Source organism: Nicotiana tabacum, chromosome 1 (genome assembly GCF_000715075.1).
Source record: "Nicotiana tabacum cultivar K326 chromosome 1, ASM71507v2, whole genome shotgun sequence".
Classification (NCBI taxonomy): domain Eukaryota; kingdom Viridiplantae; phylum Streptophyta; class Magnoliopsida; order Solanales; family Solanaceae; genus Nicotiana; species Nicotiana tabacum.
In genome coordinates this window covers 217392953-217452290 of record NC_134080.1, presented here as the reverse complement: position 1 = coordinate 217452290, position 59338 = coordinate 217392953, and the positions used below count along the sequence as shown (strand labels likewise).

The following is a 59338-nucleotide window of genomic DNA, read 5'->3' as shown; positions in this document are numbered from 1 at the left end:
ATTACAATGTGTTCTACAAATGATTAAACCTTCCTTTATATAGTAGGGGAGCCCTAGTCTTGATACAATTCTATAAAAGGCAAAAACTCTAATGTTAATTAATCGGCCTCTCCTTGATACGTGACGAAATTTTCGCCGTGATCTCCAACTAATCGCGGGTATTTCTGTCTTCCGTTATTTGGCTCGACAAAATTCCCCCGATCTTGTTCGGTCCAGAAGTCACGAACTCAACGATTTATCTTCGTGCCTTGGTTCGATATAATTTGTGCTCGAACTTTGACTTGTCGCGTTTCAATCTCGACTGGTCATGCAATAAACGAACCCAGTTTCGGCAGTATACAAAAGGGTTGGCTCGAAGCTTAACTGCTTAATTGTATTTGCACCTCGAACAAAGGAACTCATTATATTCCTTTGGCAAATCATGCAAGAGAGTTTCACTCTAAAATTATCGTTCGTCTTGGTAGGGTACTACTACTGGTTGCCATACTTCATGTGAGAACTATTGGGTAGAATGCTCTGTTAGAGAAACTACAGCGTTGACGCTGGCTAGTGGCTACGACAACAACAACGACCTAATGAAATTTTGCTAGTGGGGTTTGGGGAGGGTAGTGTATATGTGGACCTTACCTTATCCCGAGGGGATAGAGAAGCTGTTTCCAAAAGATTCTCGACTCAAGAAGACAAAAAAAAGGCGAAAAGAGGCAATCTATCAGTACCATCAATAGAAACCATAGAACAAAGAACAACATCACCAGAACCAGAAAATAAGTGAAAAGCAAAACAGTAATCAGTAGATAAAGCACAACACTAAGAGGAACGAAAGAGTAGTGGGAACTCAACATTAACCACTAACCGTCAAAGACCAAGTCCTAACAGACTAGCCTCACTCTGCGGCGCCGTAGAGATATTCCCAACTACCTCCTAACCTACAACCTTAATGCTCGATCTCCACAACTTTCTGTCTAGGGCCATGTCCTCGGTAATCTGAAGCCTCACCATGTTCTGCCTGATCACCTCTCCCCAATACTTCTTAAGCCGCCCAACACTGGCTAGTGGCTACTGCAAGAAAAACAAGAAAAGGCGTATTAACTTGTTATAGAGGAGGTGCGATTTGTTTTCTTTTATTTCATATTTGTTCATTTCTCCCGGTCTAGTCTTACGAGGAGAAAAACAAATGATTCGGTATAAACTTGAAGCTTGTGTCAACACTGCCTAGATTGGCGTATTGGGTATTTACATTAGTGTTTCGATTAATTTATCGAATGTGGCCCATTAAGGAGGAGATATTTTCTCGTTAATAAGATTTTTTTCATTTCTAAAGTTGGAATTTTTCTTATTAAGGGTGAAGAGTTTCTATTTGTTTCACCACAAAACTTTGGTGGTAAATAAAAGATAATTCATAGTGTTATGATTAATACTGTACTTACTACATCAATCACACTTTAGTTTAATCTTGTCTAGCGAGCAAAACAGTAATCTTGTTTAATCATGTAAACCACTCCACTAATTAACAACTGGCATAACTAACCTCCATCTAAACTAACACACTCAAGTGTGTGAAACAAAAAAAAGATATAAATATCCCTAGCTAATCTATGACTAAGATATATAGACAACTGTTGATCATCTCTAACCTCAACACCCCAGATCTCTGAGAGTATCAGCCTCACCACAGTGATCATCTCTAACCTCAACACCCCTCCCCCAAGTTGGAGGGTGGAGATTGAATCCCCAACTTGCCCAAAATGTCACGATGCAAGGGACCCGACAACGATTTAGTAAAGATATCGGCTAATTGCAAACGAGTAGGAACAAAAGAAAGAGAGATGAGCCCAAATTATAACTGCTGCCGGACAAAATGGCAGTCAAGCTCCACATGTTTAGTGCGTTCGTAAAAGACGGGGTTTTTGGCGATGTAAATGGCTGTCTGATTGTCAGAGTGAAGCGGAACATGTAAGGAAGGAGGAATAGACAAATCGGAGAGGAGGCGAACTAGCCAGGTTAATTCAGACACAACACGACGCATATATCTGTACTCTGCCTCGGCGGAGGATAAAGAAATAGAGGGTTGTTTCTTGGATTTCCAAGAAATAGGGAAAGACCCCAAACCGATAAAAAATCCACTGACGGAGTGGCGAGTATCAAGACATGAACCCCAGTTAGAATCGCAGAAAGCAAGAAAGTCAAAAGAAGGAGAGGAAGTCATAAAGAGGCCCAAACCAGGATCTTTGAGAAGATAACGGAGACAATATTTGGCAGCATCCAAGTGAGGGAATCTAGGGTCTTGAATGAACTGAGAAAGATGTTGCACATCCAAAGAAAGGTCCGGATGAGTGTGGATCAAAAAATTGAGTTTGCCAAAAAGACGACGGTAAAAAGAAGGATCAGGGATATGGTCCCCCATCAGCAAACAACTTGCAAGTAGGATCCAAAGGAGAAGAAGCAGGTCACTCAACAAGACAGTCAAATTCGGAGAGCAACTCAAGGGTGAATTTGCGCCGACTGAGAATCAGACCTTGAGGATCCCTAAGGACTTTAATGCCAAGAAAAAAAGATTAGTCACCCAGATCCTTTATTTGAAACTCAGCATGTAAGAACATTTTCAAATCAGGAAACACGTTATTCCATCAAAAAATTCGCATAAGATAATACATGGCTTGATTTGCTGTTTAAGAAGAAAAACAAATGCCGCATAAGTCATAACTAATGTAACATTGGTTGATGGTATTAATAAATACATGCATTTGTAGGGAAAATGAGTAGATAATATTGACTAAGAACAAGAAGAAAAAAAGAACAACTTATCAAAAATACTGTGTCATGGCAAGCCACTGCCTTGAAAGCGATTTCGGCCCGACTGGGTGCAAATTGTTATGACCGATCGCTCCCCAAGGTTCCACAACACCTCCAGACACGTGCACTCGTGGCTGGAAGTTTAGAATTTGCACAAAACAGTTTCCCAAAAAGAAGAGAATATGAAATTTTTTTCTGTAGTTGTTACAGAAATTAAAATATTATAGGAAGAAAGTAATGATTGGCAAGATGAATTCTTGGTTAACAACTGAGTGAATATGATGGCTAATGATCATCTTATTTATATGCAATTAGGGAAGTTGCATGTATGACAAGTGTGGAGAGTCTTTTAACACTTGTCTAAATATATTAGTCCATTTGACAAATGTACCTAGTCTTCCATGCATGAAGACACATGGTAGATTTGCATAGCCACTTGTCAAAGACATTCAACAATTGGCTTTAAGCCTTCATGCAAGAAGCCACTTGGAAATAGATTGAAAAATAAAAAGACCCATGGCTATCGATTGTAAATGGATTTTCAAAAAGAAATTTTTGACTTTGTATTATAAATAATCAATAATCCCCCACTAATGCAAAAACAAAAATAGAACAATTCTGGGCAAAAGAAGGAACATGTACTTAAGGGTCAATATCTTTCGATTTGAATTGACACGTAGTGAAATGAGGCAACAACTAACATCCACAAAGTGAAGTACTCTTGAACTGAATAGACATTAGTGGAGACCCCCACAATACATAATATATCCTTAATTTTATGCAAACTCTGCGATACTAACAAAGTACTTTTATGGTCATGCACATACCTTGGGTCTCATGAGTGCTCTAGAAAGACATCCCAAGTCTTTCATAAAAGGCGACCGCACCTTTACACTCACATATATGATTCCATCAAGTCTATCTACACATATACTACCTTAAGGCTATGGAATGTTAAGAGTAAAATAAGCTCAACCTTATAAAGCACTACCACACACCATAGAGTTAAGAATTGTAGTGCATATTGAAGTCTAATATGGCTTTGTTTGACCACAAATGGGTATCCACCATACTTCTTCAATCCATGGGCTTTAGCCCCATCCCCCTCGACGTTTCAAGGATAACTCTCCTTGCCAAACCCTTGGTTCAAAGATCCGCCAAGTTTCTTTCGGATCTTACATATTCCAAGGAAATAACACCATGTTTCAACAATTATTTTACCGCACCATGTCTAATGCGTATATGTCTTCTTTTTTCATTGTACACACTATTTTTGGCAATTTCAATTGCCGCATGTGAGTCACAATGTAGATAAACAGGTGAAGCTTGTCTTTCCCACAAAGGCATGTCTGCCAATAAGTTTCTCAACCACTCGGCTTCTTGCCCTACCAACTCAAGAGCAATGAATTCAGACTCCATAGTAGATCGTGCAATAGAAGTCTGTTTTGAAGACTTTCATGAAATAGCACCTGAACCCAAAGTAAACACATAGCCACTAGTGGAGCTAACTTCATCATTGTCAGTAACCCAATTTGCATCACAAAATCCTTCTAAAACAACAGGAAATTTATTAAAATGCAAACACCAATCCATAGTACCTCTCAAATACCTTAACAAACGATGAAGAGCATTCCAGTGTTCACTACTAGGGTCGTTAGTATATCTACTCAATCTACTAACAACATAAGTAATATCGGGTTGTGTATAATTCATGAGAAACATCACACTACCGATTATCTTAGGATACTCAGTTTGAGAAATAATAGATTTCTTATTCTTTTTCAAGTGTATGCTAGGATCATAAGGAGTTCTCATAAGTGATACATCAAAACAATTAAACTTTTTCAATATTTCTCAATATAATGAGACTGAGACAATGAAAAACCATTAGAATTTCTTTGATTTTAACCCCTAAAATCACATCTGCTTCTCCAAGATCTTTCATTTCAAATTTAGAAGACAAAAAATTCTTAGTCTCATTAACGACATTCACATTAGGGCCAAAGATTAACATGTCATCCACATACAAATATATAATAACACAATATGATCCTATCATTTTGGAATAAATACAAGTATCAAATGCATTAACAACAAAACCATTACCCACTAATGTGCTGTTAAACTTTTCGTACCATTGCTTAGGTGCCTGCTTTAGACCATATAAAGACTTTCTCAATTTGCATACTTTATTCTCCTATCCTTGGATCACAATCCCTCAAGTTGAGACATATAGATCTCTTCCTTTAAATCACCATTTAGGAAAGCCGTTTTAACATCCATTTGATGTATCACTAAATTATGAATAGCGGCTAAAACAACAAGATTTCTAATAGTCGCTATCTTAGTCACAGGAGAATAAGTGTCAAAGTATCAATGTTTTTCTTTTGGTTAAAACCCCTAATAACAAGTCTAGCTTTATATTTTTCAGTTGTACCATCAGGTCTCAATTTCTTCTTAAATATCCACTTGCTACTTATAGGTTTACAACCTTTAGGCAAATCAGATAAGTCCCAAGTGTGATTAGAAACTATAAAGTCTAATTCACTTTTAATGGCCTCTTTCCAAAAACTAGCATCTATTGACCTCATTGCTTCACTGTATGTCTTAGGGTCTTCTTTTATTAAATATATTGACACTAATTCATCACTCAAAACATCAAGATCAATATTTTCAGTCAAGAAAGTAGTAATAAAGTCAGGACCAAAGCTAGCTTCAATTCTACGTCTCTTACTTCTTCTAAGTTCATTTTCATGCTCATTAGCAGTAACACTAGAAGAAGACACAATATGAGAATTAACAGACATAGATGTAGAAGCATTATTAGGCACAATACTAGGCGCATTATTTTGCAATGGAAAAACATGCTCAAAAAATTCTACATCTCTAGATTCACAAATAGAACTATCATTCAAAGACATAAATCTATATGCAGCGCTGTTTTGAGCATAACCAATGAATATAACATCAAAAGTATTGAGTCCAACAGTTACTTGTTTAAAATCAGGTAGACCAATCTTAGCCAAACACTCCAACACTTTCAGAATTTTCAAGTTAGGGGCAAACCCTTTCCATAACTCATACGGAGTTTTATCTAACTTCTTATGAGGAGCTTTATTAAGAACATAACATGTAGATAAAACAGCTCCCCCCACATATTATCAGATAAACCCGAACTCAAAAGCTTACAATTCATCATTTCTTTAAGGGTTCTATTTTTTTTTCATTCGGCTACACCATTTTGTTGGGAAGTATAGGGAGCACTAACTTCATGTATAATACTATTTTCTCACAAAAGGCTTCTAGAGTATTAATACTATATTCACCACCCCTGTCAGACCTAAGCCTCTTGATTTTTTTGTCTAATTGATTCTCTACATCTGCCTTGTATTTCAAAAACATGCTTTCAACCTCATCTTTTGACTTAAAAAGATATACCTTAGTGTATCTAGAAAAATCATCTATAAAGGTGATGTAGTATTTCTTTCCACCCTTACTAACAATGTTCTTGAAATTTGCTAAGTCTGAATGTGTTAGTTCAAGCAATTCTATTTTTTAGAAGACTTTTTGGTATGTTTTGCTTCTACACAAATATGACACTTAGAAAAATTATCAACATTAACTGCAGGAACTAATTCCATTTTTCTAAGTCTTTTAATAGAAGCAATATTAACATGGTCTAGTCTACCATGCCACAAATCAATAGACTCAGCAATATAAGCAGAATTGAAAGTACTAGCATTATTAGTAATCTCTTGAGCGATGTTCAGCACAAATAACCCCCCACTAAGGTAACCCTTCCCAACAAAGTCTCCCCCACGAGAAATAATAGCTTTATCAGATTCAAAAACAAGTTTAATACCTGCTTTGTTGAGAAGCGCACCAGAAACTAAGTTTCTATGAAGGGAGGGTACATACAGAACATTGTTCAAGGCTAAAGTTTTTTCAGAAGTTAATTTAAGGAGATTTTTTCCTTTACCCATAACTTCAGCTGTAGTGTAGTTACCCATGTAGACACACTCGTCATCGGCAAATTCCTCAAAGTCAAGAAACAGCTCCTTGTTGGCACAAAGGTGCCTTGAAGTGCCTGTGTCCAGTATCCAGTCAGTTTTGTTAGCCACCATGTTCGCCTCAACAACCACAACAGCAATGACATCACCACCCTCAGTAAGGTTAGCTTGGACTGGAGCTTTTCCTCCATTCTTTGAGTTTTGTCCTTGTCTCTGGTTGCACTGAAAAGCCTTGTGACCAATTTTGTCGCAGACATAGCAAGGTCCTTTCGACTTTTGAAAATAACCCTCTAGCTTATTGAAGTAATTTTGCTTCTTCACTTGTCCTTTCTTCTGACATTTCTTCTGTTTTCCTTTAAACTTGTCTTTCACAAAAGTACTAGAAAATTCCACAAAGTTAGCTTTAGAAGAATTGAGAGAGAGAGATTTCATCTTATCTTTAAGCCGTTCAGACACCTCATCTTTGAAACGGTTTGCTCCTCAGTCCTCATGTGACCGATCAATTCTTGAAGAGTTAAGTTTTCTTTTTATGTTTTAGTTGATTCCTGTAATCACTCCAGGTGGAGACTTTTCAAGCAGAACATTAGCCTGAAGAATCTCACACATCTCCATGCCCTCGTTCAAAACATCAGCAGTCAAGTTCTCATACTCGTGAACCTGTTCCATGATTGACTTATCATCAACCATCTGAAACATGACCCACTTTCCAACGACATACTTCTTTTTTCCAGCGTTATCAGCACCATATTTCTTCTCCAAACTGTCCCATATGACTTTAGCAGATCAAAGAGAGGGTTAGTCATATAATTAAACAGATTCCCTCTTACTGTTTTATTATCCTTTTCAAATTTCTTCTTAGTAGCATCAACAACAACAACAATATTAGCAATATTAGAACTATTAGCAACAACATCAGCAGAAGGATCATTAAACAAAACATAATCAACTTCTAATTGTTCAAAGAAATTAAAAGTTTCTGGGACCAACGCCTTATAATTGTTTCCATCTAGAGGCTCAAGCTTTGAGAGATCAGGAAGTGTTTTATTCAAAGTGGTGGCCATTAGTCAACATTATATGTAAAATCACTTTCAAATTGTAGGAAAAAGGAATAGATAATACTGACTAAGAACAAGAAGAAAAGAAGAACAACTTATCAAAAATACTGTATCATGGCAAGCCACTGCTTTGAAAGCGATTTCGGCCCGACTGGATGCATATCGTTAAGATCGGTCGCTCCCCAAGGTTCCACAGCACCTCCAAACACGTGCACTCATGGATAGAAGTTTAGAATTTGCACAAAATAGTTGCCAAGAAGAAGAGAAGATGAAGGTTTTTTCTGTAATTGTTACAGAAATTAAAATGTTGTAGGAAGAAAGTAATGATTAGCAAGATAAATTCTTGGTTAAGAATTGAGTGAATGTGATGGCTAATGATCATCTTATTTATAGGCAATTAGGGAAGTTGCATGTTTGACAAGTGTGGAGAGTCTTTTAACATTTGTCCAAATATATTAGTCCATTTGACAAATGTACCTAGTCTTCCATGCATGAAGACACATGGTAGATTTTGCATAGCCACTTGTCAAAGTCATTCAACACTTGGCTTTAAGGCTTCATGCAAGAAGCCACTTGGAAATAGATTGAAAAATAAAAAGACTAATGGCTATTGGTTGTAAATGGATTTTCAAAAAGAAATTTTTAACTTTGCATTATAAATAATACCAACAGTATTAAGTTATGGAGAATTTTTTTAATACGGAATAGAATGTGAAATAAAAATTATATATTAACAAGTGAGGGGATTAAACTATATAAACAAATGTAATTTGGAAACAATAACCTTTAGAAAAAAAGAAGAAGGGTAAAATACAAAACTGGTTGGTTAGTCAAAATTAAATATATTTTTTAGCAAAAAAGTGTATAGAATATATATTATACGCGTAAAATACTTATATATACGAAAAACATATATTTTGTCGGCTATTAGTTTTGGAAGCGACTAAAAATATAAAGAAGGAGAGAGCCCAACACACTGTGATACAAAATGGACTTCAAATTGTACCCGAGTTCTTATTCAGTAAAAATTGTGTGGGGTAGCCACTTTTTAAAGTGGTATTTACTTTTTATCCAACATTTTTAATGCTTAGCAATAGTAGTCACTAGTCTATTTAAATTAATATGAAAAGACTGTGTTATCCTTTCTTCTATCTCTTTCATGTTAGGGAGAAGAACTGTTTCGGAAGGAAAACTAGTAACCAATAATACAAACTCACATCTTGTCGCACACTCTGCAGTCAGAACACGATGAATCGGATCATAGTGATCACTATCTTAATCCTTTTTTTAATAATACTTCTAAAATTAGTGACCAATAATACTTCTAAGATCACATTCTAAGCCGTGATATCCATTTTTTTAAAAAAGGGACTAAGAATGTGATCTAAGAAGCTGTTATTTTTCTTTTGGTTGGTTAGGTTCTGTAGTCTTTTATTTTTTAGTTATTTCTTTTTGTTATTGCTTTTTGTTGTGTAATTTGACCTTAATCTTATATGTAAATTGCAATTATTTTTTTTTTTTTGTGAAAAGATACAAATAACGTTTGATTTTTTGCTACGTTATGTATCCTGAACTTACAGTTAGAAGTTCAAAAGTTAAGGACATTTGGTCCTGAACTTCGAGTTTCAAGTTCAAAAGTTAAGGACACTTAGTCCTGAACTTAGTGTCACACCTCCTTTTTTACTACACCCCCGATTACGATTTCTTTAAACATAAATCAGAGTATACGTTCGCGTAACTTCGGCTAAACTTTCTTAATAAACAAAGTGTTATTAATTATGTACACGTACGCGTGACATGATTCCTTACATGTAAAAATAAAACAAATATACGAACACGTGATTCGTTTCAAGACAATTCTATAATTATAAATAATTAAGCTAAAAGCTATTATAAAAGCTAAAAATACACGATAAATTATCCCAATCGGTGACTCGGGACACCATAAATTATCCCAACTGGCGACTCTGAATTTAATGTAAGTAATCCCGTTTCGAATGTCGTTTGAATTGTAAAGGGGGCGGACCGGGTTGGGACGGGTCTGAGCTGGTTTTTGGCTGGGTTTGGCTGGGTTTTGGGCTGGACTGGGGTAAAACGACTTGGGCCTGGAATTTTTAATTAAATGTGGCCCCAAATGGATTTCTTATTCTCTTTTATTTAATTCTTTTCCTTTTCTTTTCTTCCTTTTTCTTTCAAAAATTTGGAATCAGAATCCTAATTAAATTATAAAAGACCTAAATTAGCTTAAACACTAAATTAAAAGAAAATCACACAATTTGACCAAAAATACAAAATATGTTATTATTTTTTGAATTTTCATTTTTGTAAAACACCTAATTATTAATTAATTCAAAAAATGTAAAAAATCAAATCTTAAATGCAAATGCTATATTTTTGTATTTTTAATGCATTAATAAAATTAAACATGCACACAAATATATGCAAACAATCAGGAAAATCACACAATAATTCCTAAAATAACACATAATTAAAGACAAGAGCTAATTTTGGGAATTATTTTAGAGTAATTCGTATGAGGCAAAAATCACGTGCTCACACTTAGAATTACAAGTTCAAAAGTTAAGGACACTTGGTCTTGAACTTAGACTAACAAGCTCAAAAGTTAAGGACAATAGGTCCTGAACTTACACTTACAAGCTCAAAAGTTAAGGACAATAAGTCCTGAACTTAGGCTAAGAAGCACAAAAGTTAAGGACAATAGGTCCTTAACTTACAGTTACAAGTTCAAAAGTGGACAATAGGTCCTGAAGTTCTGAACTTAGACTAACAAGCTCAAAAGTTAAGGACAATAGGTCCTGAACTTACAGTTACAAGTTCAAAAGTTGAGGACATGTAGTCCTGAAGTCCTGAAGTTAAGTTAAACATTTAAGGACATGTAGTCCTAAAGTACTGAACTTAGAGTTCCAAGTTCAAAAGTTAAGGACATATAGTTTTGAAGTTCTGAAGTTAAGTTCAAAAATTAAAGACATGAGTAGAAGGGTATTTTTGTCCGGACAGTTAAAATTTATTAAAGCTGTGACTAAAGACTAAAGACATTTTAAGTTTAAACAAGGTGAAATGGCCTCGTGACCACTTAAACTTACTTTCATTTGTAAAGCCGATACACGAACTTACATCGTTCCCTTTTGAATACTCAAACTTACATATTTGGTAAGTAATAAATCTATTTGACCGTTGATCATGCACATGTGGGAGTGATAGAGATGATGTGGACAAAGTGTGTGTAAGTCACGTAAACTAAGCGCGTGACTACGATAATTTTGATTAAAAAAATGTAAAATCAGAAGAAAAAAAATTACAAATGAAAAAGAAAAAAATAAGCCCCCATTTAAAATAAGTAATACCCTTATTCCCCCTGACCCCTTTTTGTTTCTTTTCCCTTTCCCATTGACGTCTGCACCTCCCCCACCTCCCCTTTTCTTTTCTTTCTCCCCCACTCCAATTTTTCCCCGTTTTTTCCCTCTTTTTGTTCCAAAGTCCAGTAATAGTGAAAAACAAAGAAAAATAATAGATTTTGTCAAAAAAATTTGTCAATCCTTTCTTTCACATTAACTCCTCTCCCCTTTTTGTATCGATCTCAAATTGGATGATCGCAAGAGAAAAGAGAAAGACTATCGGAAAATTGACGAATTTTGGTTGAAAAATTCTACTTATGCAATCCGACTTCTTCTCTCTTTCTGATTTCACCATTCGTATCTTTTTTTGACATAGCTTCGCCGGCTCTTTTGTTGCATTGACGGAATTTTAGTAGGTGGCTCATCGACTCTTTGACTTGGGTATGGATTTTGTGAATTTTGTTAGAAGTGACAGATGAAATGAATTTTATGGAAGTTCATGGCTGATTGAGTCAGTCAAGTGATGGCTGTGATTTTTTTCCGATGACAGTGCTAAAATGTGTAGAAGAAATAGTAAAAGAAGTAAAATAAGAAGAGAAATTTTAATAAATTAGCTTTAAAAGGGACCCACAGATGACACATGTAAAATAATAAATGGTCTTAATATTTGACGTGTTCTTCTTTCAGACAATTGAATTACACGCGAGTTTATTTATACTCAATTGATTGAGTTGAGGTATTAAAATAGAAAAATTCAAAGTTTAAATATCAGCTTTAAAATCTCGTACAAGTTTAAGTGGTCATAAAGCCATTTAGCCTTTAAATAGTGACTTAAAAGTAAATAGACGGGATATATCACTAACGGTGCAATTCCCTTTTATTCATTATTTTGGCCCCCCAATTTCTGTTTCATCCACGTCCATCGAACCGTCGGACGATCGTCTCGAGAATTTCTTTTTTCTCTTTCTCCGGCGACCGCCGGCAATCCCATTCTCAGGTAGGTTCCCTCTCCTCTCTCTCTCTCCTACATCCGATTTCCCATTGTTCTTCCTACAAAACCCTAATCCAATTGTTAATCACGTTTAACGTGTGGAATACGGACTGTAATTCGGTCACAGTACTTTGCCTTCATCGTAAATAGGTTGAAATCTAATTTTTAGTCTTCGTTGTAAGTTTGACAAGTTAATTTGCTCAATTTGGTTGAATTCAATTTCTAATCATTCAAAATTCAATCATGTGAAGTCAACTGATCTGAAACACCGCCTTATATCCAAATCAGTGTAACCTAACCGTGTAATGTCGAGTTTTTCTGGTCTATTTTAAGGAATATATACGCTGACAGTGTAAGTGGAACTTAACATGTCATATCATGTTACATAGTACCATTTATTATTGGTTGCTAATCATTGATTATTAAGAGTTTTAAGTTAAATGCTCTGACAGTGTAATGATTTTTTTCTACACTATGTGTGTATTTTTCACCTATTGTGTAAGATTGCTTCCATTTTCCGAAGGTTACCAATTAATGTTTGTATAGAGAATTACCTGCTGTTGCCTTTTAACTGTCCTGATGGTGTAAATATTTTTTTTATACCGTCAGTGCATAGAACTTATAATTAAACGGAGTTACTTACAATTAACTTTTAAGTGGCCTGACAGTGTAAAAATTCTTTACACTGTGTGCATAAAACTTAAACTCAGTGGAGGACATGTTTTTTCTCGTAGCTCACTTATCATGCCTTGTGTATTGCATTATCAGACAGGATACTGCGCTAAGTATTGAAAAATGGAGGACATGTTGGTAGCGATTCTGTCGATGCTTCTGATTTTAGCATTAGTTCCACTTTATCTGTGGAGGCGCCACCAAAATTATGAGTCTTCCCGAGAACATGAAGATGAAGCTCAGGTTGACTTGCTTTTCCATTTGGTTGATAGTTTCTTGCTGCTTGTCTTCTATTACACACTCTGGGATTTAAGAAGATTATACTTGTACGTTCTCTGGCACAAAGCAATGGGGAAAGGGGATTGATTCTTTGACCTTCCTAGCTAAAGAGTGATCTGCAGGTGGGTATGACACTGTCGTCGGGGTTTGAGAAGATTATGAACTGATGTTAGGATTAAAATTTTGGTATAAGCAGATAATCAATTGTCCTTGTCCCATTTCATATAAAAGTATTTGACTGGATATGAGTTTAAGATGTTAATCTGAATATATTAATGACAGCAGGAGAAAATATTAGATTAATGGTTATAAGTTAGTTTGATAAAGAAAATATCACATCATGTTTGAAATTTGAACAGTTTTTGATTGTTGAAAGTGTGAAAGTCGTAAAGAGATGGAATTATGTCGAACATCTTGGGATGTCCTGAAATGAGGAAATAGTGTCACATAAATCGGGACGGAACGGAGGGACTAATAGACATTTAGATGTCAGCATAATACATTCATTAAGGCGACACTACAGGAGGAACTTGTAAAAGGTGCCTCAGTGTTGTTCAAGCATCACTGAATTTGGAGAAATAAGAAATTAACACATGTTGTAAATTTAGCAAGAACTGAAATTATTACTGGTTAAATATCAGGTTGAGCAGAGGGAAGCTGTAATAAGAGCCACTGGTACGCGTCGAATGCGTCGAAGACCAGCTTCTTCAGCTGCTAGCACATCTTCGGCTGCAGCCACTACAGATGGTATTCTACTAGATCTCTTGCTTTATTGGAACTATTTGATTAATTTTCTTCTGGTATGTCTATTTATATATTTTTTCCATATCTGTTTAGCTTGTTTATGCTGTTAAAATCTAAGGATAAAGTATCACTTTTTCTATGTGATGTTTTTCTAGTAATTATCATGCTCATCTTGGTTTCAACTTTCGAGTTGAAGGGTAAAAAGAAATAGGCCACTGTTTCTTACCTTTGAGCCCCTTTTTCAAAGTAGAATATGCAAGACAAGACTACAGTAGAAGTTTCTTCCAATCATTAAACTTGAGCCTAAATAGATATGGCTTATTGGATTGGCTTTAAGTTTGTTGCTTTATCTTCATCTTAATTGTGGCAACTTCCTATGTAAAGTTATTGAATCTAACGAGAAGTAAAGGGTTACCATTCGTGGACAAGGACATGAGTAATGTTACTTTTCTTTGTCACAAAGATGTATATCTCCGAGTGACTTTTTGGTAGCCTAGTTCTTCCTGATTATTGTCCCGTAACTGCTGCGCCCATGCTTTAGGTGCACTTGATCGAATTGATGCTACTTGGTGACTGATTTCATGTTTTTATTTATTTTTCAAATATCCGCAGAACTGGGTGATGACAGTGATGATGAAGCTGCTGGAGATGGATATTATACTGCAAAATCATCAAAGAAAAAGGAAAAGAAACGTCAAGAGCGGGAATCACAAAGACAGGTACCTCAAACTTTTAAGCATTTACCTTTTATCCTTGCAAGTTATTCGTTCTGAACCTTATTATATAGCAAAATTCTTATGGTCTTAACAAGTACAATTTGTTAGTAACAAGCTTGATGCTTGTGATTCCTATGCTGCGCTTTGCGGGGGTGTGGTGATTGTAATTATTGCAACATAGATTAAGCATGGGACAGAAAAATAAAAAATGTCCAAACAATGGGATTAGCTATTATCAGAAATATGTCAGCAATGTATAGTATGAGCATACAAGTGTTTAAATACATTTCTATGCTTATCAAACTTTAGTTTTTCTCTAGTTTATTTTCTTAATTGAGGCTGTATTGAATTATAGACACCTAATAATCATGGAAAACCAAAACTTGGGACAAATTTTGTTTGACCCAAGGAGAGTTCACATAGGAATAGAGGGGGTAAAATAGTAATGTTCATCTAGCACCCTATTTTGCTATAATAGGCCTGCAAAACAATTTAGTTATATTAGGATTTTTTTAACTGAACTGAAGTGGGAATATTATTACCAAAAGCATCAAGAAGATGCATAGATTACATAAGAGAGAATTTATCAGCCCCTAAATGACAAAAAAACCTATCATACAGCTAAGGAGCTGATAAATTCCATAAAAGAGTCCAGACTTAATACAGGGGTTAGGTTAACCCAACTAAAAAGATTGAGCAAACATCTGGCCTTGAGAGTATGGTTGGCAGTTGAAATGCAATCAAAGCATCTTTGCTTCCTTTCTGCCATATGCACCACAAAATACAAGCAGGAATGGAAGTCCAGATCCTTTTGATGGACTTCCCAACTTTCCATGAACTCCAGCTCACAAGGGCTTCTCTGACATTCCAAATATCTGCTGCAACTGGGCAATGAAGGAACAAGCGACTGATTGATTCTGAAGTTATATTAAGATTTAGTTTCTTATTCTTTTTTTCTTATATAGTTTGTCAATCATTATGTGTTTGTCCCTGATTGTCGGAGGACCTTTTACTTTTAATAATTCAAAATTAATTTCAGAATTCTCTTTTGATTTTAGCTAGTTTCTTCGTTAAAGAGAGCCAGGAAACCTAGGATTTGAGTTCTTTTTCATTATAACTATTGCTAGCTACAACATTGTATGTTGAACATCTTTAGCCAATGATAGCATCTTGATCGGTTGTTACTTACTATGCTTCAGGATTCTGCCTGAATCTATAAGTAAAACCGAAAATAAACCTTTCCTCCCAAAGTCATAGAAAAAGAAAGAGTGTTAGAATTGCCCCTAGGGCTTCGGTCTAGTGGTATGAGCGCCACAAATGATGTGTGAATTAGGCGTATGTCATAGGTTCAAACTCTGCCACAGACAAAAGCCCGGTAAATTAGAGAAGGATAGAGGGGCGGGCTTGTTATCTGTCTATTTTTAACTCGATTTGTGCACCACTGATCCTCGAGGATTTCTCAGTTTTTAAAGAGAAAAAGAAAGAGTGCAAAGGTTCCAACAAAACATAAAGCATATTATGAACTCAAGTTAGGCAGGTCCTTGATGCAACTATGAAGAATAGTTAGAAATTATAAATGGTTTAAAAAAAGATGGAAATGGAACAGTAGTATACTTAATTGATAAATGTAACTGAATCTTTTTGGTGTCATTCAATTTATGTGATGGTTAAAAGTTCAGTCTGCACCTGGTTGCTTGCCTTTCACTTATGGTTGGAGGGAAATCACATCTTGCTGATGAACAGCAAAAGAATGGCATGGGTTAACTCATTTTGCAGTGTGTCACCTTAGTATGAAGTCTCCCTCCAAGAGTTATGAATACCATCTTAAGTTATACTGCACATGGCTAGTCTTTTAAACTCGGAACTGAATAAGGCTGTTGAAACAACACCGGTTTCTTCTGAGAAATGTGGATTTCTATTGCCTCTTGCAATTTTTAGAAATTGAAAATCGATGTTGGTTATGATTCTTCTCATTGGCTATATAGGCTGAAGAAGCTTCTCGGGAATCGAAACAAACAAAGCAAAGTCGCTATGACGAAATCAGAAGGAGAAAAGAGGAGGAGCGTGAAGCTAAAGAGCGTGCACTGGTGAGTATCTGACTGTGTGGAGTAACTTGATGTGTTGCAGTATCCTTTTGAGAGAATTGAATAATCTGTGTAGGAAGAAGAAGCCAAGGCTCGACAGGCCAAAGAGGAAGAAGCTGCTGCTTTAGAGTTTGAGAAATGGAAAGGTGAAATTTCAGTTGATGCTGAAGGAACAACTGAAAATGAGATACAAGATGGAAGCCAGGGTCTGCTTTTTGATTTTGTCGAATACATTAAGGTAATTATAATTCATGCCAGTTGACTAGTGACAAACTAAAGATTCATATACTATATTAACATTGTTCCTCTTCTTTATCTTTTGCCTTCTGGATGTGGTGGGATTTTTCTTTCTTGATAAGTACATTTTTTCTCTATTTTGCACTGGAACTTTTTTATATTAGTCAAAATCTACTTAAGCTTGTATTTTCAATATATGGCTAGGGAGTTTATCTGAAACAAGTTTCAGAATACATAGTTTGCAGTTTGGTGAAAATTATTGACATGAGTAGGTCAAATCTTTCCATATACCTTGCAGAAACACAAATGTGTGCCATTGGAGGATCTTGCTGCAGAATTCAAGCTAAGAACTCAGGTAAGCACCTTTGTCATTTTACCAATTTCGGATGCTGGTCACGGGTCACCATATTGCCTTTTTTTCCTCCGTAGAATATTGCTTGTCAATTTGGTCCTCTAAAAAGGAAGATCCAAGGAAGCTAGTTTATGTTCTTCTTTTGCTTAGTGAATTTTTGAGTAAAGTTGCTCATCTTCCTACACATGAATAGGGATATATTATTTTTTCATTATATATATAGCTATATACTATTCTCAAATTACCCTCGTGCTGCCCATTACTGCATATTTCTTTATGCAGGAGTGTATCAATCGGATCAACTCTCTGGAAGAAATGGGTATTCTCCTTTCCATCTCTTAAAGTTTTGATTGGATTTTGTTGTCCTTTTAATAAGCAATGAATTCTTGTTCCTCCTGTGTTTGCTAAACAATAAACATTTTGATGTGATTTCATCAGGGAGACTCTCTGGTGTCATGGATGATAGAGGGAAATACATATACATTTCCCTAGAAGAAATGAAAGCTGTGGCTGACTATATTAGACGTGAAGGTAGGGTCAGTATCTCACACCTAGCTAGCAAGTCTAATCAATTCATAGACTTGGAACCAAAAGTAGAATTGGTTGAGGATATAGGCAGCATCGAGGAGGCCACTGTTGCCTTATCTTAATGTGAGTACGTCTTCATGAACTTGTACGTGTACTTCTGTGGAAGTCTAATGTTAAAAAATTGACATGCTTTACCCTAATTCAGATGCATTTCATTCTCCTTCCTTTCTCCCTTTTCTGTCTCTTCAATTCCAGGTAAATGGTGGTTAATAAACTCCGAACTTGAGGATTCCAAGACACTTCCTGAAAATTTGCTGCTGAGAAAGCTTTGTCATTCATGGTGGATAACCTCCTGATTGCGAGTATATTGCTGGGGCTACTCCTATGGATGTATATAAGTAGATAATTAGTTTTACTGAAAGGACTTATTTGGCAATCTCCTCCCAGGCTGGCAAAGTTTTGAAGAACAATTTGTCCTATAGTAGCAAACAAAAATGTAATGGAACTATGTCTACAGTTTTATAGACCCGGCCCTTTTAGGTGGGTACGAAATATGTTGTTTTATCGCTTACATTCTGAGACTGCTTTGTCTCTCACTTACTCATTCATCAGGTCGATTAGCTTTGCCTTGCCTGAAAATCCCCTTAGCTGTCAGTACCATGTTGAAGGTTTACTGATAACTCTTATAGGCAGCAGGACTTATTCATCTGGATTTTGTCCAATTAGACTACTGTAGAAACCAAAGGCATTACATGAAGAGTTCTTATTTTGCTGATACATTTCGAGTTTATTGAATTTATTGTTTTTGGTTGCATATTGACAAATAATAGTGGTTTTCAAGAACCGGGCTTGATACTTACTCATTCTTTGACCTGAGGAAATGGCCGCTCATAGTGTGTGGATTTCTTTGGATACGAGGAGTTTCTCCCCGATTTCCAAAAACTTTAGAAGGAAATTGAAAATGTATGTTCGAGTGGTTACAGAATTATATCAACCCTCTTGAGCTGAGGACCACCGAGCTTATTACTAAGGGGTGCGATGGGATGACTGAGATTTTTCCACCTTTAATTAGAAGTTGGCTTTTACCCCCTTAATGAGCCTATCTAGCGTGAATGGGTTGGTGAGTGTCAAATATCCGATGGTTGAGTCAAAGGAAACCAAAGAAAACCACTGAACTTCTTATGCTGTAAATTTGGAAATGTAGAACCTGCATCTGCAGAGGGGCAAGAATTTGCCAGTCATGAGTCAACATAAACAATAATGTCTGATTGCTTGAATAGGCAGACCTAATGTCTAATCGGAAACCTAACATAACCTGCAACTCTCTAAACAAACATGAATACGGACTGTCGTTAATGCATTCTTTAGTTCATGCTGGATATTTTAGTAAGACCTTTTCTGCATGTTTTATGAAACCATTGGACGAAAGAGGGGCTGCAAGTTGCTTTAGTATTTTTCTCTTGCTCTTTGGCCCTTAAATAACAATATTAGAGTTTTTGAAATAACACCGTCACTGAAATTGACAATTTGTCATGTCAACTAAACTAAATTTGCAATCTAACTCCTCTGTCAACAAGAATTTAATTATGCCAAAAATGTGTTTCATAGTATATTTTGGGATTTTTATACAAAGTCGACGATTATGCGTTGATTATACATAGTTATACACATACTTATTATATATATTAATTAAATATAAATCCATCCGTTATTTTTAGTTTTAGCGGTATGGACAACTATTTAAGTTAATACATCATTATTTTTCATTTTGCCTTTAGTCCTAAAAAGGGGTAAGTGAACGGATAGCCATTCTCAGGGATGTGTTGGGAATAAACCCCCTACCAAAATAATATTCACGGTAATAAAAGCGGAATAATAATGTAGCACCGAGATACGGTAATTAACAAGAATAAAAGAGTAACAATGACACCAAGATTTTTACGTGGAAAACCCTTCTGAATAAGGGAAAAACCACGATCCCGAGAGGAGCAACTGATACACTATAGTAAGGAATTTACACTTTGTAGGCCCGAGTAAAATACTACAAAGACCACTACAATACTCAAAAGAAATAACCCTTTTTTGATATTTCACCTCACTACAATATCGCTCATACTCTCTATTTTCTTCACAGACTATTTTCTTATATCCTGTCTGTGAAACCTCACTCTTTCTTTCTAGCTCTCAAATATATTTTCCTCTGAGATTGATGATGATAAAAATGAGAGCCGAAGCTCTCATTTTATAAGCAGAATACAGCCTACCTCATTTGATATTACAGGTTCTGCAGACTGCTTAATTTGACAAAGAAATCGAACGTGGTGCTGCTTAGCAGCCATATTTGACAAAAGTTAACAAAGGAAGAGAATTCTTCCATAATTCAAGGGCTGGACCCCACATGATGCTATTTAGAGATTAATCAGTACTTATTTTTGTCCTGAAATTTTAAACTAAATATTCTAACTTCAGGACAATTCAGTACATTTTTTTGTCCCAAAAATTTGAACCGAAAAAATACAATTCAGGTTGTACCGGTTAATTCTTAAATAGTAGCCCTTTAGAATGACTACCTAGGGTCATTTCTACTCCTTAAAAAGGGTAAAAACAGAGGGGCAAAAATGGAAATTGCAATGGATGACACAACAGCCAGTGGCTGGCATATTCTAGACATTAGCTTATCTTCATTTTAACCATAAATAAAAAAAAGGTTCATTTGGTAAAAATAGAATCTTAAAATTCAGTGTGTCCTCCTTAAGAATCGGGGAAAACTAGAGGAAGAGCATTGAAGTTGAACAAGTCTTATAATTTTCTGTTTATTATTACTACAAGACCGTTTTAACTGTCTGATGCATGGTTTCTCTTACTCCTACATCGTTCATTATTTTTTGATAATCAACATTAATTAACTAATTTGGAATTGAGACGTAGTTGATTGATGATTGCCGTGTGCGTTTTCACGCGGCATCAACAAATCGTCCTTCCTCTTCCTCTGCCGCCTCCCTCCTCCTCCTCATCTACTTTCTTTGCATGAAAGCCAAAAATTTGAACAACGATACATCTTAACAACAACAACAACAAAAACAAAAACAAAAACAACCAACATTGTCCATTTCCTTAAAAAAAAAAAAAAGACCAAAAAACATTATTAATTCCTTCAAATGATCGTAAGAAGTGAAGGAATGAAAATACCATGGAAAAATGCTGCTGCCATCTCTTGCTTTACACTAATATTGTTATGTTATAACATTCAAATATCTAAAGCTCAAGACTACGGCGGCGACGAGTCGTCGGTACCGGCTGCGCCACCGCCGGAGCAAGAGAACTGCGACGGCATATTCGTTTCATATACATTCGACAGCCGCGAACGTGAATACCCGTTCGTTAAAAACGTATCAGCACAAGCATGGGCATTTAACTCCATGTTAACAGTGATTAATACTGGACTTTACGAGCTGAAATCATGGAAAGTTCACGTAGGGTTTCAACATAACGAGCTTTTAGTGTCAACTGATGGAGCTGTAGCGGTTGAAGGCGACGGATTTCCGATCAAAGTTGGGAAAAACGGCACAGTATTGGCAGGTTTTCCGCAGTCGGATTTGAAGACGGCGATTGATACCGCCGGAGATTTTACTCAGATGGCGGCGCAAGTGAAGATTAAGGGGACGCAATTTGGTGTTTCGCCAAAAGCAACTCCAATGCCTCGGACAATTAAGCTTCTTAATGATGGATATAAGTGTCCTGCTCCTAAGCGCTTCAGTACGTATATATTTTCACATTTTTATATGACAATATTTGATTTAGCATACGGGAAGCCTTGACGTAACTGGTAAAGTTGATGCCGTGTGACCAGCAGGTTCGCGAGTTCGAGCCATGAAAACAGCCTCTTGCAGAAATGCAGAGTAAGACTGCATATAATAGACCCTTGTGGTCCGGCTCTTCCCCGGACCCCGCGAATAGCGAGAGCTTAGTGCACCAGGCTGCCTTTTAATATTTGATTTGGCACGAGCTCGAGGAAAAAAAAACTTGTGGAATTAAACATGTCATGCATGGCTTTTTAAGAGCATGCAATTATGGATTGATTAGGAAGTTTAATGTTATTCAGTTTTCAACTATAGAAAGATGTTCTTCTTTTTGGAACGAACTAAAAAGATAGGAGTAACTATTATATCTCTTCACAACATGGATATAAAATATGTATATAGCCGACTCTAACTGATAACGAATTATGATGAATAATTGATTGGGGAGAGGTGATCAGACAGGACATGACGCGACTTAATATTACTGAGGACATGACCCTTGACAGGGAATTATGGAGGTCGAGCATTAAGGTTGTAGGTTAGGGAAAGTTGTGAATATTTCTACAGCACAATAGAGTGAGACTAGCCAGTTAGGAGTTAGACTAAGAATGTCATTGGTCGTCTATTAATGCAGGGCTTTACCTGCTAGTTTTACTATACCAGCCATCTATTTCGTATTTCGTATTCTGTATTTCATATCTCTTATATTGCTGTTATTTTATTATGCATTTTTATGGTACTAATATATCGGCTCCTGTTGCTTTTTTGAGCCGAGGGTCTCCTGGAAACAGCCTCTCTACCCTTCGGGGTAGGGGTAAGGTCTGCGTACATATTACCCTCCCCAGACCCCACTTGTGGGATTATACTGGGTCGTTGTTGTTGTTGTTGTAATTGATTGTTTTCTATGTTTAAAGTCTATTTGCATTAAAATTTTGTTCTTCATGTGTATGATGAATATTTGCTCGGTTCCTCCAAAAATGCTGTCGAGTATGTGGCGGGTCCTCCAAAAATAATGCATTTTTGGAGGACCCGACACGGGTGCGGATTCAAGATACATACTGATATAATGTGTCTGCTTCTGTATCTGATCAGAAAACTTATTAGATAGATCATCCTGCTGAAAGTGTTTAATTTATCTGTTTGCAAAATATGCAGAAACTTATATGCATGCTTGCTGCAAGAGGGACCCCAAATTCAAGCCCAAGAATACTACCCTCAAGTTCATGCCTCGCCGATATGGAGACCTCTCGTTCACATACGACGTTCTATCCGCGTATGAGAACAAGTACCAAGCACAGGTTACCATCGACAACCTCAGCCCCTTAGGTCGTCTTGATCATTGGAACTTAACTTGGGAATGGATGCGAAACGAGTTCATTTATAGCATGAAAGGTGCCTACACTCATAAAAAAGATCCTTCTGAATGCATTTACGGGCCTCAGGGACAATATTACAAGGATTTCGACTTCACTACTGTCCTGAATTGTCAAAAGAAGCCACTCATCTCGGATTTGCCACCCGAAAAGGAAAATGATGACAAACTTGGCAAGATACCTTATTGTTGCAGAAATGGCACACTTTTGCCACCTACTATGAATGAGACTAAGGCAAGATCCATTTTTCAGCTTGAAGTCTTTAAACTTCCTCCTGATATGAACAGAACCGCCCTGTATCCGCCTCAGAATTGGAAAATTGAAGGTACCGTTAATCCGTCCTATAAATGTGGCCCTCCTGTTAGAGTAGATCCAACAGGATTCCCCGATCCGAGTGGAACGGGCATGACTTCTACTGCTGTGGCTAGTTGGCAAATTACTTGCAACATTACACGTCCAAAGCCAAAAGAAAACAAATGCTGTGTTTCATTCTCAGCATATTATGCTGATTCTGTTATCCCCTGCAACACTTGTGCTTGTGGCTGTCAACAGACGTCTAAATGTGACGCGAATAGAAAGCCGTTACTTCTCCCTCCACAAGCACTTCTTGTCCCTTTCGAAGACAGGGAAGAAATGGCGGAAGCTTGGAACGCAATCAAACATTTTGGTCCATTTCCTAAGAAACTCCCTTGTCCTGATAATTGTGGGGTGAGCATAAATTGGCATGTTGATAGTGATTACAAAAGCGGATGGACAGCTCGAGTAACTCTCTTTAACTGGGGAAACGACGCGTTTGAGGACTGGTTTACAGCCATTCAGATGAAGAAAAACATTGCTGAAGGATATGAAAATGTTTACTCATTCAATGGTACTAAGTTACCTCAACGAAACGACACGATTTTCATGCAAGGTTTGCCTGGATTGAACTATTTAGTTGGAGAAGTGAATGGAACTAATCCTGGTAAAGATCCAAGAGTGCCTGGAAAACAACAATCTGTGATTTCATTCTTGAAAAACCATACACCAAATATTAACATTCCTTCAGGAGATGGATTCCCTGCCAAAATATTCTTCAATGGTGAAGAATGTGCACTTCCAACTGATTTTCCTAAAAGAAATGCAGCATTCAAATCTCAAGTTGGTTTGTTGCCTGCAGTTTTGCTTGCTCTCCTCACCCTTCTGTTGACAGATCAATTACACTGATTCCTATCCCTACAAGCTGGTATAGTCACATTTTCTTCTTAAAAAAAATAAAATTATACAATGTTTGTTGGTTTTTACTTAAGCGTTTAAGTTATATACGCCGTTGATGTAAGAATTTTTTACACCATCAGGTCACCTTTATCTGATACAGCAGGTACCTGTATTATTTTCAAGATTGAAAATCCTGCATTTTAAGGAGGCTTAACTGTAGATATTGACCTTATAGTGTAAAACATTCTTTACATATGGTGTGTATAACTTAAGAAAGGAAGCATTGGCATAACTGGTAAGTTGCTGCCATGTGACTAGGAGGTGGAGGGTTCAAATCGGGGAAACAACCACTGGCAGAAATGCAGGATGAGGCTGCGTAATATAGACCTTTGTGGTCCGGTCTTCTCTGAACCCACGCATAGTGGGAGTTTAGTGCATCGGACTGCCTTGAACTTGAACTTAAACTTTTATTATGTTGTTTTTGGCCAGTGCTTATTTATTACAGGGTTTTCTGTTTCAAGATTTTATAGGTCAAATGGACATGAAGTTGGGAGTGTAAAGAAGAGAAGTGGATCAAGAAAAGAGACAAATTAGGCAAGATTTGCAATTTAGAAGACTGTAACAAAGTTGGGACAGAAAAATGAATGTACTTTGTTTGATTGATGTATCATAATTAAACTTACCCACAAAAATGAATATTTGAACCTTTTTTTCTTGTGTAGTGGAGTATGGTGGTGAGAGTTGGATATTGTTGAAAAGTTTTTATGTTCTTCAATAGGAAGTACATAAAAATGGAATATAGGGTTTAGATTATATTCTAGTTCTTAAGTGGTATCAATACAAGGAGTACTATATATTTCAATACATATTTCTGCTTAAGTACTCTTCTTGAAATGACTGATTATCATGATTTCTATTAAACGACCCAAAGTAATTGATATGGAGCACCTTTCGAAGGAGTGAATTTTATTCCAAAAAAATTATAGTAATTGTTAAAAAAGCAGACATATTTGCAGCTTGAGACGTGCTAAAGATACGTCTTAAGGATATTTATTTGGTATCGACGTATTCCCCGAGATCCAAAAAATTAGAATTCAGGCTGATTTTCAAATTTTCGTGTGCTATAGTCCACGCCATCTACATGATCCGGGCTACCAGATCCGAATAGCCTAAAATTTTGCGGGGCCATAAAAAATGATCTACGTAATAAATAATAGTCATGGCTTTAGCATGACCGTTCCTTGTTTTTGGCACTTTAGGTACAAAAACTTAAATTCGGGCCGATTTCAAAATTTTTACACGCTATAGTCCACGCCATCTACATGAATCCAGTCTACTGGATCCGAATCACCTAAAGTTTTACCGGACTATCAAAAATGACCTAATGAACAGTAGTCATGGCTTCAGCATGATTGTTCCTCGTTTTTTGGCCCTTTTTGGGGAAAAACTGTAATTTAGGATGATTTCCAAATTTTTGTGTGCTATAGTGCACGTTATCTATATGAACGGGGGCCACCGGATCTGAATCGCCTAAAGATATTAGGGGTCATCAAATGACTTAATGAACAATAGTCATGGCTTCGGCATAACCATTCCTCCTTTTTTGGCTTATTAAGGTCAAAAGGCTGAAATTCCGATTTTCAAATTTTCGCGTGCTATAGCCCAGGCCATCTGCATGAATCCCGGCTACCGGATACGAATCGCCTAATATTTTGCGGTACCATTAAAAATGATCTAATGAACAATAGTTATGGCTTCGACATGACCTTTCCTCATTTTTTGGTATTGTAGAGCCAAAAAATTAGAATTCAGGTCGATTTTCAAATTTCCTTGTGCTATAGTCCACGTCATCTTCATAAATCCGGTCAACCGGATTCGAAACGCCTAAAATTTTGCGGGCCATTAAAAATGATCTAATGAACAAAAGTCATGGCTTCGGCATGACAGTTTCTTGTTATTTGGCATTTTAGGGCCAAAAAACTTGAATTCAGGCTGATTTCAAAATTTTCGTGTGCCATAGTCCGAGCAATCTGCATCAATCCACGTGTAACGACCTGACCAGTCATTTTGAGCATTTTCATTCTGTTCAGCTATTTGAAGTCTTGAGTAGCATCGTTTTATGTATTTTGACTTGTGTGAATCGTCGGTTTTGGTTTTCAGGTTATTCAGAATCGATTTGGAAGGAAGAATTTCATTGTTGAAACTTTAGATTGGAAGAGTTAACCAAGTTTTGACTTTTTAGTATTTGACCACGGATTGGAATTTTGTAGGTTCCGTTAGCTCCGTTGGGTGATTTTGGACTTAGGAGCGTGCCTGGATTGTGATTTGGAGGTCCGTAGTTGAATTTGGCTTGAAATGACGAAAAGTTAGATTTTTGAAAAGTTCAACCGGGAGTGGACTTTTTGATATTTGATTCGGATTGAAAGAGCTTCGTTATGTCATTTGAGACTTGTATGCAAAATTTGGGTTCATTCCGGGCTGATTTGCTATGTTTCGGCACGAGTTATGGAAGTTGAAAAGTTCAAAGTTCATCAAGTTTGAATTGAGGTGCGATTCGTCGTTTCGATGTTGTTATATGTATTTTGAGGCCTCGAGTTGGTTCATATTATGTTATGGAACTTGTTGGCATGCTTGAACGTGGTCCCGAGGGGCTCGTTATGCCTTAACTGTACCTCATTTTTTGGCGTTTTACGATCATAAAATGGGAATTCTGGAGGATTTTTCAATTATTTTGTGTGCTAATATCTACGCCATCTTCATGAACTCGGGTAACGGGCTCCGATTCGCCTAAAATTTTGTGAGGTCATCAGAAACGACCTAATAAACAATAGTCAATTCTTCACCTTGACCATTCCTTATTTCTTGGCGTTTTATGGCCATAAAACAAGAATTTAGGACGATTTCCATTTTTTTTATGCTAATGTCCATTTCATCATGAATTTAGGCGACAGACTCCGATTCGCCTAAAATTTTGTGGATCCATAAGAAGCGACCTAATGAAACGATAGTCATTGCGATGCCATGCCCATTCCTCTTTTTTGGGCTTTAGGCCCATAAACAGGAATTTAGTATGATTTTTTCTAATTTTTTGTGGGTTTATTATATACATGATTATTTTTCTAAATTTGGTTGACAGACTCCGATTGGCCTAAAAATTGGTGGATTCATCAGATACGACCTTGTGAGCAACACTCACTATGGCTTCCGTTATTTTTTGGCATTTCGGTGTCATGAAACAATAACTAGTGATTATTTTTATTTTTCATATGTTTATATACATGATGATTTTCCTGTATTTGGTTGGCGAAATCTGATTAGCCTAAAATTGGCGGATCCATCAGATACGACCTTGTGAGGACTAACTTTATTTTTTGGCGTTTTAGGGTCATGAAACATGAACTAATGATTATTTTCATTATTTTGGTGTGTTTATATACATAATTATTTTTCTGAATTTGGTTGAAGGACTCCGATTGGCCAAAAAATTAGTGGATCCAATAGATATGTCCTTGTGAGGAATACTGACCATGACTAACGCTATTTTTAGCGTTTCAGGGTCATAAATATGAATTAATCATTATTTTTATAATTTCGTGTGTTTATATACATAAAGATTTTCCTGAATTTGATTGGCGGAATCCGATTGACCTAAAAATCCTTGGATCTATGGGATACAATCTTGTAAGTAATACTCACCATCACTAACATTATATTTTGGTGTTTCAGGGTCCTGAAACAGGAATTAATATTTATTCTATTTTTTCATATGTTTATATACATCATGGTTTTCCTGAATTTGGTTGACGGACTCTGATTGGCCTAAAAATTAGTGGATCCGTCAGATTCGGCCTTGTGAGCAATATTCACCGTGACTAACATTATTTTTTTGCGCTTTGGGGACATGGAACAAGAATTAATAATTATTTCTATTTCTGGTGTGCTTATATACGTGTTGATTTTCCTAAATTTTTTTGACGGACTCAGATTGGCTTAAAATTTGATGGATTCATGTGATACGGCCATGTAAGCAATACTCACCACTACTAAAATAATTTTTTTTAGAGTTTCAGGATCATAAAATAGGAATTAATGATTATTTCTATTTTTCGTTTGTTTATATACATGATGATTTTCCTGAATATGATTGACGAATTTCAATTAGCCTAAAAATCTGTGGATCCATGGGATACGATGTTATGCGCAATACTCACCATGATTAACATTAATTTTTGGCATTTCGGAGTCATGAAACAGAAATTAATGATTAATTTCATTATTTCATATGTTTATATATATGTTAATTTTCCTCAATTTAGTTGACGGACTCCAATTGACCTAATAATTTATGGATCCATCTGATACGACCCTTGGAGCTATAGTCACCAGGACTAATATTATCTTTTGGCATTTCGTGATCATAAGAAAACTATGCACGGTCACTTGGATTCTATCGCTAAAAAAACTGACAGATTCCGATTGGCTTGAAATTTGATGGGTCCATCGAAAAAGACTTTGTGATCAATACTCGCCATGACTAACATCGTGTTTTGGCGTTTCGGGGTCATGAAACATGAATTAGTGAATACGTCCATTCTTTCGTGTGTCCTATATACATGATGGTTTTCCTGAATTTCATTGACAGACTCCAATTAGCCTAAAAAAATTGGTGGATCCGTCAGAGACGGCGTTAGTTACCAATCAAATGTTTGCTACGTGCAAGAAATCATTCCGGTTGACAAAAACTTTCATGATTACTGCTACATTTATCATAATTCTGTTATTTTCTTTCATAATATTTGTCCTATCAGTTTACATGAAAGAATAAGGGGTATTATCACTTTTAGCCCGCGTCAGAAATTATTTACATCGATAGCCGAAAAAGTGTATAAAATTTGTATAATTTTTTATATAACATACAAAATGAATATATATTTTTCTAATATTATTTTGAGAGCGACTATTATTTTTACAATGGCTATACAATGTCATTTTTCCAAAGAATAACAAGTCACAACCAAGATAAATATGGCTCTATACTCAGTAAATTCATATTATACAAGCTTTGGAAGAGTGTCTCTGTATACATTAGCCGCTGAGGGCACATTTGCTACTTGGAAAAAAAAACAATACATTTACATGATGGTAGTCTCAGTATGGAACCAGAAAGAATGGCAATTTACATTTCTCTTGCTAAATCAAGCACAGTATACATAAGCAGCCACTGTCCCTTTGGCATGGCTGAAAAATCCGAATATAAAACTTGTTAGTCTTCTTGGCCTGCAGCAAAATGGTTAAGTTCATTGAGAAATCTCGGAAAGACAACCAGCGAATACAGGATTTAGAATCAGGAATGCATCTTATAGTGTTTTTTTTTTGCACATGTATACATAGTTTGAACCGAAAGTAGTGTATTCAGTTGAATCCACCGAACTCGTCGTAGATCCGAAAGATAACCACATGGTTAAAGGAGGAGAGTAACAAAGGTTACTTACATGAACTTCATGATTTATGAATCATCAACCAGTCTTTTCAGCTTAGCTACCTGTTGGTGTTGGCCGCCTGTTTTAACCAGCATCAGTATTTGAAAGGTCATAGCTTCTTGCAGAAATAATCTTGCATATATTGCTAACATACTAACACTAATAAATGACGAGTTTAAGTTACATACACCGTCAATGGTCATTTTTACCTACCGTAGCAGGTAATTTGTCTTATTTTCAAGATTACAGATCCCGCATTTGCAGGAGGCTTACCTATAAATATCATTTCGATGAAGAAATTACCTTTTTAAGATACTTCTTGTGAAGTTTCATTGCACCAGTGCAAGCCTTTTTAGCATCCAGGTTTCCATTAACATCATTCAGTATCTGCAAATAGTAAACAAATGATTAAAGTATGAATCCATATAAGGGGCAAACTATGAACTTTTCGAAAAATCAGTATAAATACAAGTATGTATTACTCCTTGAGTTGGAAATCAGAATAACATTTAAGTTTTATGTATGCGAAAACCTTAACAACGTCGTCTAGTCCTCTTGCTTCAGTCAGCAACTTATCGCTCTTATCTTTCAGGACGCTGGCTACAAGAAAAACAGATATCGGTAGGGGAGCTTCTGATGCTTTGCCACCATTTTTCATGTTTTCTCGCTCGTATTTCCCAATATGGCGCGATTTTGACTTTGATTTTGATTCTTCAGATTTTTGATCAGCAGCTAATTCAGGATCTTCATACAAAAGAAACAAGTCCGGATCATATTCCAGTGCCCACATCATCTGTTCGAAAAAGATCAGGACAAACTGTTAGATCATTGAATAAATAGCTCTGAAACAAGAAGAGGTTTTTCAGTAGAATTTTTTTTTTACCTCCCAAAGATATAATGAATCACAAAAAGAAAATTCTCGGCGGAACAAAACCATGAGCATCCGGACAGCAAACAGATAATCACCTCCACCTAATTTATCTGTAGGCCAACATCAGAAGGAAAATACTATGTTACTTTTTTCGCGAGGGGAAATGAGGAAGTTATATCGTTTGCTTATCGCTCAGTATTCAAATGAAGGGGAGCCTTGGAGCAGCGGCATATTTATCTCCGTTTGACCTATAGGTCACGGGTTCGCGCCGTAGAACCAGCCACTAATGCTTGCATTAGGGTAGTGTATCTACATCACACTCCTTGGGGTACGGCCCTTAACAGTTGGAAACAGTAACAATGAAAATGGCCCCGGGGCCCTGTGTGATCGCGGGATGTCTTGTGCACCGGGGTGGCCTTTATTGCTCAGAAATTAAATATGAAAGTAAAGAGATTTTACCTAAGTGTTGGTGAAGTTTAGGATCAATAACTTGAGTTACTGAAGCTAGATTATTCAGCTGCGATTCTACGCCAACAGAACTCTCTGTGTATCTGAAATTTCCTCTCTTTGAAATTTGGCACAATAGTTGGTATCAGTCATAAGAATTGCGAAACATAAAACATACAGTAATGCAAATAACTGAAGATGTGACTCAAAAGGTAACATAGTATTCAGGAAAATAATGCTGTTTGAGTAAAGATTGTAAATATGTACCAGTCGTCTCATTAAACGTTCGAAGCACCAAAATGCATCTGCTTCATCGTCGAGAAGAATAATCATGGGCGAGCAAAGATCACTCATACCTGTTCAACAATGTCAAGATCTCTCAGTAATTGTAGGATCAAAGAGAAACCAAGATAGTCAAAACAATTTAATCCAAGAAGATGTTGCGACAAAACCGACCTTGACAATAATTAACATCTTTGTCAAACCAAGCATAAACAGAAAGGATATCCCAAAGCTTTGATAGATTCTCTTGGTTCTCATAAAACACGAGTGACCTGTCTGTGCGAGCCACATCGAGTCCTAGCACAAGTAAAAAGCCAAGAATGGAAGGTTTCAAGACATATACAAAGAAATTTTCAATGTGAAGAGAAAGGAAACTGATAAACCATGTTGCTCAGATTCCTCAAAATAGCTGCCGGATACGTGTCAGATCCTTCAAAAGTAGTGTATTTTTGGAGGATCCAGTGCAGATGCCACAACATACTTGGAGGATCCAACGCGGGTGCCACAGTATTTTTGGAGAGTCCGAGCAACATGGCCGATAAGTGTTCTCATATCGATAAGATACATCTGTAGAGCATCCCTCAAATCCATACTTGATTTGCCTAACTGAAAACTGTGTGCATTGACTAGGAAAATATATCAAGTGAAGTGAAATCTATATAAATAACCAACCTATTTGGTGTAATGAGAGTTTCCACTCTATTACTCTTTTGTCATGTTCCTTTACCATATCAAAACCACTGGAATCACCTGTTATTGCATGGTTAAACGACGATCAAATCTCAACATCATACGCGTCCACCAACCCTATAGCCATATATAGAAGAAAAACAGAGAAAAAGAGAAATGAAAAGACGAGTTGAGAACTCTACATCTTCAAGATTACCATTTGCTTGACCAGCTGAAGTCGCTTCTTTCGCTGCATTTGCCTCTTGAAGTACTAAAGGATCTAAAATGGGATCACCATCTTCTGTTATTACAGGTGCAGTAATAAATCTACCACTTCCAATCGTTGGAAACATTGTGCGGCATTCTTCTTTTAATACAGCATATTGTGTCCTGATGATTAAGCATTATAAGAATTTTAGACAAATATAAGCATTTCCTATACTTTTGTCGAAAAGAAAGTAAAGTACCTTCGTAGCTTTCGTATATCCTCTCGTTCTGCATACGTGCTCTTTGGATCGTAGCAACCAAGTAAGAATTCCCAAACTTCACCTCTAATTGATGGATGAATTCCCTAAAATATCACAGATACATGTAAATCGTCTACTATTTTACCATAATAGTCGTCTCACCTAGAATTAGTTTAGGATAGACTAAAACTATGTAACACCATTTCATTTCGTTCCACAAAGAATGTTATATAAAAGAGCAATAGACAAGAGCCAACATGACAAAAAGTCAAGCTTACCCCACGATGAATTCGACCAAGTGTTTTGCCTATATCAAGATAACCTTCAGGGGAAAATGCAGCATGCCATTTTCTTGCGCTTAGAGTTTTTCCGTTCTGAATAAGTAGAATGTTAGTAAAACATGAGTAGAACGTATGAAAGCAAGGGGAGAAGGGATATGCAGTAAGGCAAAAAACTTATTGCTTGAAAAATATCATCAGAAATTCTGACCAACAACAACAACTACTACTACGCCTCAGTCCCAAACATCATAAATTCTGACCAATCTTGTAAAATTGATACTCTATCAGATCCTGAGTTGTAGCGGAAAACAGATAAATTAGATCAAATTTTTGAGTGCTAAAAACGGCAGAGCTAGTCAATACACCTCCTCTTTGTCTTCAAATGCTCGTCGTCTAACCTCCGGACAATACAATATGAGGACACACATACCTACAACCAGAATAAAAGGCCATTTTTTTCCGGTTTTTCGTCCAGATACCCGGAGTGGGGTACCGTCTAATCCAGATTCATGCCGCATAAGGCTCGTTAAAAGGGAAAGGGCTCCCTACCAGAATCTTTTCCATTTCCAAGGCTTGAACCTGAGACCTCGAATAAGAGACTATTATTTTACCTCCTTCGCCCTAGTATTTCTTGCAACATTATTCTATATGTCTTCCTAGTAGTACTATAGTTAACCTGGAATTTCAAAAGAGGTTTAAGGTTCAATCTTTGCTTATAAGCATGTCAAGATTACGGAAAATTTTATTTTGTGTCTCATACAACTGACACCAGTTGTATGAGGCAACTTTTTTGTCTCAGAATTTTGTGGATCCAGATTTCTGTGGACCGAGAAGTGTAAGATTGGGGTTCACAAATTTGTAAGACAAAAAGGGCAGCACCCTAAGGGGTGTGACGTAGACTGTCTACCCTAATGCAAGCATTAGCGGCTGCTTCCACGACTCAAACTCATGACTTATAGGTCACATGGACACAACTCAAGGCTCTCTTTCCCTATTTCCTTGTTAGTCGGTTCAAAAAAAAAAATCTATATTTGGAACAATGGACTTTAAACTTCTCATTTATATTTTTTTCCTAATAAGAAGCTTTTGTTATGACACCACTAGTTTCAAAAATCTTATAGGCGGATATATATTATGTCATATTTAAGATCACAAATTTCAAAAGTTCGTCTCTTTTTCTTAAATTCCATACCAAGTCAAACTATGTACGACACGTAAATTGAAACAGAAAAAATAATAATAATGATGTGATAATAGGTGTGCAGAATGTACAAACCTTGATTCTAAACTTGGACTTGGGAACATCTGTACATTCAGGGCGAACTTGATAAAATGAATCAGCCGGAGCTCCAGGATCCCTCCACATTTTCGAAATATCTAAAGTTGCCATCTTTTTATATATATAATATTTCCTCAAATTAATCCCAAAAAAGAAAAATATTCAATCTCAAAAAACCAGCACCCACCAGCTTTTACTCTTCAAAAAAACTTTCTTTGCTGGTGGAGTCGAAACAACAAAAATAAAAAATAAAAAATTTGAAGAGAGAAAAAAAAAAGCAAGAAAATGATTTTTTTCCTTTTTCCTTGTCTTGCTTTTGTTTTTGCTGTTTTTGCTGGTGGTGGCGTTGTGGTTGGGGGAGATTTTTAAAGGTTTTCTTCTTGTTTGTAAATTTCTGCTATATTTTGTTTTCACAGTTTTGTTTTTTTGTTGTCTGTTTAATGGCCCCCAACACATCCACACACAAACATTGGCCGTTTAATGCGTAAATAACTTATATAATGTGTTCTCTGGTCTTACATTTTTTGTTTTCATTTTCTACGTACCGGTCTTACCTTGTGTTTTTCCCTCTGGAAGAAGAGTTTAGCGAAAAAGACGCGGGATCGAAGGACTTGTTACCCATTTCCCCTCCTTACGCGGGTATTGAATTTTGAATGGTCGTCGATTGGTCAATTTGACTTGGAAGGAATTGGAAATTGTTTGTTCGTACCTCTTCTATTTTAGTGGCACCCGCTATCTCGACTATAACAAGCTAAAAATTATTAAAAATTCTTCATTCATCCTATAAGTAGATCTTATTATGAACTTCTATTTCTTGTAGATACCTGATTTGCATTATTAGTTTTTTATTATATTGTTTATCCGTAAAACGGTACAGTTGAATTTATACGTGGCTTATAGACAAGTGAATCGATTTGACCCAAAAATGATAAATAAATTAGCGAAGGATATACGACTTAGTGTTGAAATCGAGATAAAACAATAGCAATCTTGGTTCTGGGAGCAGAGCTTCCGGAGGCAGTAGTAACAATATTAATAAGCAAAAAGATAAAATATTATTGAGCTTTTGAACAGAGAATAGTATTAGCTTGTCAGAAAATCCATGTCCTTTACAATGAGTGTAGAGCTCACTATTTATAGTTTCACCTAAGGAACAAGGTCCTAGGATCAAGCCTCTCTTAAATGACAATATGAGGGCCATTGAAGAACGTGTAACAGTAGGCAGTGAATGTCATATTCTCTATAACGGACCGTGCACTTACTGATATAGAATATTCTCCATTAAATACTATCGGGTGATAGATATTTAATTCACCTTTATGAATACCATTCTTCGAGATTGTTGTCGTTGGACCTGACTGTCTTTTATCTTCAGCTCCACGTGTCGCTTTCTCATGTGATCATTTAATATGAACATATTTTACCCTATACAGATAGTCCCCCTACTTTTCGATGGCATAACCTTGTGTCATCGGGAAGTTGGTAAAGATACCTTTTTTGGCGGGAAAGTCCCTGACCCCTTTGAAAAGTTTCTGACGGTTGATTAGACGCACGTCTCTCCGTATTTAATGCCCCGAACACGCGTCATCCCACGATTCAGCAATGCTTTTGCCGGTTATCGAGATAATTATGGCCATGATTTTAGCGGTCTATTCCTTTGCTTATACGCGTCAAACTTCTCCATTTACACTTCATAACTTTCCAAACTCACTTTACTTAGCTCATACTTCTCTTCAACTTTCTCTAATTTTCTTCTTTAGAAAAAGCCTTTTTCTCCCTTCTGAGAACAATGGCCTCTTCTTCCAGAAATCCAGTTCCTCAAAGAACAATGCGCTCCCATGGTGAGCACCATTATTGCAAGAAAACTCATCACAACTAAGGACTTCGAAGAGAAGTATCCTTCCGCTAACCCTCGCACATGGGCTGTTGGCGTGTATCCTTCTTTCATCCGTCCTTCCAACATTCCTACTGTGAAGGAAGACTATCATTGCCATGATTAAACATCATCGCTCCTGACCCGGCAGAGCGGATAACCTTACCCAAGAAGGGCTTCATGTATTTTTACACGTATCCCTTCACTTTGGGACCGTTCTCCTTAAGCGGGGAGCTTGACTCCGTTATCATGGAGTTTGGCATCTGTTACCAGGTATGCCTGGCACAGGTAAGTCCTTCTGTGTGGAGGACAGTTGCTTGTATTTGGCGTCTATGCCAGGAGACGGAAGGAGAGCTATCCCTGGATCGATGAATGAACTTTTATTCCACCAGATTTTCTGCAAAATGATAAATTTTAGCAAACGTGGACACCATGCTTTGCTAACCAGTATGTATGATGATGACGACCGTGGGTGGATGGAACAGTTTGCTGCAGTTTTCACCAGGGACATCATTCCGTCCACGACCCCATCCTATTCAAAATTATGGAACTGTACTCGTAAGTTCGTCGTTTATCTTTTCTTCTAGTTAAAGACCGCCCCACGACGTTACTACTCCTTCTTTCACTTATTTCAGCGACTCGATGGAAACCACCTAGGGTTGAAGGCTTGGGCCAGTGGCCCAAAAGATTTTGGATATCACTATGCCCGAGACCTATACGTGGAAAGACCCTTAAATATGGGTGGAAGGCCAAAAATCATGGTAGGTCGAACTCATCTTGTTTTTACCTTTCGTATAGGAAAATTGGTTAACCTTTCTCTCCTTTTGAGTTCAGGTCTACCCCAGAGCTCAGTTGTCGTCACCAAGGAGGATGTTTTGGCTGATCCTACTGACGTGGTGAGGCTGCTGCATGAGGCTTTCCCCTGAACAGGCATCTCCGGGCCAGCTTCTGGTGCAAGTGCTTCTTTTCGGAGTCCCCGGCCAGAGAACAAGCAACCAAAAAGGCAATGTTCCTCCACGGCTGGGGGGGGGGAGGGATAAAAAAATGATGGGTGTCATATCCGAGCTGTCCACGGATGCTGTGGTAATAAGTGTCACGACCGAGCCGGCCATAGACACCGAGGTGATCAACGATGATGGAGAAGCCAGTAATGAGGGGGCTTCTTTACATAGAAGACGACGACCTTCATTAGCTTAACAAAATGCTCAATCTGTTGAGCTAGTCACGTCAATCGAGGATGAGGCCTCATCACTCTAGGGGGAGTATAATATAGTGGAAGATGTCAATTCTCCCTTTCGAGTCCCTTCGCTGTCCCCGGTACCATGAGGCTGGGTACCGGGTTTCTCCCATCTTCGTTTGATGAGCAACCAACAACTAGCACTGTTGTTACCGCAACTGCTTCGCAACCTATAACGCCATCAGCTTCATCTCCTTCTTCACCAACTCTTCTTCACTACCAACAACTGGTACATCATCTCCACTGGCTGCAGTTGCCCGAGAGGAAGATGTCCCTCTTCCCCAGTCCCTAGTTCATGGGAATTTAGGGCATAATTATTCTGCCCCCTCCGAAGATCCCTAAAGGAGGAGGAACATCACCCTCTTGGTTTCTACCAGATGCCATATGCTGTCTCGGCCGATGGAACTTGTTAATTATCTAAAGCTTCTAGCTTCAGGAAAAGATAGGAATAAAATACAAACTCTCTTGGGAGAGTGTTTGTGGAACAATTCCATGTACAACGCAGCGGCGGTATAATCTTTGTTTCCTCTGTTATTTCTTCTATCTTTGTTTTGGCAGGGTTTTGAGTTTGCATTTTTGTTTTTCAGGCTAACTTCCTTGCTTCCGAGGGCCTTCAGAGGTTGATTCTTGATAAGGAGGAACTTACCTCCGAGCGAGATCAATTGTTAGTCGAGCGAAATCAAATTACTACTCATCCCCCAGAACTGAAAGCACGGGCTGCTGAGGCTGATGAATTGGAGGCTCGGTTGTAGAAAAGCGAGCAAGAGGTAGTGACCCTTTGCTAAGAAACTGCCCCGGTTAAAGGTATAATTTGAAGAAGCAAGGGCAAAGTGGGTCGAGGTCCACAATGTCATTCTTGCTTAATCCAATCGCGAAGCTGCCTCTGCTAAAAGATTGAGTTATTTAGAGGCGACCTTGAAATACAAAGCTGAAAAAGTCATTGCAGTGGAGAAGAAGTATACCCGATTGGAAGAGAGGCATAAAAAAGTCATAGAGCATAATAAAGTCTTCAACTCCACTATTCGTAACCTCGATGTCAGCCTCCAGGCCACTAGATCCGAGCAAGATAGCCTTTCAACCGAGGTTGACCATCTTAAAGAAGAACTCCAGCACCGAGCAGATTCCCTCATTATTGAAGAAACATATTCTATTTATATCATGAGGATAAAAACCTAGGAAGAGGCCAAAGCAGGCGTCATTGACTTTGATGCCGAAATTGCTAAGGCTCATGAGCTGGAGTTAACTGCCCGAAAGGGGCCTTCCGATCCATCCTGATGCTACCGACTCTTCTAGTTTCGGTTTCAAGTTTTCAGGAAGTAAAGAAGAACCGGAAGGTGATGATGATGAATTCCAAGATGGTGAAGGCCAAGATATTGAGCCAGTGGCGGATCCGCTTACTTCTCTCGGGGGTGCCGATGCTTCTCTTCTTTCGGATTCCGGAGAAGCAGTAGTGTAATTTTTGCTTTCTTTTCTTTTTCATATCTTTGTATTTGTGCTACTTGGCACATTTTCTGTGAATAAAGGTATCTTTTCGTTTAAGTATGTGCAAGTTTTTCTCTTTGCGTACTTTTCATTTAAGCATTTGCGCAACTTTTTCTCTTTGCGTTAGATTATGCAAGGCTTCGGGTGTATTTTTCTATTTTTTCATGAGAGCATTTGGATTCCAGGTATAAGTTCTTCCGGAATCAACCTTTTACCTTGATGGTTTCATAAGAGAGGGCCCTCTTATATTTACAGTGCTCTTGAAGAGGACATCTCCTGTTCATTATGGCACTAGCATTTGAAGTACTTGATTAACTTTCAAATGATAAAATTAATTCATCGCTTAGACAAGAAACATGATAAAAATAAAAGGACTTTACTATTCCTTCTTTTTTCAAAAGTACATAAGCATTCGTTATGCTAAAAAGAAATTGCCATTACTTGTGGCTAATTTGTACAACTTATTTCTACGGGGCTGACCACGTAGTCCCCAGTCCCGATGATAAAACGTTGTTCTTGGATTTTGTAGTCTCGGTCGATGTGGCAATTAATGCCATATTCTCGTATCATCCCCCTAGTGTTCAAATGCGAAGGATGCAAATTTGAATACTGGAAGTTTTGATCCTTTGGAGATTCCACTAGTGGATGGTTAGATAATATTTAGTTCGGTAAAAAGCTTCACTTCCCCTTAGGAACTTTGTTATCGAGACAAAGACTATATAACAACCCCCAGTGGCTTGCACTCGTGGACGGTTGGGTAACCCTTGACCGATAGCAAATTTTACTTCCCGGTAGGAACTTTTGCTACCGAACAAAAGATTATCTGACCGTTCCATAGTGATCCATTATTTGAGTGTGTTTTCACTTTAAGGTATTATTTCCGCTGACGAAGCTTCCTTCATAGTATGCTTTCCGTTGATGCCTCGTTAAAAACCTTACCAGAAAAACCCAATTGGGGCAAAAATAGGACGAAAGGAAAAAAAGTGCAGCACACACTTTCAATGTAAGCGAGGCTCATCAGCTAGTATTTTTTGAGGTGTGCCACGTTCCAGTTGCTCGACAACTTTACTCTGTCTTGATTTTCCAATTCGTATGACCCTTTCCCAATGACAGCTGAAACCCGGTAGGGGCCTTCCTACGTTGGACCCAGTTTCCCTGCGTTGAGCTCCTGGGTGTTCTGAGTTACTTTCCTTAAAACCAAGTCTCTTACTTTGAAATAATGTAGGTTGACTCTTCTATTGTAATATCTTTCCATTCTCTGCTTTTGGGCTGCCATCCTTATATGCGCCAAGTCTCTGCGTTCGTTGAGCAGGTCCAGTTTGACCAACATTGCTTCGTAGTTTACCTCTTCATTCACCCGGAAACATATCAAGGTAAGTTCCCCTACTTCCACCAGGATTAAGACTTCTGCTCCGTACACAAGAGAGAAAGGAGTTTCCCCTTTTCTTGATTTGGTCGTTATTCAATACACCCATAGTACTCCTAGTAGCTCTTTGAGCCATTTGCCTTTGGCTGCTTCCAATCTCTTTTTGAGATTTTGGATAATCACCTTGTTTGTTGATTCTGCTTGACCATTTGCACTCGAGTGATAAGGTGATGATGTGATCCTTTTGATTTCAAAGTCTTCAAGGAATTTTATGACCTTTGCGCCTATAAATTGTGGACCCTTATCGCAGGCTATCTATTTTGGTATTCTGAATCTGCAAATTATATTCTCTCACAAGAAATCTACCACTTCTAGTTCGCGATCTTCTAATAAGGACCTTCTTCAACCCATTTAGAAAAATAGTCAGTTAAAATCAAAAGAAATCTTACCTTATCGGGGGTTGGTGGCAATAAACCGACTATATCCATCCCCCACTTCATGAACGGCCATGGCGACAAAACTGAGTGTAGTGGCTCTGCTGGTTGAAGTACCAATAGTGCATAGCGCTGACATTTATCACATTTTTGAACATAAGCCTTAGAGTCTTACTCCATCCGGGGCCAGTAGTATCCCACCATGATTTATTTTAGAACTAAGGAATCCGCACCTGAGTGATTTCCATATATTCCTTCATGGACTTCCCGCATGACATAGTTAGCTTCGGAAGCCCCTAAACATCGGGCCAATAGGCCATGGAAAGATCTTCTATATAATTGACCTCCCTTGAAATTGTACCGATCTGGTTTAGTGTGTAGCACCCAAGATGCCCTGGGATCTTCAGGTAATTTTCCGTGCTCGAGGTAGTCAATGATCTCATTTTTCCAGTCCCAGACCAAATTGGTCGCATTTACCTTGTAATAACTATATGCGTCCAGTACCGAGTGCATAAGCTATACGACCGTACCGGAGTTTGATCTCTTTATTTTCATGGACGAACCCAGTTTGGCTAGTGCGTCTACTTCTACATTCTCTTCCCTTGGGATGTGCGTAATTGACCATTCCTTGAACCGAGTGAGTAGAGCCTAGACTTTCACTACATGTTGTTGAATGCATTCCTCTTTGGCTTCAAAGATCACGTAGACCTGATTTTACTAGCATTTAGGAGTTGCATTTGATTTCTATGACCTCAGAGTGTAGTCCCCGGGCCAACTCGAGTCCTACAATCAAAGCTTCATACTCTGCTTCATTGTTAGTTAGAGGAATAGTTCTTATGGCCTGCTTTAGGGTTTCTCCCGAGGGCGTGGTTAGCACTATGCTGAGACCAGACCCCTTCACATTGGAAGCTCCATCCGTGAAAAAGGTTAAAGAGAAGAGAATTCAGTCTACAAGAAGTTGGCAGAGCTTTAGCCATTGGGCCACATCCATTTATCCTAAACAGTAACCCTTTTCTTGTTTGTTCTTCGAATGGCGCTAGTGGAGACTAACTCCTTCCGGCTAATGAAGATACTACTCCAGTGTTTCCAGTGGATCCTTCTTATCCATAAGAATGGAACGAACCAAGTTAACCTATACGAGAGTGAGGAATAAAAACCAACAATCAACTTACCGCTTTTGATGTCCCACGATTCTGCTAGTTTAGAAACAAAGGAGAAGGACAGGGGTCGCTAGGTCAGAAAAGCGATAACTAAAAAATCTCCCCAAGTAGGATTCAAACCTACGACCAATCGGTTAACAGCCGACCACTCTACCACTGAGCTACTGAGGAAAAACGGACTTAATGTTGGAAGCCGACTCTCGTCTTTAGACCAACCTATGACCGAATAAAAATGAGTTGGTCACTTTTTTTCAAATACACTGGGAGAAAAGGTTACGATAGCAAGCCCCTCCTCGGCCGAAGAGCCTCCAGGACAAGGAGGCGGCGATCAACCATCCACTCTCAAGATTCATATTGATCAATAGATCTCCGCGTCCTGCCAGTTCACTAAGTAGACTCACTCTACCGAGGGGCAACAAAGGTGGAACTCTTCCTGCCAAAAACAAGGGACCTACTTCTCTTCCTAGGAGTTAGCAGGTATGAAAGAGTCCCCTCTCTGTCTGTCTCTCCGAGTTTCTACTACTAAGTAGTACTTGTACAATTCAATCATAGAATCGATTCCGATCAAGATGAAAAAAGTCAACCCTACATATGTTATTAGTAAAGCGCTAATGCCCTATCTATAGTAAGGGGGCCTTTTTTGCTCGTTAGCGCTATTTTTTGATTGCAGCTAGGGCGCCCCTTTTCTTTCTCAAAGTAAACTTTCTCGCTTGTTAATCAAACTTTGAAGTCCCTACTTTATTTAGATTTATGGGATATTTGAAGAAGCGCGGATTTTCCACCCTATACATATACAAGGGGTTGGTCTCGATCTCACTTGGTGGTACCCCTCTCGATGATTATTGACTCAACATTGATTTCGTGCTTGAGTTGGAGGGCTCTCCCTCCATCCATCGAGTCAAGTAATTCGCTATTGAAAGTTGATTTGCCACCTATCTCATGCCATGTTTCTTGTTTCTCTGAATCGGTTCCTAGTGTCAGTCAATCAAGATTCGCCATCAAGAGAGGGAAAAGCCTTGCCTTTAGGTTAGGCCGTTCTCATCATTCACGCAATTCCCCCGTCCATCGACTAATCAAACGAGTACTCATCCATTCAGCACATAGCGAATGAAAAAAGCGTTCATCCTGGATTCTCTTCCTCAAGAAAAATGTCTATCAATTGATCCATATTCATTCGGTCAAAGTCTCCATTTTTCACGCCCATCTACTAAGAGATGCTCCATGTTGATAGGAATCGGCAAAGACCTTCTTGTATACGTCCTCGGGGGCAGCATTCATGGCAATCATCACTACTTTCTCCTGAGGGCATGGTATGGATTTGTTCTTGGTCTTGTTTAATAGATGTCGAGTGTCGTTTTTCCCTGTCCGAGAATCTTCATCTACTCTAAGTGGGCGCGAGCTAGAATCTTTATGTCAGCTTGCTTGTTCAAAAAACTGTCTCTTTACCCCTTGCATATTTATCTTTTCGAAAGCCCAGACCATTCTTCTAGAGCATTTGGGTGCAACTTAAAGCATGGTAACTGAATCATTCCAATAGTTCAGGAAGGGACATAAGGAAAACACATTGTTGTGGCAATAGGCTGCAAGCATGAATGTGATACATAAGAAAAACGAACTCAGGAAGGGACTACTCAAGTCACGCAACTAATATGAAATTCCCTCAGAAAATGGGAAACAATACACACAAAAACAGATATAGGGAATTGTACTCAACATCACACTGTTGTGGCGAGCAACCCAGTCCAAACAACATACCCGTGGCGGCGTGCCACCCGTTCCCCACATAAAATTCACATAAGGATATACACACCGAGCTAAATTGCTCATTACTTACAAAATACCAAATATCGGTCACAAGCACACTAAGTGCATAGTACCATCCCTGGGGAAACAGATAGCGTCGTAAGCTACAAAACTCAAGCCCAACTGAGGTGCGATATATAACTTGAGTCACAGGAGCCATCTTGCTCACATAACACCATCGCTACGTGGAACCTCACACATAAGAAATTTATCAAGCCATTTCGCAACTCACATGGCACAATATAACATTACATGAAATAGCCGACGATGAAATAAAATCCAACGTCCGAATACTCCTCCATAAGGAGCGCTATGCTGAAATAAACACATTCGGTCTGATATAGAGCCCATATTCATATTTAAATCCATTCATAGACCTCAAGCCAATTTTTATCGTGCCGAACTAGGCCAATAATCTTTCTTGGGTCCATAATAACCCCCTTTTTACCATAACACACAAGAACAACCATCATAATCGGAGTAATCCTCCATAGTCCACAACCCAATAAACCGATTACCCTCCAGGCATAAATTCTCGAATTAATGATGTTACCACAATCTTCATACTTGGTTTAATTCTTCAATCAATCAAGTGACTACATGCCTCACTTATACAATCTTCCTATGGGGCGTGCTCTCACGACTTTCCGTAATAGATAACAAGTCTGAACATCCATACTACCGGCCGCACTAATGTTGAAAAGCGATCAAGAGTCCATAACCAGGATGCAAAGCCCTTTTCACAAAACACCAAACTTAAGTGACGCTGAAGATAATGCCAGCTTACTCTATACATTCAAATCCCTTTCCTGCTCATCTGAGCCCGTGACACCCTTGTCAATATTGAACCGCAACCTTGATCCTCACTTTCAAATTCCATACCATTCACTGCATCTATCATGCCAATATGTGATAGCACAAGAATTTCATCATAACTCCTGGACCACTAATAGGGCAAACACTTCATCTTATAGAAACTTTTCGCTTAACTCATTTCAGGAGAATCATAGCAACACGCGAGTGAATCCTCCTAATTGTAGAACATGAAAATCTTCAAGTAGTGGCTAGACCACCATAACCCTTCTGTGATCCGCATACACATAACAGGCCATAATACTTGAATACTTCCAAATAAAATTGATTATGGCGGCCGTCAAGCCTCACACGCACCGCACGAATCACATGAATAACTTAATCACGCTGAAGGAACTGACCACTACCACTAATATGCCAATTTAACTATGGCTAACCAATATAACTTCTTCCAATTTATACTTGATTGCCTTAGAAATAATAATAACTCCATTTAACACATAACGCACTCCATCCGCACTCATCCTGAATGATCTTGCAACACAAGACCATGCTGCCTCAAATCCCACGAACCATTGCATACCTCCCTTGTGCGCACATTCACATCCTCAACTGGTACGCCCATTCCGATAATCTCCCTACGAATCCAAAGTCCTCTTCATTCTCCTCCCAAATGCTACCCTGCAAGCCAAAAATATTATAAAACACTCTGAGCCTCTTATCACAATCCGCTACAAAAGCTCGATTCTTAACCATACTACGGGCATGAAATCCTTAGGCACTGCATTCTAACCTTTGAATTCACTAGGACTGTTGTTGAGAGCCACCCACTCTGACTTGGTCCCGAATATAATCAACTACAAGAATCTTCTAGCACATGAACACCCTCTCGACGAAATACCCGACTGAATCCCTTTCCTTGAAACCCGTATCTATACAAAGCATAAATCCTGAACCTTCCCCAAGTCTAGACATGGGTCAATAAGGCTAACTATAGCACACCTTTAACAATTCCTTTGCTCAAATTACCACTTATGTTCTCTTCCCTTAGCTAAAATAGCCCATCAATATGCTAATAACCAGAAATCTCAAAAATAGGCGACCATGCAATCTAACCGTAGGCGGTGGGACTCTCCCACTTAGCTTGAAGCCACTATTACACAACTCTGGAACCCCCCAAGATTCTTTATCTCTTATTGAGATGACCTTGCGCAATCAAACTACCAAATTCCTCGAAATTCTACCATTAGCATTTCGTGAACACTCTGAATCTCTAGCAACATCCACACATTTGACCTCCAACCATATAGCCAGTAAAATCCTTCGCAGAAGCTTTGCCAACCACACGACCGCTGACCTGCTCACAGGAATTAACCCATCTGCAGAAATTACCTACCGACATCTTACAGCATTGTTGCACGGGGTACAATCACTACGACATCAATAACCCATCCTGAGCCCGTGCTCATCCACCAGCTGCACAAGTCTATTCACTCCTTGTGGACGTCAACTAAATGTGCGACAATATCTTCCCATCCAAAGTCATGTTGTATCTTCTTCATATCAAGCAACTCCTTTCCGTCATATCCAATCTCCTGCCGCATAATAGCCAATACTTAAAATTAAATCCGTAGACCCAATCATCGTCCGCTAAAACTCCCAAATCATTCCAAACTTTCCTTAAGGTGTGTTGTCATCCTATCACAAAACTCATATGCGACTTCGCCACTCTCCCACTTTGGCCAAACTCACTCCTTTAAATAGTTACTCGACCTTTGCTTCTTATACCTGGCATTCTAGAAATTTACCCATTGCCTGACACTTCCCACATGTCCTTCCTCATACTTTGTTGCCCGGTTGATGCCTTGATTCAACTCTCTATCTCTGTAACATTGGAGCCACAGTTCATTACTAACTCTAAATCTTCCCGAAGATCATCTTTCTCAAGCTACCAACACTAGAAACACCGAATCGATCCTGAACCGCCGCATACTACGATCTCTGACAGTTGCTTCTCCAATATCACTTCACAATACCCTGCCCAAAGGCGAATTGAAGAGAGCCATAACACCGGCGATCTTAACATATTTGATCGAGGACGACAATACCACATCGCAGATAAAAATTCCACCCCACTTGAAAACACTAAGTCTTGTTACTCTATCAATCCAAACCTGGACATTCACAAGCCATTTGTTTTTCCTTCTCCAGAAATGAAATATCGGATCTCTGAATCGTGCACTGAGTAGACCTTCATTCAAGTCATTCACGGCCCCAACACATAGGCAAGTATCATGCCATCACGTCTATACTGTGTGATAACCAATCATGAGCAATCATAGAAATTTGTGCATAGCCTCAAAGCTCTCAGGAGTGCAACTACCGAACTGAAATGATAGAATATCCTTCCGTAAAGCAACAATAATAGCCCAACCAACTATGCCGGGAAAAACATCCCGCACCACATCTGTAGTACCATTATAAGTCCTCAATTCTCGATTTATAATAACTGCTTTGTATCGCATAAGATTGAGTGGGAAGGAAACAAGGGCATAAGCCTCAAAGGAATCGAACCGCACGATGAGGAATCAAGAAGGGAAGTGCTAACAGCCATGTAGCCTCTCGAAGATAAGTATAGACGTCTTCATACCGATTCGTAAGACTCTACTAGACTTGCTCATGACTCGTAAGACCTAAAGGGAACCAAGTGCTCTAATACCATGTTGTCATGACCCAAAATCCACTAAGGGTCATGATGGCGCCAGACATCGCTGTCAGGCAAGCCAACCATAAATACTTAATCAAATTCTCGTTTTAATAATTTTGAAAGTTATGATTTTTCCTTCAATTTTACTAGTAAAAGATAATTATTTCAAATTAAATATAAATGTTAAGGAGTCATACAAAATACCCCATAATCATCCCACAACCCGGTGTTACAACTGCATGAGCATTTACTAGGGAATGTAATAAAATACAATAACTGTCCGGAATATAAATTGGACAGAAAAGAGAATATAGTACAATACTCTGAAGGAGACTCTACTGGCTGCGGATCATCTCTCAAGATGCAGCTCGCCTAAGTCCCTGTATCGACCATGCTGTTACGCCACTAAGCCACTAACCACACATGAACCTGTGCAACAAAATGCACAGCAAGTGTAGTATGAGTACGAAAATAACGTGTACCCAGTAAGTATTCCGTCTAACCTCGAAGAACTAGAGACGAGAGGTCGACTTCGACACTTACTAGTGGTCCAATAATAATATATTGAAAATGTGAGGAAATCATGGAATTTGCAAAGCAAATATAAACTCATAAATCCTGAAAGCAGGTAAACGACTTCTCAAATAATAATGAATTTCCAAAGATTTATATTTCATCATCTTTATTAATTTATCTCAGGCCAGGAAAGGCAAATATCAATATTTATAAATCTCAGGCAAGCAATACAAGCATGCACATATCTTGCCGAGGTCGTACGATCCGATCCAATAAATATTTAAACTGTGCACTACTAGAGGGTCGAATGGCGTGAAACATAGATGCATCTATTTAATCTGTTGAGGCGTTCGGCCCGTTCCAAAATTAAACACACACAGATTGTCAATCAAGGATTTATCAGGGAACATTTATCCAAAGAAAAGTCAATTCTCCTTTAACGATTTAAGAAAATGAAGTTTAATCTTTTTTTAGAAATTCATTTTCAAATTCGATATGATTTAAGCAATTCAAATTGTCAATAAGATTACGATTATTCCAAGTATAGCATGTATTGCTCATGGCCTCAAACTGCTGAACGACGTGCTAGAGCTCAAAACGACCGGTCGGGTCATTACAATACTTGACACCTCCCATATAGATCCGCCCCTGGATGGACATGGTATTTTCAAATTTAACCATTATTACTTCATTAGTGGGATTAAAAAGTTACATATGTAAGGTGTAGATATACTCTTAATGTTGTGAGGTCTTTTTGGGAAAATTATTTATTTTGTCAAAAATATACAGTATCACACAATGTTAAGAGTATATTTGAGCTGGTTGAGCCCATTTTTAGGCTTTAGTTTACAATGATTTTCTCATCTTGCCCTCAGTGGATGTAGCTAGGCGCTTAAGGTATACTTTAGTTTTGCTTACTATAAAAACAAAGTAATAAAAAAACTGCTATTTATTTTGTCTATTCTTAACTCCTCAATTAAGTAACAGTAACTAATGAGGTCTTCCACACTGTGCGAAGTCGCGTTTTTATTGAGGGGTGGTAAAATTTAAAGAAGTAAATATACAAAAAAAGAGTCAAGGAAAATTAACACATAGTATATATACATAAAAAATAATTATTACCTATCTATAATTTTCCGACAAATTAACACCCCTTGAAGCTATGTAGCTCCGGCACGGGGAATAGGATATTATAGCACTTGAAAATACTAATTTTTTTTCAGGATCTTTAAATTATTAATTTTCCTAGTTTTATTCTTCTTTCAGGTTACAGATGGCTAGCTGCAGGCAGAGGAAGTGGGGTTGATATAATTTGCACTGGATGAAATTCAGATTATTACTCAAGAATAGTTTAATTTAGCAAATTGCAATATATGCTTTTAACTGGATGGCCTTCATTAATATTGCAGGCAACATATGAAAGAAATGCTCGGGGGCGGATTGAGAAATTTAATTTGATGGATTCGACCCTTAAGATTTTTAACACTAAACTCATTTTAACTTTAAAATTATGAGTTCACCTATAGTAAATTTTAGTGCATTTTCGCATATATGTATAATGCCCATGTCAAAATACTGGTTCAAACGAACCCGTTGTCTAAGAGCTAGATTTTCCGCTGGAAATGCTCTTTCCATAGCTCACTACACTGGTTCTAACCCATGCACGACCACACTACTACAATAGAGTGTTAAAAATAAAGTATAAAAATATACTGAATTTTTATTTTTAAAATTTAAAAATAAAGTAAAACCAGTTGTAGAAGAACAGAAATTAATCTGAGCCTACTGAATTAATAGTATTTCCTTAAGGAACTTAATTCCCTCCTAGTACCCGAAGTTTAGAATTATTTCCTCCCGGGATAGAATGGATTATCCTCATTGGTACAGCGGTACTTCAAACCCCAGTGACCAACAAACTCAAAGAACAATAGCAAATAACATTTATTGGTTTCCTTTCTGTTAAAAACAATGCAGAAGGAAGAAGAAGAAGAAGAAGAATTCAAAATTTTCGTAAAGAAAATCTGAGGTAGAGTTCTTGTATTTATAGCAAAAACGTTGGATAATACCGAAGAGTTACAACTCTTCATGTAAGGCTGCAACTCAAAATGGTTATTTTATAAAAGGCCATCTACGCAAACCACCAAATTCAAATTATAACGAAAAAATAAAAATGGAGGAAAAATTAAATTATCATTATAGAAACAGCCTAATTTGGATAAATAATATTGCGTTAATATTAACAAATAAATTTGGTCCAAAAAATTAATCAATCAATCAGATCATTTGACCGAATCCGAATTCGAATTTGAAGCCGAAGCTGAATACGAAACCGAGTGAGCGACGATGACAACGGCGTGAGGCTTGCCTTCTTCTCAACTCTTTAAGAGCTAGAAGAAGTGTAATTGTATATATATCCATCGAAACTCTTTTCCTCCTCCAATATGGTACAATGTCCCTTTGTCAAAGAGGGAAATTTAAAATTTTTATTTTTCCCTCCATTTTCCATTCACTTTATTTTTAAGCTCTAACAAGCATAAAACCCAACAATCCCCCACATGAATGGGGAATGGCTATATCATGGAAATATACATGAAAAATCGTGTGATTTACAAGCAAGGATTAATCGCATCTGGATTAGCAGGTTTCCCTTTGAACTTTCCATAGTGAACTTATGTCGGATATACTCGATCAATCGGTAGATTTAATATTTTTGAACCGTCGAGCTTTGGTGTATACCTAGACAACCATAAGTCACACAATTAACCCTTAACCGTATTTGGTTCTCATTGTTGTGTTCGTTTCAACCATGAACACCGCCTGGTTTCATAAGTGCGTAGAGTCTTTGAAACGGCTAACATTTCACACTTACATAGGTGATTCCTAAACATGTCATCCCATAGATACACTCTTTGATATACCCTGTATCAAATTTAGAAACCATTAAGAGGTCTTAATGCTTTATCCTTGGTACTGAACATTGTCTCATCACGTGTGTGAGCACGTGATTTTTGCTTCACGAAAAACTACTCCAAAAAAGAAATCAAAAAATAAAACAAATTTCTCTTGGTGTACAATTGTTAGGATTTGCCTGGCATTTTTGATAATTATTTGTGTTTTGTCCGTAAATGTTTACCTTGTTGTAGTTAATTGAAAAATAAAAAATAAAAATACATGGTGTATGCATATTTAGGATTTAATTATGCATTTAGGAATTAATTAAACCGTCATTTGGCTCTAAAAAATCATAGAAATATGTGTTTTATTCTATTTGTTGTCATTGTGTGATTTTATTTTAAGGTTTTAATTTGTGTGTTAATTGTTGTAAGTATTAATTAATGTTTTTGTAGATGTATTTTTGATTTTACAATTTAATTAGGAATTGTGTTAAAATTAGGAATTAAAAGAAGAGAATGAAAAGAGTTGAAAATATAAGAAAATCGGACTGGGCCAATTCTGAACCATTTCAGGCCCAAAATCACACCCCACGTCCAGGTCCAGTCCAACCCGTCTCCAGCCTCTATCAAACGACGCCGTTTCAAGCATCTCAATCTGGACCGTTGATCTCAGATGATCAAACGGTCCCAAAGCTGTGACCAAACCCGATCCTTGACCCATTACCCGGTTAAGCCCGACCCCCCTATTTAAACCAAACTGCGCCGTGTAGTTTAACCCCTTGATCCTGGCCGTTGATCTTAATTGATCTAACGGCCAAGATTGAAACAAACCCTCCGTATATAAGGCCAATTCTTTACCCCACACCCCAAAGCTATACCCCCCTTCCACCTTCGTCTCTAATCTTCAGAAACTAGACATGTCTGCCACCTTCAACCACCGTCCTCCGCCCACCGGAAATCGCCTCACGGCGGTTCCGGTGGTCCAAACACGCCCAAAGTTACACCATAGCTTCCCCACAACATCCTCTTTCCAGATCTGGTATCAGTTTCCCTCGAATCCATACCCAACGTATCGAATCTTCAATCAAAGAGTCCGCCTGAAACCTCACCTCTTCCGATGACTACCAAATTAACACTCTTAAGCCATCTGACCACCCTCGTTGCAGATCCACTAACCATCTAGATCAAATCTTCCTGAAACTCCTCAAATCTTCATTTGAAGATTCGAGCCAAACATGAACCTACCCCCAACCAATGCCAAACTCATACCAGGCATGTCCCTGACCTCCCTCGTCACCAAACCACCATGGGTTTGGTTCGAATCTAGCCTCAGTCACTCGAATCTTAATTTTGGGCCAGGAACCTTAGCGCCGCCACAAGATCCCCTGGTGGCGGCGCCAAACCTAATCCGACCTAAACATACACACATTGGCCACTAGCCCACCCTTGACCCAAATCCCATGATAGTTCTGTTCAAATTAAACCAGAGCTGGACGAATCCCAAATCGACTGTATGAACCCTAGAAATCCAGAATCATGGAATCCGTCCCAATTAAGTGACGATTTGGGATCTAATCGACCTTAATCGAAGTGTTTTCAGTTGAGAACACTTCGACTAAGGTCTGTTCGACCTCAAAGTGCCCGAGTTCGAAGATCGAGCCTGGGTCCGTGTAATTTTGATATTTTGAGGTATTTTCCTTTTTTTTACTTGTTCTGTGTTCATTTTTGAGTAACTAGGTATCTGTTTAGTTTAGTTCTGTTGTTTGTTTTTCAATTCTTTTTGTCGATTGATTCTGTTCATCTTCAGTAGACCTTTTTATTTGGTCCAATTCTATCATTTGTTTATGTTTGCTATAATTGTTATGTGTTATAATTTGTGTAATCGGTTAATAAGTTGTGTCGATTAATTAGTTTCCAGTTAATCCATATTTCTGCCAATAACACTGAAATTACTTGAATTGTCTATTCCTCTGTTTCTGATTGTTCAGTGTCGATTGTAATGTGTAATCGATCAATTAAGCTTCGTTGATTAGGTCGTTCGTATAGTTTGAATCATTTGGCGTTCTGTTGTTTATAGTTTTTTTTCAATTGATTAGTTGTCTGATTAATTAAAATTCTGATGGATTGTAAGCATTGTTCTGAATCACTGAAACCCTTTTATTTGATGCCTTAAAGTACTAGCTGAATTGGTTATAGCTGTTAGTCAGAATTAGTTTTAGATAACTGTTAGTTTGAAAACAGATTTCAGAATTAAAGTTTTAATACAGTTGAATAATTGTATTAGGAGGCAGTAATATTAAGGGGTTTTCAGGGTTGATTTAGGAATGAAATAGTTAGGATTATATTTTAGTATTAGTGCTTTGTTAGTGGGGTATTAATTAATACACTAATGGGGAACAAAAGGGAGTGGAGGGGCTGAAATTAAGGAAAAGCTTTCCTTAGTGGATTTTAAGTGGAAAATTCAGATTTTTAGTGGAAAAAAGGGGGTCGGGCAGTAAGTTTGAAAGGAGAGAGCGTTGTATAAGAGGTAAGATTGAGGACTGAAAGAGGGGGATTCAAAAAAAGAAAGAAAGACTGAAAGAGAGAAAAAAATTGAATTTAGAAAGCTGAAAAGTTGAAAAAGAATAGCCATTGTTTTCATTGCATTACTTAGAACTTGAAATAATTAGAACACTTCTTCTTTTTGCTTATGCTCTATGCTTGGGACAGTTTGTAGTTGCTGGTTATTCTGTTGTTACACTACTGTTGCAATTGTTGTTTGCTACTACTGCTGCTGCTGACTCTCTCCTTCTTCTTCTTGTGTTGTCAATACCAATAATTGTTTGGCATTGTTATTTTTCAAGTAGTATTTCCTGAAGTGTGCTATTGGACATCTGTTACTGTTTCATTGCTTTTTCTGGGTTTTTCTCCATTGGTTTTCGGGATTGTTGGTTGCCGGATTTTGTTCCGTTGGTTTTAAGTTGCCTGTTGGTTATTGTTGTTGTTGTTGTTGTCTGCGACTGATCTACTAATCCTCACCTTCTTCTTCTGTTCTATTATCAGGTACGCTTACTTTGAATCACCTCGACGTTTGATTATTAAAGTTGAAATAAAATGGACAGAAGATTTCTGTATTTAACTATAGAATAATTGTATTTTAGTTAGATATTAGTTATGTGTTTCCAGTTATATGAAGGGTAGAGGCATGTTGTATTAAGACTATTTTTTTAAGATCACTGATTAGCAGCTAGATTACGGACCTAAGATCCTTGAAATGACGTGAATATTAGCCAATACAGTATGTATGTTTAATTTGAGCAGAATTGTTAGATTGTTGAACTATTGGACGTATTTCCGTAGGAATTGCATAGTTATCAATTTCAGTTTTGCTAATTCATATGTTTAAAATAATGTAGCTTCGGAATCACGTCCAACTCTAATTGGTAATTAGTTAATGTGGTGAATCGATTTAATTGGTTGGTAAAATCTAGCTTTGAACTCGCGAATATAGGAATAGAAGTAACTTGAAGTTTGTGATTTTTTTTAATCTTGTTAGTAACAAAGATCCGTAAGTATTAGGCAAATATAATTGGTTAGTAATTTCGTATAATCCGTAGGCTTGATATATTTGAAGCGCGATTCAATGTAGTAAGGCTAAGAACACTAATCCCATAGGTTATTTAAGTTAATGATCAATCTTAAGCAAACTTTCGTAATCATTAGTAATTAAAGTTGGCTTAGCTCCAAGTAGTTGAAAACAATTAGTTCCAACGGTTCATTTCATCTAACAAGGTGGGTTTAAATTAGTTATAGGATAATTAGTTTCTTTTGAAAATATATTGTTTGTCAATTCCGTATTTATTCATAATTTCAATTTCAGTAGTATTGGCTTATAGAATAAGGCATGAAATAATCTCCTTTTACGCAAGTTGATTGCAATTTTCCGGTTGAGTTTAATTTAATCCGATAAATAAGGGACGGCCTTTTCAAGCATGTAATTAACTAGGATTTCTCTCTTTTATTTTAGAGACAAACTTAAATAGAAAATGTAGTCACTTTAGGAATGTTTTTTTAAAAAAAATAAATGAGGCGTGCCTCGCCAAAAATAAAACGTACAAGCGGCGAGTCCCTCTATTTTTAATAACTATCTAGCTTTCGGGAGAGGCCGTTTAGCGAATATCCACGGCCTTCGCCGAATTAACAACGCGTTAGTATCTTTATGCTCGTATTTAATAATGTTATCTTCCCAAACTCGGGTGCACATTTATGTGACCCAAATCCAAATCTCAACGAAGTTGGAATGCATCGAAAATTGCTGGTACATTTATGTGGCGCAATTCGAGATGCGTTCTCACGACGTTGCAATTCTTTAAATAAATAATAACAAAAGCAGTAAATAGTAAAAATTTGCACGTAGGTTCATAATTGTACAAATCAGATAATTAAGCCAAATATGACAGTTGAGCGACCGTGCTAGAACCACGGAACTCGGGAATGCCTAACACCTTCTCCCGGGTTAACAGAATTCCTTACTCGGATTTTTGGTACATGGACTTTTAAACAAAGTCATTCTTTTCCTCAATTCGGGATTAAAGCCGGTGACTTGGGATACCATAAATTTCCCAAGTGGCGACTCTGATTCTTTAATAATAATCCCGTTTCAATTGTCCTTTAATTGGAAAAACTCCATTTCGCGCTCCTTTGCGGGCGGCGCGGGCGAAAAAGGAGGTGTGACAACGTGAATGGACCAAAATTTAGTTGACAATATTAAACTGTCATTAATGACTTTATTTGATCTCCTTGAACCTAAATCTTGGGATCTCCAGTCTTCTAGGTAAAGTTACTACCACAATGACTTGTCCTCAGCCGTAGTCCCATTCTCCTCGATGATCTTTCAACTGACTCTCTATTTAGGCCTTTTATAAGCGGATCCAACATATTATCACTTGTCTTTACGTAGCCAATTGTAATGATCCCAATTGTCGCTTGACTATCGTAATGTATGCATATTGGTGCCAACGGTTTGTGCCAAAATGGAATATCTTCCAAGAAATTTCGGAGCTATTCAGCTTCTTCACCAGCTTTATCTAAGGCTATAAACTCAGCCTCCATTATAGAGCGGGCAATACAAATTTGTTTGGACGACTTCCAAGATACCACTCCTCCACCAAATGTGAATGCATTTCCACTTGTGGATTTAGAATCAGTTGAATCGGTGATCCAATTTGCATCACAGTATCCCTCAATCACCGTAGGATAATTAATGTAGTGCAAAGCAAAGTCTTGGATATGTTTTAAATATCTCAAAGCTCGTTTCATCGCCATCCAATGAGATTGACCTGGATTACTCATGTATTGACTCAATTTACTTATAGCACAAGCTATATCTGGTTGAGTACAATTCATAATATGCATTAAAAATTCCACCACACAAGCATAATCCAATTATGATATGCTTTGGCCTTTGTTCTTTACAAGTGCAACATTCAAGTCAATTGGAGTCTTTGCAACTTTAAAATCTAAGTGCTTGAATTTTTCAAGTATTATTTTAATGTAAAGATGTTGCTTTATCTTTACTATTAAGTAAGTAAATAAAGAAATATCGAGTATTGTCATCAATAAAAGATATGAAATACTTCTTTTCACCGCGAGATGGTATTGACTTCATATCGCAAATATATATGTAAATTAAATCTAAAGGATTTGAATTCCTTTCAACTGACTTATAAGGATATTTAACATACTTTAATTCCACACATATTTGACATTTTGATTTATCGCCTTAAAACTTAGGCAATACTTTCAAATTAATCATTTTTCGCAAGGTTTTATAATTGACATGTCCCAAATGTTTATGCCATAAATTGTTTGACTCAAGTATGTAAGAAGAAGCTAAAATTTTATTATTGTCAACAACTATTACATTCAGCTTGAAAAGACCCTCAGTTAGGTAACCTTTTCCTAAGTACATCTCGTCCTTACTTATTATAACTTTGTCAGAAATAAAAACACATTTAAACCTATTCTTGACGAGAAGTGAAATATAAACTAAGTTCTTCCTTATTTTAGGAACATGACAAACGTTGTTCAGAGTCACCACCTTGCAAGAGGTCATCTTCAGGAATATCTTTCCATAACCTTCAATTTTGGCCATTGCAGAATTTCCCGTAAAAATGGTCTCGTCAGGTACAACGGGAGCATATGAAGCAAATGCTTTTCTAACCGCACAAACATGGTGGGTGGCTCCAGAATCAATCCACTACTCCTTAGGATTCCCCACTAAGTTGCATTCAGACAATATAGCGCACACGTCATCAATATCATCATTTGTTTCAACCATATTTTCTTTATCCTTTTTCTTCTCTTTCTTCGGAGCATGACATTCTGCAGCTTTGTGTCCAAGCTTTCCATAGTTGTGGCAGTTTCCCTTGAATTTCTTCTTGTTGAGATAGTTGTTTGGTCCAGAAGACTTCTTCTTCTTTTTCAGATTAGTTGGAGCAGTCTCAACAATATTTGTTCCCATAATTGTTAAGTTTCCACGAGTTGTTTTTCTGCAGCTTTATTGTCCTTTTCGATCCTCAATCGAACGATGAGATCTTCGAGTTTCATCTCCTTGCGTTTGTGTTTCAAGTAGTTCTTAAAGTCCCTCCATAAGTGAGACAACTTCTCAATCATCGTTGCAACTTGAAATGCCTCATTAATGACCAAACCTTCAATGTAAATTCGTAATTAGTAACAAAATTAATGCTTTCAACAGAAGCATTAATTCGGATTACACATTCAGCAATGAGATCATGAATTATAACTTGCAGCTCTTGAACTTGGATAATGATTGGCTTGTTGTCTATCATCTTATAGCCCAAAAATTTGGCTGCAACAAACTTCTTCAAACCGGCACCCTCGGTTTTATGCTTCTTTTCCAACGCCTTTCATAGTTCTTTCGAAGTTTCCACATTACTATAGACGTTGTAAAGATCATAATCCAGTCCGTTAAGAATGTAATTCTTACATAAGAAATCTAAGTGTTTTCATGCCTTAATCACAATAAAATGCTCATTTTCAGGAGTTGATTCTGGCAGAACCGGAATATCCTCCGTGATGAACTTCTGTAGACTTAAAGTAGTCAAATAGAAAAATATCTTTTGTTGCTAACATTTGAAATCAATCCCGAAAAAAATTTCAGGCTTTTCTGGCGGAGCCGGTTGTGGCATAGAACGATTGAAAGAAGCGATATTGCTCGTAGAGCCAACCACGGGGATTCCTATTTCTGTAATTTCTGTTAATCACAAAATAGAAATAAAATTAATTAACGCTAAAGTATTTAAAATCTTCAAACCGAATAACTTTAACAGAAACAGATTAAATACCACGGTGAAGATTTTATTTCTTTAAACCGAATACAAAACGAGTAGAAAATCACAAAGATTTTAATCTCGTAATCTCACCCAAGAAGTAAAAAATCCAAAGATTTTAGTCTCCAAACTAAGAGTAGAAATCACTAGGATTTAGTCTCCCACAAACAGAATATAAGATGAATACAGAAAAATAAATTTAAGTTCCTTAAGTTTGTTAATAAACTGTATTCGAAAATATATTCAAATATAAAAATAGTAAAACCATAATTGTAGAAGAATAGAAATTAATCCAAGCCCATTGAATTCACAGTGTTTCCTTAAGGAACTTAATCCCCTCCTAGTACCCGAGGTTTAGGATTATTTCCTCTAGGATAGAACGGATTACCACTGGTGTAGCGGTACTTCAAACTTCAATGACCAACGAACTCAAAGAGCAGTAGCAAATCATACTTACTGCTTTCTTTTCTGTTAAAAATCAATGCAGAAGGAAGAAGAGATATCAGAATTTTCGTAAGGAAAATCTGAGGGAGAGCTCTTATATTTATAGCCCAAAGGTTGGGTAATACCGAAGAGTTGCAACTCTTTATGTAAGGCTGTAACTCAAAATGGTTGTTTAATAAAAGGTCATCTATGCAAACCGCCAAATTCAAATTATAACGGAAAAATTAAAAAGGAGAATTTTTTTATTATTATTGTTACAGAAACAGTATAATTTAGATTAAATAATATTGCGTTAATATTAACAAATAAATTTGGTCCAAAAAATTAATCAATCAAATCATTTGACCGAAGCCGAAGCCGAGCGACGACGACGGCGCGAGGCCTGCCTTCTTCTCAACTCTTTAAGAGTTAGTAGAAGTGCAATTGTATATATACACATCAAAACTCTTTTCCTCCTCCAATATAGAACAATGTCCCTTTGTCAAAGAGGAAAATTCAAAAATTTTACTTTTCCCTCTGTTTCCCACTCCCTCTGTTTTTTAAGCTCTAACAAGAACCTAACATAGAGCTGCATCAATCCCTCTTAATTATCAGAGGTGGATCTAAAGCAAGTTCTATACGTACAACTGAATTCACTGCTTTCAATTCAAATTATATATACGTGTAGGGAAAACATTTAAAAGATGGTACACATATGATAAAGATTATACTCCCTCTGTTTAATTTATGTAATTTAATTTGGATTGACGCGGAATTTAAGAAAAAATAAATATTCTTGAAACTTATGGTTTAAAAAATGTCACTACAATTGTGAATATTAAACTTTTGAAAACATATGGTCATAAATTTGTCATAATATTTGTGTGATCGTAACAACTTCTAATCAAGAGCAAAATAGAAAGTATAAAAATTACTTATTTTCAAATTTAAAAAGTATGTTATTTCTTTTTAAAGAACTAAAATAAAATATGTCATATAAACTGCAACATGCAACAGATGAAGAACATATTTTAAACTCACTAACTCTAAATTATAGATTCGCTTCCGAAAAAAATCTGTAATGTAGAGGTTGACTTTTTAATAAGTCATCTATGATCTAATCAAATACCATTCTGTGGTGATAAATAACCAAGTACGACATGTAGCACTCTGTACGTTATTTATGGACTATTTAGGGGTCGTTTGGTATAAGGTATAAGAAGGTATAATGTTGGTATACAAATTTAATACCACCTTAATATTTTATTTGGTTAACAAATTTGGTATAATTAAGTAATCCCGAGATTAAAATTAGTACCGAGATAACTTATACCTAGGG

At 37.3% G+C, this 59338-nt stretch overlaps 3 protein-coding genes and 1 non-coding gene across 9 annotated transcripts; 2 read left to right on the top strand and 2 right to left on the bottom strand.

The window, feature by feature from the left end:
* The first annotated feature begins 12053 nt into the window (after positions 1-12053).
* Positions 12054-18594, top strand: LOC107810301 (DDRGK domain-containing protein 1). 3 transcript variants are annotated; one of them, XM_016635060.2, is made up of 10 exons: positions 12054-12211; positions 12974-13120; positions 13798-13903; positions 14513-14619; positions 16602-16703; positions 16777-16938; positions 17236-17292; positions 17572-17608; positions 17728-17940; positions 18073-18594. In XM_016635060.2, exons 2-9 carry the CDS (start codon positions 13001-13003, stop codon positions 17937-17939), a joined length of 903 nt encoding a protein of 300 aa, XP_016490546.1. In that variant the 5' UTR covers positions 12054-12211; positions 12974-13000; the 3' UTR covers position 17940; positions 18073-18594. The 3 variants fall into 3 exon arrangements, with proteins under 3 accessions (XP_016490546.1, XP_016490547.1, XP_016490548.1); XM_016635061.2 differs by having other exon boundaries at positions 12062-12211; positions 17728-17962; XM_016635062.2 differs by having other exon boundaries at positions 12062-12211; positions 17728-17944; positions 18073-18393.
* A 2133-nt stretch (positions 18595-20727) lies between these two features.
* LOC107810452 (COBRA-like protein 10) lies at positions 20728-25050 on the top strand. 3 transcript variants are annotated; one of them, XM_075256991.1, is made up of 3 exons: positions 20728-21573; positions 22773-24212; positions 24715-25050. In XM_075256991.1, exons 1-2 carry the CDS (start codon positions 20976-20978, stop codon positions 24191-24193), a joined length of 2019 nt encoding a protein of 672 aa, XP_075113092.1. In that variant the 5' UTR covers positions 20728-20975; the 3' UTR covers positions 24194-24212; positions 24715-25050. The 3 variants fall into 3 exon arrangements, with proteins under 3 accessions (XP_075113092.1, XP_075113091.1, XP_075113088.1); XM_075256990.1 differs by having other exon boundaries at positions 24690-25050; XM_075256987.1 differs by having other exon boundaries at positions 20729-21573; positions 24706-25050.
* Positions 25051-29192: 4142 nt separating this feature from the next.
* Positions 29193-34510, bottom strand: LOC107810450 (rab GTPase-activating protein 22-like). Of its 2 annotated transcripts, XM_016635236.2 has the most exons (13): positions 33958-34507; positions 32679-32774; positions 32401-32504; positions 32151-32323; positions 31937-32014; positions 31439-31561; positions 31250-31338; positions 30995-31100; positions 30548-30645; positions 30197-30457; positions 29968-30051; positions 29677-29743; positions 29193-29461 (listed from the first exon to the last, which is right to left on the bottom strand). In XM_016635236.2, exons 1-12 carry the CDS (start codon positions 34069-34071, stop codon positions 29723-29725), a joined length of 1347 nt encoding a protein of 448 aa, XP_016490722.1. In that variant the 5' UTR covers positions 34072-34507; the 3' UTR covers positions 29193-29461; positions 29677-29722. The 2 variants fall into 2 exon arrangements, 1 of the variants encoding a protein (XP_016490722.1); XR_012711526.1 differs by having other exon boundaries at positions 29193-29422; positions 29677-30051; positions 33958-34510.
* Positions 34511-41611: 7101 nt separating this feature from the next.
* On the bottom strand, positions 41612-41683 carry TRNAN-GUU (transfer RNA asparagine (anticodon GUU)). The gene has a single exon. It is a non-coding gene; the product is annotated as a tRNA-Asn (tRNA).
* Between the last annotated feature and the right edge of the window lie 17655 nt (positions 41684-59338).

Coding starts and splice junctions, on each gene's coding strand:
- LOC107810450 (XM_016635236.2), bottom strand. CDS start 34,071: ATGGCAACTTTAGATATTTCGAAAATGTGGAGGGATCCTGGAGCTCCG. Junction 30,052..30,196: donor GACTAGACGACGTTGTTAAG/GTTTTCGCATAC, acceptor TACTATTTGCAG/ATACTGAATGATGTTAATGG. Junction 29,744..29,967: donor ACAAGAAGTATCTTAAAAAG/GTAATTTCTTCA, acceptor TGGTTAAAACAG/GCGGCCAACACCAACAGGTA.
- LOC107810301 (XM_016635060.2), top strand. CDS start 13,001: ATGGAGGACATGTTGGTAGCGATTCTGTCGATGCTTCTGATTTTAGCA. Junction 13,904..14,512: donor GGCTGCAGCCACTACAGATG/GTATTCTACTAG, acceptor AAATATCCGCAG/AACTGGGTGATGACAGTGAT. Junction 17,609..17,727: donor CAACTCTCTGGAAGAAATGG/GTATTCTCCTTT, acceptor TGATTTCATCAG/GGAGACTCTCTGGTGTCATG.
- LOC107810452 (XM_075256991.1), top strand. CDS start 20,976: ATGATCGTAAGAAGTGAAGGAATGAAAATACCATGGAAAAATGCTGCT. Junction 21,574..22,772: donor TCCTGCTCCTAAGCGCTTCA/GTACGTATATAT, acceptor CAAAATATGCAG/AAACTTATATGCATGCTTGC.